This window comes from Atractosteus spatula, chromosome 5 (genome assembly GCF_055471065.1).
Source record: "Atractosteus spatula isolate fAtrSpa1 chromosome 5, fAtrSpa1.hap1, whole genome shotgun sequence".
NCBI classification, from domain to species: Eukaryota; Metazoa; Chordata; class Actinopteri; order Semionotiformes; family Lepisosteidae; genus Atractosteus; species Atractosteus spatula.
The window spans coordinates 57,990,415-58,062,503 of NC_142710.1; the positions used below are offsets into that span (position 1 = coordinate 57,990,415).

Here is a 72,089-nt window from a genome sequence, read left to right on the forward strand (position 1 = left end):
AAAGGGGAGGACAACAACTAGTGATTCATGTTTCCAGGTTTACTAGCAGCTCAAAGTTATAAAGATTGACAAAATAGACTAGATTAATGTACATTGTTTTGATCACATTTTTTGACTGTAGAAATCTACAAATATAATTAAATATTAAATATTCATTTAAAAAAATATATTTAGGCAACTGTGACTGGGATTCTCTTAGCAGGGAATACACAATTGTCCAGGTGCCATGAGGGTAGAATTGGGATTATCTCAGTAACACCAGGGCTAACAGCAAACCAGGAAATTCTGGAGTGTCTGCAGATTAGCAGGTTAAGTAAAAGACTTCTCTTTTTGGAGCTCTCTTCTCCATCATGTGCTGTGGAGCTGGAGCAGCAAATGCGGCCTTTTTAAAATGTTGTCACGTGGGGCAAGCCACACGGAACGAAGACCAAAGAACCAACTGGCGATTCAAAATTGGCGCAGGTGTGCACTGACACAGCATACATTTAAAAACAACAATAATTCGCAAGTTAGTCACAGGTTCTTTGTCACAAGTTGGGCCCAGAAAGACAGAAGAGGAAATGCAGGTTTTAATGAAAGTTCAGAGGGGGGACAAGCCCACTTTTCATGTTAGCATGTCATTATAAACAAGAGCGAAACTTTCTTCGCCTCACTGCTGAAGAATAATCCACCATTCCCCCTTCATCAGATTGTGGCAGCTGCTTGATTCATCTAACCCCAGAGTCCAGACACCTTATTTTAAATAACTGAATAGTGTTTGTAAGAATAAAATAGTGTTATTCTGCTTCTTTTTAGACAGGATCATTTGATTTATCAGTTTTAGTCAGACGTTTATATTTTAAACACACCTCAAAACGATTCACAGTTGATGGACACTGTATAGGTACAAACATTTTTTATGCATGACAAATCTACATTTTGTAGACATTTTAATACACCCGCCAAAATCAGTGAACAACTGAATTGCAATTTTCAGCCAGAAAAGGACTACATGCTAAAATAGTATACAGCACTGTGCTCCACCGAAGGTTTAAGCTTAGAATACATACAGCAGAAATCTGTTTACTAGGAAAGGCTCATTGTGTTAAAATCTCATTAGTAAGATGAATCTGAAAATGTGCTTGAAGGATCAGCGTACCCAGACTAGGTTAATATAACAGATCTGAATATTAACAACCCATGAAAACAATCACCATTCCAATATGCTTTGTATTCTAAAATGCATCATCATGATGACACATCTTTCATTGGAAATGATTACAATGGACTTAAGAATTGCAGTTAACAGATGGTCTGTTGAGGGGTTTTCTATATACCAATAAGTCTACACAGCAAGAAAGAATACAGATTATAGTACAATTCTTACGTGGAATCTTATTGCATTTAAATATTTTTGATTGAAAACATTGTGCAGACTACACTGTATATTAGCAAATACAATAGCTATGAATTGCTATGACTTTAGCATTGCCCAGTTCCTGAATAATGATCTCATTAGAATACCATTTGATGGATGCAGGATTCCTCCGAGTACTACAGAGCTCTACATTCTTCTTTGCTAAAACATTCCTTTAAATTTCACTTTATTCCATGCAACTTATAGAATAAGTTTTCTCTAAGTACTTAATATATAATTGCTATAGATTTTTCTCTGTCCTTTTCTAAGAAGGACATGGGACATTTTAACATCCATCTTAATTAAAAGTCTTGTCAAGATTCAGGAAGATGGAACAATAACTCTCACTTGTCAATAACAATTAAATCCACCTTTTATGCAAACTCAGAAGTGAAAGCTATCTCTAACATGATTCTCCACTTAAACATGTTACACCTGCCATCAACAGACTTTAGACCTGCTGCCAAGTTTCGTAACCTGCACACCTCCCCTTTTATAACTTGGCAATTTCTGGGGTTTTGTATGTACGGCAGAAAGTCAGCACACTGCTCGAGATGTGGTTTTAGAATTTTGTTATTCATGTTTGCCAGCATTTACAAAAAGACATGGCTAATAAGGGGTTTATTAAGAGGCTGTAAAGAAACATATGACTAGTCTGTAGCCACATACTTTCTTTCAAAATATCTTTCATCTGTTAAATAAAAATAGTTTTAAAACTCTAGGGGATTCACCTTAAATGGGTTAAAGGGATTTAGCAGTGGGAAGAATCCTTTGTATTGATGCCTTATACCCTGTATCTTAAGCTACTTTGGAAGATGAGAGGAGAAACTGACAAAAGGGACAAGGCTTCTAAGCTGTTCTGTTCTCAAAGGAAAAATAAAATGGCTCAAAAGGGAAGGGATTTCCCATCAGGCCCTCTTCTCCTTTTGGATGCCTTTTTCTTATTATTAGCAACCAAAAGCATTCCTGCATATTTGTGCTCTGAGCAAAACTCAGTTGTGTCTGATTTCTTGTCTATCTCAATTGTTTTTCTCAGCTCCGGGTTGGGAGGTTGCTTCTACCATAGAAGAAACTTTTCATTTTTAGGGGATTATATCAGCAGAGGAGATTGAAGTATTATTAGACATGCCATTTAAAAATCTCTTTTATTCATTCATTCATGATGAGCAAAAACACAGTCCTAGCACATGGCTGACAGCTGTCTAAAACAGCTAAAAAGCAGATTTTGAAAATTAAAAAAGTGGTGCTATCTTCATAATACTTCCAGAGTTCTGTTTCACTAGGACTTCTGCAAAAAATTAAAAATCTTTAATTTTTAACTTAAATGGGAACTGCTTCGCCACTTTGACATTCAGGGATTATAATGAATCGGCAATGATGAGTGCATTTCAAACCACAGTGACACAATAACAATTACAGCCTCAAATTTACACCACAAAAGAGATGAAGTTTCAATGTACATGTAGCGCCATATTGCCGTCATTGTCTGAGATTCGGAATGAGGCAACAAAACTAAACAAAATGGCTCTATTAAAATGTAAACATGCTTTAAGACCAAGCGAATTTTGCTACTATATTAAGTTAAAATATTTTCATGACACCGACACATACAAGGCGACGTTTTTTAGATACTTTAAGTATTGCAAAAAAAAGAAACCTGCCAAACAAAATACACTTTTAGTTCAGGTGGGTAGCTGCGTCAGCATGCGTAGGCTGCACAGGAAGAAGTAATAGGTTTATTCCATGCTGAAAAGAAGAAAGAGAAAACGTTGTTTTGGCTGTGGAGCCTTCTTCGGCTGTCACCGAAAACAGCCGAAACGTCGTGTTTTCTATCTTCTCTTTTCAGCATGGAATAAACCAATTACTTGTTCAAACACACTTTTATACATTTTCAAGTTTTGTAAAAGTGCTTTATCGTTTACAATAATGGTTATTCTATGATAAATCACACCTGAAATAAAATTCTAGCATGTCTTATATTTTTGGACGTCTTGCACCCTTGCTGTCACCTGAACAGCTGATTTGAATGACTAAAATGAATTCAGCATATTGACTTTGAGACAGTTTTACCGACAAATACTATGTTAACTCAGCATGCAGATCACGTTCGACCATTTCTAGAGTGAAATGTCTGCTGCACAACCCCTACTTGTTTTATCTTACATCACGCTGAATCTCGTTAAGAAACCGTCGATGGGACAAATGTCATTGTCCATGTTTATTACCCATCTATTGGCTAGTTGATGATCCCCTGGAAAAGGAAACAGTTTGACTTTCTGCTGATCCGATCCTCTGGTTTATGTGGGACCACAATGTTCTGAACAGCCAAAGGCTCGACAGCGATGGCATCAGTTTAAATATATACGTGAGTTTAAAAAGACAAAAAAGGCTTGATGTTCTTAGGAGTTTCTCATTTGCTTATAGTGTCTAGTGAGCAGGACATTCGCACAAACTGCTCTTGATTTCTCGTCTGTCACCGACAACATGGTGAGCATACAGTACTTTCACAAAGTTCGCTATTTTGCTATTTATTTTGAATTGTGTACAATTTTGCAATACTGTCAATTTATTTTACTGCAGTCCCACTTTAAATAAATTAGAAACTCGAAAAACCTATGTCCACTCTTGTCTTTAAATTATATTTTGTAACTGAATTTCAACAGTGATAATATTCTGCGGTCACAAGGTCTGACAGGTACATTAAACAAAAATAATACAAAATAAAAATACAAAAAAAAAAACACAACGGTCAGCTAGAAGATAATACATGTATCCAAACAGACTTTTAAATTCATGGAGTGTGTATGACCAAAGACATAGTGGCAGGTTAATTCTCTTCTGGGAAAATTGCATATCTGTGTCTGCCCTGTGATGGACTGGCATCCTGTCCAGGGTGTTCTCTGGCTTGTACCTGTTGCTTGACAGGACAGGCTCTGGCTCTCCGGCAACCCCGAATTGGAAACAGTAGAAAATGGATGGATGGGTATTTAAGCTGATGTAACTCAAGGCAACGTCCATGCTATTACTTCCCGTTTCTGTAGTAGTTGTCATGACTGGTTGCATGTAACATTATGAGGAAGGTTTTTCAAAGGTGCTGAGAACTACACCATACCGATCGTCACTTCAACGTTGCAGCATCATTGAAAGAAGCAACACCAGAGATTTGCGTCCTAAACACCAAAAAAAAAAAACAAAAACAAAACAAGGCTACCAAAATGAAATTGCATTAAGGTACAAAGATCAGATTGTTCTAATGGTTTAAGAGTAACTTGCATATGTTTTGTAGACTCTTGATGTTAAATGATCCCTTTCCATTTTTCCATTTTCAGAAACTTAATTCTGACAAGAATAGTGCAGAAGGCAGGAACTATGCCTTGAGAGGTCAGCTTTTTGTCTTTAAAATTGTTCTCTTGGCACTAGACAATTTTTCAGTAGTTCAGGGAGGATTTTCATTCAGAAAACACACACAGACTGCATTCAGCATGTGCTTGTGTTTGTCCTCAGGTTCTGTGTTGCTGAGGAGGAGAAACCCTCTTAACTTTAATCACTGCTCTGCAGGTTGTAGCAGAGGGGTTGGAGCTTGCACACTTCCCACCAGCCACAATAGCAATCACTGCAATCTACGAAAGTCTAGCATACTTGAAACCATGTAGGTATTCTAATTAGAGCCCTGAAAGCAGCGATGTGTGCGCCATAAATAGAAGCGCCATTCACAAGTGTCAACAAATTATAATAGCTATTTTGGTCACACCTTTAAAACAGTAGGATTAGGACATACCAAACGTTTGCATCACAGTCTGATACCTGGCAAGCTGACACCTTACAAAACTAAAATCAGCAGCTCTTACATGACACAAACTGATAATTTAATTCTTCGACATAGGAGTTTCTGCCTTCCGGCATTGTATTTTTACTCTCAGACAAAATAAGTGACTTGAATAGTGTTAAAGGGGAGGAATTAGGAAAATTAGTTTATTCTTCTTCCAGTTAATTACTGTATTGCAGGACAGCAGATGAACATGTCCTCCAGTACCTTGGCAAGCTGTTAATTAGGAATCTAAACGAGCCTGCACAATGTTCTTCTTCAGCAAGCCAATGGTTAACTGTTGCTACAAGTTAAGGCAATCAGCAGCTTCAAAAGGATTGTTTGCTCCCATTTCCTACAATGTTTGCTATACCACAGTACCATCTCAGTTTTAAGTTTCGGCTGACTATCTGATACACAGATTCTCTTTTTGGTTTGCAGTTATTGCTAGAACTCAGTAAATATTTCGTTTTGAGTGTTTCTCCTTTCAAACTTATTTTAATGCACTGCACACAATGGAAGACAAACGCCAGCATAAAAAATTATGAAGTTGTTTTACACAAATATGTGTGTTGTGCTGAGTTACTTTAGCAGGTACTGGTAAGTACAGATATTCCAGTTTGAACTGCTTCTAGTTTTATGTTTCTTGGTCTTTTGATTGTAGGACACATTTTGACAAAGCCATTTGTTTAGTGTGTACTCATTTGTACTCAAGGCTTTGAGATTTATAACACCATGGAAAGGTTAGAGTGATTACCTGCTAACAATATAATTTATCAAGTGCATATTCAGTGCTAAGTGTCTGAAAAAAAGGCAGGTGTCCACATTTAATCTGACACTGCGATAGCTGTTTAAGGACCCTCTGATTACATTTCTGACTTGGATGACAAACTGTTTTGCATCTTGAAATAAAACTCAAGAAGAGATCATATTTTGTATAGCATATCGTACAACATGATATGAACATGATATATCATGTTCTTTCCCTCAGTTTCGTAAACACATGGATTTACGTCAGTGGATTGCACTGTGCTTGAATTTCAAACAAAAAAAACAGGGTGGTCTTTGATCAGGGGGTGTTTTTTCAACCTCGTGTACAGAATATTGAGGAAAAAGGCTTTTGCCATCTTAAAGATTTTGCCAGGTTTTGTCTTGTGCTGGCTCAGTAGTGGTTAGGGTTCTGTAACTGCAAAGTTAGAAGAATTCAGCAGTTAGTATCTCGACTAGGTCAAACACAAGTGATCACATACTGTATACCTGGCCTGGAGTGCTTGCACTGGTTTCCTGGTCAGTTCTTCTGCTGAGTTCTAAGACTCCAAATGACTTCCCAGTATCTCATGACTATAGGATCTGTAGGATCTGTTTTCTCCCTTCCACATGACCTTCTCAGGGCTCAGCTGATTCTGGTTGACCATTTTCACTGTTCACCTACACTCCATAGGTGACGGCCCGTTCTAACTCCACCCTAGTGTTTTGAAATACCACCCTTTTCTTCTTCAATGAAATTGGGACCACATTTGGTGCTTTTAAGTCAACCCCTATAAAACCTACTTTTTTGGAAAGGGCTTTTTCTTTGATTGCTTTATATTCCTCATGTGCTATATCAGGCATTTCACAACGCGCCATGAAGCACAAAACAATGGTATTTGGTCGTATAGCCTTATACATCAAATAAGCCGAATTTCATGTATGCTGTGTTTGAGATATTAATGGAATGGGCCTATTATGTTATCACTTAAGAAATGACAAAACATCTCTCATTTCTCCATCGGTAGAACTGTGTGGAATTCTAAAAACCTACAATTTTTCTGTCTTAAATACAGGATTTTCATGACAAAAGAAAGCATTTGTACACATCAAGTAACAAAATCAAAAGGAGCCGTCTGCAGAAGTTGTTAAAAGACTTGGGAGAACTTCATGCTATTTTTGCACCATGTTGACATTTCCATTCTCCTGAGAAAATCTGCCTGTGTTTCAAATTGGGGATGCACATGTTCACTTAATGTCTAAAACAAAATGCATCACCCATTTAGTCTCACAAAAACACACTGAAAACCAAAGATACTTCTTTTTCTGCTGTTAGAAAATGTTCCCTCTAGTCAACAAATGCAACTCTCCCGAGACTGAAGAAAGAATGACCTAATTGAAAGGGGAACTTTTTATATTTGGGATTTGAAAAAAAAAAACGGCATCGATGAGTAACATGTAAAACCTTCAATTTACATCACAAAATAGACTAAATTTTTAAATATGTGCAGCTCCATGTTACTTTTATTCAGAACCAGGCAACCAAATGTCCAATGACATGAAGTGGCCATGCCTTATTATACTGTAAAGAAGCAGGCCAACAGATACTACTTGTTCATTCTGCATGCAGATCATGTTGGAACATTTCTACAGTGAAATGTCTGCTGCACAACCTGTACTTATTCACTTGTGCATCTTATTACATTTCTCATTACAGTGAATAGTGAGCAGGAAAGATTAATTCATGTTGCACCAGTGTTTTGCGACAACATGGAGACTAGTACTTTCACAAAGTCCACAATTTTGTGCTTAATTGAGGATTTGTATAATACCATCAATGTTGCTATTGAGATTTCATAAGTCTGAGAAATTGGGACTGTAATTCCTCTATAAGAAATACATGAGGGGTGAAAAATTAGAGGGGTAGCATTTTTGGCCATGTATCACAAGATCATGTCCACAGAATGTAACAGAACTGGAGAATTTTGTGAACATGAAAAATAAGCTTCCGCTTCACATTCACAACAAACGGTTAAAGGAAAAAATGTTCCGATTATGACTCCTTCTAAATCTAACAGCAAAACTCTATTTCCCTAGGGAAATTATTGCATTTATAGTTTCTGTTCTAATATAACATTAGAATAGCCCTGCAAAATATATTCAACTCTGCATTTACATGGATTTCAACTCAAATCAAGCTATGTTGTCTGCTGTGTGGTTTATTTGGGGTGTGATCCTAACGTTGCAATGAATTAATACTCTTAAGATCTCTAATTATAAGTTGAATGTTCTGCTTATGAAAACCGAAAACAGAAGCATGATCACTTATGCAGAATTTATGCAGTTTGTAAAATTCAATAGCAGCACTTGCCACTAATGTTATATTTTTATATTTTCTAGCTCCATTACTGATGCTCTTTACTGCTATTTGATGGGCAAATACTAGCCTTAGATGGAGACTGTTAGCTCTTGTAGCAATCGTCCATAAAGGTATTTAAATGAATTGAAAAATTCTAAAAATAGTCAAGCAGACAAAGGCACCAACCAACTAACCAACCACTAACTTGGATTATGTATTTTCTCTACCATGGTAGTGTCTTACTTATTTTTAGAGAAATCTATTGTCACCTATTTAACACCGACAACTTTAAGGAGCCTTACATTACAGGTACAGGACCACTACACACTAAAGTAAATCTGGCTTTCATTTTGTCTCCAGCATAATGGCAAAGCTTTACTTACCAATCCATGAAAAATGAAGAGCTTCCAAAGACAAAACTGACTTAAGTCATCAAACAGTAGGTTTTCAAATATCAGCAATTTCCTGCTAAATCATTTTATCAATGTACATTTTTTTAAATACATTGAGAAATGAAATTTGATGTTCCCCGAGATGGTCTTAAAACATCTAAAAAATCAGTTATGTAATGCTTTTTAGTAAAAAATAACTCACTTGTACCAAAACAAACAAAACATAAGAAAATGTAAACTCAATGGCAACTGTAGCAAGACTCAAGTTAAACATTCATGCTATTAGGCAGTGCTTTTTGACATTTCTATGCTAATTTAAAAAATCTACAAGGAAAAGCACTCTTTCTTAATCTGGAAAATTAATGTATGTTAAAACATTCTCAAACCATTATTTAAAAATGCAATAATACCATCAGTGTGAGTCATGAAAGAGAACTGTGCTTACCAGCATTACAAACAGAAGCATGTTTTTGCATAACTTCCACGTTTACTCTAGGACTGTTGTAGTTTGCTAATATAAACCATTCAGTGCAAACTTAATATTTGGCGTTGTGGTTTGATTCCATTTCCTTTGTCATCATGCCCTCAAGGTCAACTTTTGCAGGACACAGGAATATTTAAGACAAGGCATCATTTTAGCAAAAAATGAAATCAAATATTAAAAGTATACTCCTCTAATACTCACTGTGGTTTTAGAATTCCTTCAATGAAAGGTTTCAACAATAAGTCCGATTTATGTACTGATGGATGACATTATAAAACAAAAACCATATAACATATCAGGTACAACAAATCTAAGCATTAACACTATCCTGCTAGACTGAAGCATGAATCTGATCAGCCTCTGAATAGAGTTCTGTGGGATGTTCTACCACTCTTCCTGTACAGCTGGAGCTACAGTACTTGGCAAAGACTGGCGAGTCATAGTGGTCTCCTGCTGGCATTGGTAAGCCCACAGATCAGATTCAGATCTGCCAAAGCAAAACCTAATAGCAAAATGTTGTCATTATACCCCTAGCATTGTGAGGTCTGATTTGTTCTTCTTTAAAAGAAATCCATATTGGTCTGTGGGAATTAAATAACCTGCTAGCTTAAGGTAATACATTTGTCCTCCATCAGTTCAACACATTTTTGTTCAAAGGAGATTTTTTCCCCACATCCTCATACTTCCAATTTCCTGCTTGACCTGAACACAACCACATAATGCTCACCATGACATATCCACACACAATAGTCCATCAATTCTTCCCATAGCAAACCAGCATTGAAAACCTCCCATTTTCCTACACCTTTTCCACCCAAAACACTTGTGAATAAAACACTGCACCACTATGAGAATCTTCCCAATCAACTCTAAAAGTTAACCCTGGAGGTCTCCCACTGTGCACATCATTGTCGTGCAGATGACGCGCCACAGTCATTTCTTCTAATGCACTGGTTAATTCTTCCTGGAATTTCTCTTGCTTTATCGACCACAGTATGATAATTATTATGCAAATGGATCAGATGATTGTATCAGTCCTGCATTATTGTGATTATCCTATGCCATCCAGTATGTGCTCTGTTCCTCACAAAGGAAGTTTCCTAGTTTCTCTGGTCCAGTTTGCAGATTGCTGAAGCAGAACTCAAGATACTACTTTGCCATCTGCCACAAACAGGTTACCTTACTGATCAGGCAACCTTAATTCATCCAGTGGAAGATCTTGCCATTGTTCTCATATTAAACCTATCTCTTTGATTGGCTATTAAAACAGATTCTTAAATTGTTTTGACTGTAAACAAGCTAAAATACCAAACACTGACCGCCAGGCTTCTTTAATGACATCACTTGCCTTGGACTCTGTACTCCATTACAAAAAACAATCAACAAACCGGCTCCCTACTTAAATGCAACTCATTACATACATTATATGCTTTCATTAGAAGTGATCCTGGCTTATAACTGCAAAACTTGACTTAGCCAAAGCATTTTTCCTCCTATACCATTGTTCCTCCTCTCTAATCAGTGGTGCACAAAAAAACATAAAAACAATTATTTCTTCACATGATCCTGCAGGTCTTTTGTTTTATTCTGCTAAAGGTGGAAAAAAACTAAACATACAGTAAGAGGTGGAAACACTGGCAAAATAACACTGGTATTAAGCTCAAACACATAAGTCTGACTTTTTTATTCCCTTTTCACTTCTGGTCACTTAAGAGTGATGAATTTTTTCAAGGTTTTCATTGATTTTTCAGAATAAGAAGTGCTCCAGTGTGACACCATCCTCCCCTCCACCCAAACACACACTAAAAGAGGTGGCTGGGAATCAAGAAGAATCCATAACGAAACAGAGCTGCATACATAAAACAATAAAGAAGCTTGTAGTCAGAGTTGGTGAAAACACTTTTTAATACAAGAGTTCAACATACAGTGTCTAGTGGCATAAATAAAACAATGCTATTAAAAACAGTAAAAAGAAAAAAAATGCCGTTTGCATTTTTTAAAGATTCATTTTTGTATTCTTTACCAAAGCAGTCATTTTACCCCCTGTTTTAGTTAAGTTGCCATGGTGATGGACAGTAGTCAGGCTTTCTAGACTCACGCAAACGTTTCTTGTGCTACCTGTTTATCATCAGGCTTAGCTATCGTGTCCGCTGACCACATTGTGGAACCAACATGAAGATGGACCACATCAATGCAGCTAAGCCAAGTCTCTCATTGTAGAACAGTGAACCCATCTTTGTGACTGGCCTAGCTTCAATAACTTCACATGCACTTACAAAAAGGTGTGTATTGGGGGGGGGGATAATCATGAAACTACAAACTTAAAGGAGAAAAAAAAAAGTGTGGTCTAATATAACTTTCTGAAGACATACAAAACATTTACATTTAAAAAATACTTTTCTTTCTTCATACATATATAATATCCTCCTATTCCAGTTATAAGGATTTTTTTGTCATTATTAATAACACCATTACTGTAAAAAGTAAATATCTCATAAGCTTTCTATTGCCAACAAAATGTCTGCCCCTTCGAACACTTCAACACTTCAAAGCACAGCGGGAGCTATGTATGTAAGGCCGATGTGATGATTTCATGAATCCACACATTTATATTGGCAAATAAAAACCCAAAACAACAAAAGAATGTCAGAAGGACAATGATATAGCTGCTGTCTTAAGGTAATGAGCACCATGACGAATTTCCCTCAGATATACACCAGGTGCCAGGTTTCAACTTAACATTTTAGTGGTACAATCTTAGCAGTGCTGCTCGGTGCACAATTATTGCAGATAAGTGGGGATACTGTTCCTGAATCTAACCTGCTACAGATACTCTTGAACTTCAAAACAGCAATTCAGTCTGAACCTTCAACCCACACAAAACTATTTTCACCACCTGGTGTTTTGAATTGTCCTGTGTTCTCTGTGCTGCTTTCTGTATCAAAGTATATGATTGACAAGTCAAGATTGTTTTGTGATAAAGATAAATACACTGTTGTTGAGTTCCTGTTCCCATTTCTTAACTCAAAAATTCAAGTACATGCCATTATCTTGTTAGACGTAATGCACTCTGGTTCTACAGAGGGTGGATAGGACAAATTAGAGTTCTAAGAAACCAGGAGGAATCTGTTGGAATTTGTGGTTATCCTTTAGGATCAAGCACTGAATTTAGTTAGGCACACAGCTGTTGCACACTGTTCAGAGGCATAAAAGGTCACTTCCAAAAAAAAACTTCCATTGCTTCGAAATTAACCCCGTTCCTTAGGTGAATAACTGACACACAAGGAAAACGGTGTGTAGGAGAAACATAAAAAAGAACACTGGATACAGTATAGGAACACTAACAAATAATCCTAGTTTTAATTTTTTCTTGTTTGTATATAAAAAAATTCAGTATTTTGTGAAGAAACACAATTAAAACCCTGGCTTTTGCAGTGAATGTTATTTGACGGGTAAGTCTGAGTAGTCCACCTGTGCAAGGGTAACTGCAAAGTTGATATGCAAAAAATATTTTTGGTGGGGTATTCAATAAAACTTTTTCTTGTTCTGCTGCACATATTTCACATTCCTGTGCACACAAAAACAATTTATATTGCAGATTGATCTTCAGGATCCACTACAAGCACCAGGACTAAAACACTAACATGCAACCCTCTCCATTATCATCCATAAATGTTTCTGAAAGCCAGAACTCACCATGAGTTTTCAAGTAGCTTTTCTACTAAATTCTTTTTTTACAGAAGGTGAGAAAAACAACCAAAAAACAAAGGAACGTGACAGTTCAGAGCTTATTCATCAGTAGACAATCTCAGAGTTGGGACTTCATGCAGTAACCCACTATGAAGTGACTGGTTTTGATCAGCCACTGGAAAATAAAGTCAGCATTGTAGCGAAACTTAAATGTTACATAGGTTTGGGGAATCTGCAAAATATCACAGCCCTGGTGAATATTAACACAAATATCAATGTCAATGGAAGCATTTCACTATAATTTAAAAAATAAAAATAGACACTCTATAATGAGATTTAAACTATTATTGTATAAAATTAGTACACACCTTTTCTATTAGATAAAGAGCTATGATAAGTAATTTTTGGACCTTTAACAGGCATTATGAAGGGTTGCCACATCCAGCCATTCACTTCTTAAATTTATGCACAACAGTGCACATTACCAGACACTTAGCACCACCCAGTATGGCTTTGTACATTGCCAACCTGACTTTCGCCAACTCAAGACTGCACCAAACATTATTGCAAAGGGTAACTTTCAAAAGAAAGAAAAAAATGGGATCTGCTGAAAATATCAGACATTCCAGAAGACATTCAAATTAAAATGTGGGAGAAAGCCACTGTTCAAAAGGTGAGAACATAAACACTATATAACCCAAGGATAACGAATTTTAAAGGCCATTAAGAACTAAAATTCACCTTAGAAAAAAAAAGTGACCAATGAGACGAAAGAAGAGATATACAGTGAATCAATTTTACCTATGAAGCTAAGCTTTTACAAATTGCTGTATGCTATTTTTCCTCTTATAATAAAACAATTTGAGGCTGTATCAAAAATTTAGTAAAAAAATTAGATTGAGAATTTTTAATCATTTTCTTTTTTTGATGATTTCACTTATGAAACACCCATTTCATTCCCCCCCTTCTCGCCTTCAGTGATTCATGTGCCTGGAACCGTGATTTCAAAGCTATGGATCAATCGCATAGGCTTATTATAGTACTACTGCACTGTTTTTTTAATGTGAGAACAAGAGCATCACTCTACATAAAAAAAATAATAACCCACTTTCCAAAATAACCTGCAGGAAGCTTTTTTATTGGACAACTGCTCAGCTTATTTTGCAATAATGATGTAGGTATTTACACAGGCATACAATTGGGTACAAAGACACTTTTTGTGTAACACTTTATATCAGGAATAAAAATGGCACCAATATACAATATGAAACCAATGGCCATGTGCATTCTAACAGATGCTTTCAAAATTAGCTTTTTTTTCCAGGGTTGGCAGGTGGGCAGACACTATGAGCCTGCCACTTTTAAAAAAATATTTAAATGACAAACCCTGTTCATAGTTTTTTTTTTAATAAAAGGTTTCCTGCAGGTTATTTCAATCTGGTACTTACCAACAAAATAAAATCTAGCAGAACATTTTTTTCAGATATACAGTGGATTAAATGAAAAAAAAATTCTTTAAGTCTCATTTTTAGGCTACCTCTTGTTATGCTTCTTTTTGCTAGACACATGTGAATAAGGATAAAAACAGTACAATTAGTGTTAAAGGCAAACCTTATTGAATTGAACGCCAACCCCAGTGCTGCCTGCTGGTCAGTACATGTCCCCCAAGGTTATGTTTTTTTTGTAACAAAACATTTAAGTCTGCAGTCTGTTTGGTTTTTATTGTCTTGTATTATTTAAAAATAAAGAGTTCATACAATAAAAAGAGTGCTGTTAGGCAAGACGGGTTTTGATTTGAAGTCCATAAAACAAACAAAAAGAAACGGGGGAAAAAAAACTCTGGGGTGGGTGTACCTCTTGGTATGCCGTTTCAGTTGTAGCCATCATTGGAAGGGACTAAGTTCTTGACGAAAGCACTTGCAGGCTACCATCTAGAGTTTTTCCTTCCTTAACCCCTTTGCAGCCATACCTAGCCCTCCCTCCCTTGTTATACCTCCCCCACCCTTCCCTCCCAACTTTCCAAACAGACAACACTGGTGTGGAACTGCAAAGTTCCCTTCTCCTCCTCTCCTGGAGGTTCCCCCAGATGTTATGGTGGCACGTAGGGAGGTGGTGATCTGTAGGGTGTCATGTTCTTTGGACGAGAGCCTTTCCCTTCCATAGGGGCAGTGAAGGGCGGGGGAGGCTGATAAGGGGGTGCGTTAGGATCCTCGTCCCGCAGAGCAGTGTACTCTCCCAGAAGGTCCTGGTTAAGAGGGGTGGTTTCTGGGCTGACCATATTGGGGTACTCTGGGGGTGGTAGAGGAGGCTTCTCCTCCTGTAGGATGAGGGGCATACTGGATGAAGGTGGGGGTTTTGAATCATCCAGCTCGTCAGCAAAAATTATTGGCACGCCCTTCTTAATAAAGGTGGCCTGGTCTTCAATTGTGAGTTTTCCCTTCCGCTTCTTCCGATAGCAGATCATGGCAATTATGCCAGCAATTAGAAGAATGGCAGCTACCACCACTGCTGGGATGACTGTGTGCAAGTACACATCATCGGTGCTCTGGCGTCCTGTACCTCCTGCAGGCGTAGCAGGAGGGGGAACAGGCATTTGTATTATTCCAGGTGGTACAAACATGTAATTTCTGCAACTTCCTGTCCCCTTGACAGTGATGTTAATGGGCTTAAAGTCTGGCTCCATGACATTGTTGAAGGAGAGGGTGGGTTTGCCTTGGGTGTCTGAAATCTTCTTGCTCATGGCCTGAATCTGTTCTTTTGGACAAGGGTCCTGCTGCAAACTATTGTTGGTCCACTCGACCACAATGGAACCCTTTGAGATGTTTTTCAGAGTTACAGTGCTGCTGTTACGATCCCCAAATGCGTAGGCAAGTTTCTTAATGAGGAGAATCTTCTTGTGCACATCATTAGTCACCATATGGGGCTCCCCACGGAACCGGGCTGCAAAAAGGACAGGTGGCTTGTCATTGTGAGGCCAACGGTGCACATGAACCTCAAAAGCATCCACCGAAGTCAGGCCACCCTTGTCAGTTGCATGCATGAAATATTCATGTTTTCCCACATGGGGTGTATCTGGCAAGCCATACATAAGCTGACTGGTGCTATTGAACTGTATCCAAGAACTATCCTCAACTGTTTCCTTCTGGTTCTTCCTTAGGGTCAACCGCAACTTATCTGTCGTGCCATCCTGGTGATCATAAAATGTATCTGAAGGAATCTTCACTTCAAAGTAGGTGCCAACCCAGGCATCCACCTTATCAATGTGATTTCGTAGCTGTGGTGGTGTGTTACTAGTATCTGGTAGGCTAACAGATGGGGGACCTTTGGGAGTCTTGGGTGTGGTGGTGCTTCTTTCTCTGGGGACTGGAGTGGATGTCTTTTGCTTTCTGGGTTTCTTTGTGGAAGAAGGTGTTTTTGGCCTCCTGGTAGTAATGGTTGATGATGTTGGAGTGGCAGTGGCCTCCACAAAAACAGGTCTTGTCATAGTGGGTTGTATAGGTATTGTACTTGTGGTTTCCATGACTCTTGTAGGCTGAATAGGCCCTAAGGTAGGAGTATGAGCAATAGGATCTCTTGTTCTGATCGTAGGCTTTACAGGTAGGGGGACAGGACCTCTCACTGGAGGGGCAATAGTGTCAGTGGTAGGAGCAATGGATGGAGAGGTAGGGGTTGGCACTATGTGAATGGGTGGTTGGGGAGGAGGTGTTGTTGGAGGCAGTGCTGAGGGGATAGGTGTGGGGGTGGCATAAAGCTGTCGTCTGATCCTTTTGGGAACATGGGGTTTTTTGTTGGCAATATGCCAACCTACAACTGGGTAACCCAGCTGTGCTGACATAGTTCCTTCTTTTGCTGGCACTTGCACGCTGCTGATGTCAGGAACGCTACTCTGATCAAGGGCACAGCCCAGTTTCCAGGACAGCAATGCCCCATTTTCCACCACCTTTTTTGCATTCCCAGGCCCAGCCATGAATGCAGACATGTCAAAGAGTCTGTTATTGACAACAGGCAGGAGCTTCATATGTTGGAGACTAACCTCTGAGAATTTCTTCATGTTACTCAAGAGCTCCACTCTTTGCAATGATGTCATTTTTGTTAAATCCGCATCCAGTATAACTGTCAGAACAGTCACGGGATCCTCGTTACCGCAGATGAAAGGTTGAACCTCATTGGCAGATTGGATTGCCAGTTGGATAGGATCATCAGCATGTTCTTCTGGATGGACCTCAATGGAGAAAACATCAGGAGTCTGAGTAACATGGCTCCCATTAGCCATCAACTCCATAACAGAGACAGAGATGTAATGGACACCCTTATCTGCCTCCACAGGAAGTCCTTGTAACATATGGCTTTTGGGATCCCAGTGTAGCCAAGAAGGCAAGCTGTCCTTGCCAGCCTCGGTTACCTAGAAAACAAAGAGATATTTGTCAAAAAGAGAGTTAAGCAACTACAAATGCAACAAAAAAAATCAATTATAAAGCATTTAGATTCCGAAACATAAAAAAGTGTTTGGACTTGTGGTTAAAATACTTTACTTAGAATCAACCTAAAAGCACCTGCATGTGATATCTGTGCAGTGAACAATAGGAACACCCTTATAAACACTACAAGCAAAACATTCTGTTTTTTGCTCATACAGTTCCGTCTGTTTATATCCAACGTCCACAAAACTGTAACCAATTAAAGCTTAAGAACCCCTGAGATCCAAGATGCCTTTAAAAAAAGGTAGCACCTAGGAATTGTTTTTTTTTTTTAAGAATCAAATCACCATATTTCCCTAATTTTGTACCCACCCAGTCTGGAATCACCAATAATATAGGATTCAGATCTGTGGCTGTCTCTGAGTGGTACAGGAGTTATAGACATGCTCCTCCCACACGTCCACCTTTAAAGAAATTCACCATTTGACATTTCGTAAATACAGCAGTGTATTAAAAGAGTTAGCACTGATTAAAGGAATAATGTGCCTTTCACTAATGTCACTAGAAGCCTGCAGTCAGCAAGTTCACAGGAGTCACTGTTTGCTAGGAAGCAGAATGGACTGGCTAATCCAAACCCTATTATAGTTACATGCATTTTTATAATTCCTTAAACTAGTACGCTTACCTCTCCCAAAAATTAGGTATGGTAATCTACATCGGAAATGTCAAAACCAATGATTCAAAAAACCTAGAAATATACCTTGACTGTGCTTTTGTCTCAACGTTTACACAATAGTACCAGAACTTGCTTGGTTATTTCTAGAAGTTATTGCCAGGTTGTAATCAGGTTTTAGGCAACCCAAAACCTGCATAAAATGTAAAGAAAAAATGTAAATGTAAAGAAAATACGGTGGCTATGTTTTAGTTTTGGGGTTGTGAAGTCCATTGTAAATCCATGTGTAATAGATTAATAGAACATTAATTGTTTGTTAATCTGGTACTAGAAACTGACCTCTATAGATGATTTACTACACGGTCATTAATAAAATTCAAAAAGTTCTCATACATGCTTTATGAATGGATACTTTAATATTTATAACTTTGGTATGCATTATAAAGTGTCATTTTCATGTGCTACCAAATATTTTTTAAAGGATAGCTATACCGAATGTGAGAAAGCTAATGAAAACTGTCAATGTTACAGCCTTTCTTGAGGGAATTAAGAATGAAATGGGTATCTAGCTAGGTAGAACAAATCCATTCTATGTCAGGGTTTCACAGCCAAATTACAGGAGTATAATACTTCCACTTCTGTGAGGTGAGACCTGTGAAATTAGGCACTTCTGGAATGGCTCACATTGGAGCACAACCCTCAGCCACTTTATCCCTTCAGATTGTGAGCTTTTCAAAATCTCACCACAGGGAAGCTGTCTGAATTAATACAATCTCTCACTGCTAAATCTCACATGAGTGATTGGAAAAGACAAAGACCATTATAGAGCAAAAAGGATAACCCAGTGCTAAATCCACACCACTTAACTCCAAGAAAGGATTTTGCATCACCAATAGTAACTTTCCTTCTTCTACTTTTTTGACCTGTCACTAAGGTGAGAAGAACAGAAAGCCAGATAACAAAACAACTGTCATTGTAATTGTAAGAATGATTCACATCATATCAGTCCTACTTAGAACCTCTTCAGCTGAACATGGCCAATGTGATTTCCCTGCCTTTCACTGAAAGTCAAACTGTGCCTTGTCAGGGTGGCAAAACGGATCTGAGAGCAACATTATTCCTCAGGACGAAAATGGCTCTGGCACGAACAGGAGATATGAAAAGTTCTCCACCTCTGTTTAGAGGACATTGCAAGGCCATAAATATCATTGTCATTTGCTTCCCTAACAGTTGTCCATACTAAACTTAGCAGCTTTAAAGGGGAACTGCAGTCCCGAATTATCAGACCGTTTATTAAATCTCAGTAACAAGATAAATTCCTAGACTGTACAAAACAAAAATCACAAATTCCAAATTAGGCACAAAATCGTGAACTTTGTGGAAGTACTGTAAGTCACCATATTGTCCTTAACCCCTGGTCTTGCCGTGAACGAGAGCAAGAGGACAATAGCGTTATGCAGCCCCTTCCCACTCACCAGTCAGTCTAATAATTAATGTAATGCAATGTACAAGCAAATAAGTACAGGTTGTGCAGCATTCATTTCACTGCAGAAATTTTCCAACATTATCTGCACGCAGAGATAATTAAGTCATATTTGTTGGCAAAGTTTCTTTAAATCTAGAGCAGTATTTCTGTTGGATTAAAAGAGATGTATTCGCTAACCTGCTTCTTTATAATGTAATAAGGCTGCTTTATGTCACCAGAAGTTTTGTTGTTTTTTTTCTGAATTGCAGAATAGGGTGTTGCGCATGCCTTGAAATTTCAGATATTCTTATAAATTATAAGTTTTAAAAAGTTAGTGTACATTTTACTTTTATTGTGGTTTGAAATACACTCATCAATGCTGATTCTTTTTAACCCTGAAACTTTAAATAGTGTTGCAGTTCTCTTGCAATGTTAATCACTCAATACTACATTAGTGAAAAATGTGGTAGAGAAAAAGACATTTAAGAAGTTAATAATTTACCACAGATGGGGAAGTAAGATGGGAAATAAGGCTGCTTTATGTCACCAGAAGTTTTGTTGTTTTTTTTCTGAATTGCAGAATAGGGTGTTGCGCATGCCTTGAAATTTCAGATATTCTTATAAATTATAAGTTTTAAAAAGTTAGTGTACATTTTACTTTTATTGTGGTTTGAAATACACTCATCAATGCTGATTCTTTTTAACCCTGAAACTTTAAATAGTGTTGCAGTTCTCTTGCAATGTTAATCACTCAATACTACATTAGTGAAAAATGTGGTAGAGAAAAAGACATTTAAGAAGTTAATAATTTACCACAGATGGGGAAGTACTGTGTGGAAAATTAAAATGTTAGCCTTTCGTTATCTACTTCCAGGTTACTTAATAGTCTGTCTATAAAAAAAGTTCCTGCTTAGAGTCAACAATGCTTAGATTTCTCATAGCTGACTAAACAGTGTAACAGCGGAAAACACAGCAATGTGAAGTAATAGTTAGAGATCCTGATTACAGACAAGAGGGTCATGGGATCAAATCCCAGGTGAGACACTGTTTGAGAAAGGTACTCTACTCAAATTGTCCCATTAAACACATTTTATGGAACTATAATCCAGATGTCAGGTTTATACTAGTAAGGGATATGCCAGTTGTGGATATCCCGCAATGGAAATAAAAACAATGTAAGGTTTTAAGACGTACATTCAATACACTAGAAAGTCAGCTTGTATATGACATCAGTGCAAATGTACAGCAGTCAACATTAGCTGGTACATTAGGCTAGCTGCTAAAAGTTAAAAGGTAAACTTCACATCTTTGATTTTGAATGCTCGTTAAAAGTGTCTAAGGCCCTTTAGACATTGAGTCTAAGATCACAACATTATATAAAAGCGTGCAGAGAACAATGCATCCCACGCACACAAAAAGGATAAAATTTCAACAGCTAAATTCAGAACAAGTATAGCGATCCTGGTTTCACATTGTACCATAGGTAGAAAGGAAAGATTATCATAATGCTCACCAGAATAGGTGGCTTGGTGACAACGGATGTATAAATAAATTTGGTACAGTAAAAAAACTTCCAGACTCAGATCTTAAAATAAAACAATGCTTGTTTTGAAAAAAAACTGATAATAGGTAATGGCCGGATGGAAAACACGAATAAGGAAATGGACTTTCAAAACCCAAAAAATACTTAGTCTATAATAAATATATACTGCTCAGCCATATTAAAACAAGCACTACAAAAAACAAACACTTTTGCTTCAGTGTTACAGTCTGACAGTTAGTAGCTGTAAAAATTGGCTACAACAACATGGCTATGGGAAAAAAAAATGGTAAAAATGCCTCCTATTCAAGGTTTTAAAAGCACTGCCACGTTTCTTCCACTTATTTGCATTTCACTGTTCATGCCGACGTTCGTTGGGTTGACTATGTCATTTCCTTTTAGGATTTTGAATCCTTGGATGATGATTGTCTATAATAATCGACTACAGACAGAAATGTTTCAGTTATTTTAGCCTGCCAGTGCAGTACATTACTTTAAGTCTGTGAATGCGTCTGGTTGCTCTTCTGCGGATTGATTCCGTAGCAGCTGTATATTTTTTGTAACATGGTGACAAAAATTGTACACTATTAAAAAATGTAGTCTTTCAAGTGAATCACACAATTAACTTTGTACTGCTTACAAAACAGTTAATTGTAACCTTGATTTAAGTTCTATGCTCTTAACTGTATAGAAGCGGAGCATTTTCTATTTTGCGTCTGCAAGCAACACCCTGTATTTGTCTACTTTAAACTTACCACTACCAGTGTAATGCTAAAAATAAGACCAAGCAGCCCACTCAGTGAAGTACACACTCTTAGCCATAGAAACAAAAAATCCTCAGCACCCAACCTATACAAGTTAATTTTACAGTTAATAATTCCTAGTTGATAAATTATTTAAGGCTGCTGCACCCACGATAGATCATTAATGCACTAACCAGTACACAGCCATCACAAGGGGAGCTGTGCTATAGCCTTGATTTTATTCTGCTCCCATTACAGTCTTTTTCAACCTTCCAGTCTTTTCCCCTATTGGTATTTTTCTAATCAGAAAATAAAATTGACAGCTGAGATGCTTCTAAAGACTGTTGTTATCCAGTCAGCTATCACTTTTGAACCTTTCACTCCAGAGGAGGGAAAATGAGGCAAAATAATAAGAGCATATTCTGGCCACAATAGTCAATATAAGACGATGCTGTAGTTGAATCCAATGCTACTGTAGTTCATCTCAGAATGTTAGCAATCCAAGTAATGTGCGGTAACCACTAGTATAGAAAGCTCTACAGACTGCAAAACATTTTCCACCACCATTAGTTCACCATCCTTCTGAACACAGTCCTGGTTTCAAACATCACCTTAACACCAAATTTTACAATACAGAGCAAGGGCCAAAGTTTTAGTGTTGGTCTGGGTTACAACATGGTACCAAAATGACACAGACATAACTGCCCATTTTAAAATTGCTGCAGCTTTCTTTTTAAATATCAAAGCACAAACCTATGCTATTTACTAGTATGTAAACAGCATAGATATGCTGTAAGGGTTGGAGATTTAAGCAGCCAGGGCTTTGAGTGTGGTTCTCTTACTAAAAAACCTCTTTTGTCGATAACCAAACTGCTTTACCGGGGAGCAAAGCATTAAGGACGCCAGTAACACAAGATATCCAGCTGTCAAGATTATAAACAGATTCTTATTATAGCCCAGAATACCCCTATAGCCCTGACCTTCAAACACAAGCTTAGAACAGCCTTTAATGTTTCCCCAAGATTGAAAATCACTTACACATAAAAATAAATTCTTTCACATTTCCATTTAATTAATGCCACTGGCCACTTATCTTTGGCAGTCTCAATATTCAAAACCTTTTTTTTTTTAAAAAAAGAAACGAACTAAACTTCACTAGGTGGGATTTATAAGTGAACTATAGCTTTCAGCAAGTCTACACTGACATAAAAGGATCTTGCTAATACTTCATTTTTGCTTTGGAAACCCTTGCTAAAAAGTGTTTGCTAAAAAAAGATATAAACATGGTATAAAAGATCCAGTTTCATTCAATTCTAAAATACTTTTAACAGACAGCAGTTTTATTTCTACTGTCAGAACTAGGCTTGCATTTTTCATGAATTAAGACGGGCCACAGATCATTCATATTAGGATTTGCACTGAATTGCCACAAAAAGAAAATATATTTACACCACAATAATGTAATTGTTTACTTATTGATATAAATCTTTCCCTGATTATTTATAGCAACAACAACAAAAGCTGAAGCAGAACTGCTGAAACCATGCATTACAGGGCTCCCATTACTCATGTTTAACCTCGCTGATCCATTAAGCACTGCAACACAATACTGCAGTTTACAGCATCATTCTATTAAAAGTATTGGGCTATTTCAAATTAATCCCCATTTCCAATATGAACAGTTCCTGTCTAATTTCAAACACTGTGACCTCATAGCTATTACCCTGAACAGATTTGCTACTTTGGTTAGAACAAAATACAGTTTTGGAATCTGATAAAAAATAAATACTTCATACAGAGTAGAAACTGTATATGTAACAAAGCTGGTTTGCAATCGCCATGCAGAAAACAAACAAAGTAGTATATTAACGGAAACCTAAAATAAGTATATTGCATGAAATGCTATACTAAAATAAGTATATTGCATAAAATGATCCGATTGGGGTGCTACGTCAGAGTGCATAACACAAAAGAACAAAGCAGAGGTTAATCCCACACTGAGAAGTAGAAAAAAAGCTTTGGAGCCTTCCTCAGGTGGCAAATGTGTTTTTTCATTTCTATTTTTCAGCAAGAAATTAACTCATTTTTTCCCTTATTGTATGAACTGTTCAGAATCAAATTGGCCAAAGCTACTTTGTCACTTATCTTAAAGTAATAAGAGTTCCATTTTTCAGGATGTGACATGTCAAAATACAAAGGCTTTCCTTATGGGCAAAGGGTTAAAAGTTCCTATACTTCATAATGTACAGCCATAGTTCCAAAAGCCTGTGGGTGAAAACCAGTGCATGTCGAATAATGTAACAAAAGGAGCAATTCCTTAGGGAAATATAATTTTCTTTCTTAGGCAGATCGGGGGAGAAGAGAAAAGCATGTCTGATAAAAAAGCAGGAGAAAGAGTTGTATTGTTCAACAAAAGAAGGTGGCAAGAGTAAAAAGGAGACTATTGTATCAGTCTGAGGACAGCTGTAATGATAAGATTTCATATTTCGTTAGAGTAGGCACAGGCATGCCTTTGTAATGTTATGCGGGTGAAATGGAGGCTGAGCAGATGAAACGTTGTCTGAGCTCTTGATTTTCCTGTGGAAAATGAGAAGGCGAGGCAGTCCAGGCTTGTCTGTGAATGTTTAAGAGGCTCAGAACTCTTTTATTCCGAAAAGATGACCTGCTATTAGGATAAAAAAAAAACTGTCATTCTGCTAATAAAAATAACTCTTCTACGCTTTTCTACTGGAATTGGCAACACAAAAGGATAAAGTCTTAAATATTTACTGGGAATATCACCTTCTGAAGCAGCTCTATTTAAACCACAGTATCAAAGCATTTATTGAAATACTTCCTTCTTCAAAAGAAAAGCTTTTGGATCACAGAATGTGTTCTGTTGTCACAGTGGAATTACCTCTGTGACAAAACCTCTCTTTCAAGTTATGACAATGTTCAACATTTATTTAAAAAAAAGTAAAATTTAAGGATAATAAAAAATGTCATGAAAATTCCATTTCCACAAGATGAGATAGTTACAAATGGAAAAATGGCACTGACCTTTTAAATCAGTGCCTAGGTACTTCAATAGTTAAATCTAATTTCTCACATTATGCGTTTCCAATCAAGTATTATACAGTTTCAAAGTGTTCCAACTGTGAAACATGAATGGATTTCATGTGTAAGCAAGCAAAATGAGTGCCTTGCTCTGTAAAACAAGTCTGAACTACATTGAAAATTCAACTGCTGTGTGAAAATCAGAAGACCTATTACAGTATTTTGTTTAAAAAAAAAACAGTTGGGAGCTGTAAAACTACATTTATTCAGGTAGGAACAAGGATTCAGAAATTCCTCATCTCACTTCTCTCGCAATGCATATACCAAGAACGGCATGTCTTCTCCAAAGCAAAATTGGTAGTTTGCAGTAAAACCACAAACGAGGCCTTCAGAAGCCAAATGAAGCATACCATCGTTCTCTATGAAAGGCACACATTCAACTCCAAAGTGAGCCAGGGCCGTGCAAGAAGGGAAATTGAATACAAATGGAGCCCGCTGCTTGTAATGGATGAGAACAGACCTCAAGTTATTTCGTTTTTTTGGTACTTTATCAGCTTTTATCAGCTTATCAAACAAGAAGCCAAAGTAAACCTGAAGTAAAAACCTCTCCTGTGAACTACAAGACTACCATATTATATTAATAGAAATCTAACTTATGAAATAACTTCAAATACAAAATTACTCCATTTCCATTTTTGTTGTGTGAGTTTCCCTAATTTTTTGTTGCATTTTCTGGGATTTCAAAATAAAAAAGAATGTTATGTGACATACAAAATCATATGATTAAACATGCATAAGATATGAAGCATGGAGGTTTTCCAATCAAAATATTCCTTAATAACAATATAAAAAATGTCTCATATCAGCTCATAAATGTATGCATAGACCAAACTCTTATTGATAAACACTTAACTTACTGTATAATCTTCACGTTAGTGAGAAAACAGCAATTTTAGTAAGACAAAACATGCAAGGAAAGTAAGCCGTCTTTCCAATGCCTTTAATAATTTAAGGGCAGAGTGTGAAGACTAGAGAATTAAATTACTTAACTGAAAAAAATTGGCTTAACCTGAAGTGCTTTTAGGAACAGGTACAGTAAAAGTTTTCATCTACAGTTTCTCAGGTGCCATTTGCCAGTCCCCCAAACATGTGATCTTGTTTATCACTAGGCAAGCTGTCTGAACTTTTTTTAAATATAAATTAAGAAGCAATCCAGAAGCTAATGATGCAGTACAAGTGGAATTTCTCACCAGTCATCTTGCACAGTTAGCCAAATGAGAGGTGCTGTCATTTCTATATTGAGAAAATGCATGTGGATCACTGAACCAGAGGATGCTAGTCACGCAGTCAGGCTCCGCATGGATCTGTGATGGCAACAGCACCACTCTCCAATCTATCTGCTAGTTTCTTTGCAGGCAGGCCTCAGAGTCCATTATACTGCAGTTTAACAAAGGCCTGTCACACGAAGAGTGACTAAACAGGACATTTCTAAAAAAAGGGTATGTGTTTTAAGGGAGGAGTTTAGGCATAACTTTTTTTTATTATTAAGTTATTCATTAATACACAGTAATGTAGAGTGAAAATCTCAGTCATACCACATGGAAATCTATGTGACCACAATGTGCAAGGTTTGGCTTATAGTCACCAATGGGTCATCTTATTGTACAGAACACAAACCTACTGCCCTCTAGTGGCACGGTCCTTCTATTTGATAAAAAAAAGAAGAAACTAAAATTATCTCCAAGTTATTGATAACTTTTGAAAACAATACCAATAGGTTCTTAACCATGGCTTTTAAAATGTATTTCTAAATGCTGATCTTCACTTCACTTTGATTCTGCTATATTACATACTCGGCATGATGCATGATCTGGAAATCTGCAGCATAGCGATAAAGGCAGAAATGAACGCAAAATATACATTTTTTATAAAACATGGAGACTTCAACAAAAGCCTGTTGCCATGTTAGGAGAATCAAAATAAATAAATGAAATCTAAGACCAGACAGACTTCAGCAGGCTAATCTGGAACAATTTACGTTTGACCAAAATATGAGTCACTGCTGTCTCTACATGTTTTACTGATACAAGTTTTCCGTTGCCACTGGTGCCGGGGCTAATTAGATTTCAGGACCAGTCCTTCTGTAAATACTAGAGAGAAAAAAAAAAGCTTGTCATGGCTGGATCAGTGCAAACTCACAGCAGCAGGATAAAGAAGAGAAATGCACAGACTCCGAATGGCTAAAGAGATTCCCATTTTTGCCCTGCCTTTCATCACGAACATCAATTGACTTCACAAAATCCAAAACGTATCTGACAAGAATTACAAACAAAAAGACAAAGGTATAACAAAACACATAAATGCTGCTTCTGTATCTCGCACTATGCCCAGCAGGGTCCTTGGACGGTGTTTTTTATAGTAGTCATACAATCCTGTGATATAACGTCTTTATAAGAGACCACCACACTAATCACTTCAGGTATTAAGGTATTTAGATCTTCAGGGTAATTTAAAGTTAAAACAGCTGTTTTTATGGCTACCTACCACTCTGCAGCAGGGTGTAGTGCCAAAAAATGAGCAACAGAGTAAAGGTTGCGCTTGTTTTTTCACAGCTGTGAAACGCTTCAGATTTTACCCCTGTTGAGATATACACAGAAGAATGTATCTGTCAACACTGAATAATTTCACTTATTAGAATATTACTATTATAATTAGTCTATTATGATGAAGAAGCATAAAAATTAATTACTAAACAAGCAAATTCTTATTTAAAGGTGTAAAATGCTTTGCTTCTTGTTACTCTTTTTTTTTAAATACTTGGTGCATTTTTGTAAAGATCGTGCATAGAAATGGGTCTTACTGAGCAGTTTTACTCAAGCTTTCCGAGGAGAAGCAGAGAAACTTAGATTCAAACTCTTTTCATACATATCTTCTGACCTTGCAATAAGTATATCATAGAACCTTTTTGAAGTTCCAATGTCTTAAAAAGATGAAAAGCTTCTACCAACGTCAAAGATTCTTTTGGAACACACTGCTTAACGTATAACTATTTTATAACTTTAACACAAAGAAAACTAGGTCAGAGAGTTTTTGCTCCAACATGCAGCTCAACCATCCAGCAGTACACGAGGTGACAATCAGGCCATAAAAGAAATGTGTGAAAAACTAAAACAGGTCAAGAGAATACTTATATAAAAAAAGCTGCATAGCCAAATTCCTTTAGTGTGAGTGGAGTGTGGCAAAAATAATTAGTTTTAAAATATTTTAGAGGAACAGCTGTACCTACTTTTCTCTTGCAGAAAAAGAAAATGTATTTGCAATGTTTGGGCATAGCTGTCAAGAGAGATTTACCAAACATGTCAAAAAGGTTCATGGTTTCGACTAAAAGAAACATTTGACAAGGCAGAAATAAATGTACAGCTATAAATTTACATGGGGAGTGTTTGAGACATCTTGCCATTCGAGAGGAAGACTGCACATCTGTCTGTGGGGGTCGCGGCAGACAAAGAGCAGGAATGTGCTGGAGTCATGCATTTTCATCAGCTGGCACATACTTTCAAACCTCCATCTGCTGAGAAACACCTCAAGCCTGTGGTATGGGAGCCCACACAAGCATTCACACAAAATTATTCGGGGCATTCAGGTCACAGTCTTCCATTCATTCTAGAAAACTATGCACGCCGAAAAGAAAACACAGTGCATCACTAGCTGAACCCAATTCAGCTCTATCCATCGATGCCTAATCTTGTAAACTTCTGGTTGCAAAGAATCAATTGTGAGGCAAGCTCTAAATCAACTTGTCCTTTGAGCAAAACAGCCAGGCATTAATGACTACTCGTTTTGGAAAGCTGGTCCATTGTGACCACCACATTTGTGGAAATACCTTTTTTTCTAGTCAGTATTGAAAATCTGGAAAAAATAATGAAATAGTTATTGTTTCACAGGTTCTGATCCTCTAATACAGCAACCACCTCAAAAAGCAAGCTGATAAGATAAAAAAAAACTGAGTTCCTGTTATTTTTATAGAAATGAACTGTACATGACCACAATAGGAAATACGTAGTCTCTTGAAAAAAAGAAATACATGCTTCAGACAGCCACAAATAACTGCAAATAAGACGAGAGCTACGCAGCTGAATCTGCAATCACACAGTCTAAGCACTGATGGCCTCAGGAGGCATTTGTTACATATGTTCTGGTTTGTCCACAGACAACTTTTGAATTCAGTCTCCTTCACTCTAACCCGTTAACTGAGAAGCCTTAACATTTGTTAATGACAGATAATGTTAGCATATTTTTACAAATCAGAATTATTTGGAGCACATCTCACATGTGCTCCAGGATGACAACTAGCATTTCTAGCAGAGGCCAGGCTAGGTCTCATCTTGGAGCACATGTTAGGGAGACAGATACAAACTGCTGTAATGCAATAGATTTACTGTCTGGTCAAAATGTACTCAACTGCTCCTTTCTCTGCATAGCTCTTTCTAGAATGCTTGATGAGAATATATTGGCAACGCTGATAGAACAAAGAACTGAGAACTGTATGATCTTATTGTACCATTAAGATTTACAGAACAGTCAGAGACACTTAAGTAGCCTTAAGTGAGTTAAATAATTAATCCATCTTAAACATACTACACACAATTTTTCCCCCTTACTGATCGGCATAAGATACCTGGTGAATAGAAACCTTGTACGGTACAGAAATTAATTCGTAATTTAGCTATAAAAGTGATACTTAATTTCATTACTATTGCCCTCTAAAAGTGAAATAACCATCACCTCCCTCCAATAATGACTAAACATCCTTATGTTACTCTATATTACACAGTCTTTGTAATGGTCAGGATCAAAACCCACAGCTCTAAGGGACAGGAGACATGGGCAACATCCTCTGAATTCTCTTTTACTGCAAAACAGCATAGCGGGACAAATTCAAAGCGTTTCCCTCCAGTGAAAATTTCACCTGCTTTCCAAAAATATTTATGCTGTCTCTTGCTAGATTTGTACCTTTGAACACTGACAGGTCCCCATCAGAAAAAGCTTTGAGAACTACCTTGTCAATGCAGCACTGCAGCACACTTTGATATCAAGATACAGTTCAGAGTATAGGAAGTGGCAGTTTGTTATTAAATACTCTGACATGCTGGGCTTTAATCTCAACCAGTATTCACCAGAAATTTGCAAAAGACTTGGAAGAAAATTCTATACTATGAGTAGAGTACCATACTTCCAATGTTTATTTCTTATAATGCAACATCCCTTTGAACTTACTGTTGACTGGTTGGGTTTTCAGTTAAAAAAAACTGCAGTCTAATCTCTAAATGTTAAAAATACTTTTTGTTTAAACATCTTAGCTCCGAAAGCCACATAAGCCACTCAAGCAGTTTACAGGTGACACTGGCCACTAAGCCCAATTAGATTAACTCGCATTATAGTCCAGTGTTTCTGCACAAACTTCAGACCTGTCCAAAACCAGTTGGCATTCACCTAACCTCTTAGCTCACATGTAAAGGAGTCTTTTACTGTGTAACCTAAAAAATATGCATCTAGCTGCACACTGAAGAAATGTATAAGATCAATTAGTTGACAACTATGTGGAATATATAAAGCATTCAATTAATACCATAGCATTTCTAGTTCCCTGATATTTCAATAACAATGCTACTGAAGACAGTATAATAATAAATCACTATCTGCAGTGAGTTGGTATCATGAAACAAATGCTTCCCACAAAGAAAAGGAACACATTTTCGATCTAATCTTCAAATTGGGTACTTTGGAATTTGCCAATCCATCCAATTGTCATCATCGCAACATCACATTCTTTTTCAGTATTTAATTTGTACATTGTAGCTCAAGATCCTCTTCAAATTTATACACGGGCGCATATGTTGTTTGCTTTTGCAAAAATTTCAAAACTAGGCTCTTTATTTTAATAGACTGCAGGTGTAGTGGAGGTTGAGGGGAATCCCCAATCATTAAAGAAAAGAAAATGTCCTCACCTTTACCATATTGGCATCCGTGGTTTCTATGGGAACCTTCATCTGAAATACCCTGCCCACGACTGCAGATGAGTCTGGGATACCAGCAGGTTGCACTACCCCTGCAGTGGCCATCTCTTGTATGTCTGTGAGCACTGATGACTGCATGGAAGCTTCCAACTGGTTCCTCAAGTCCTGTACCACCTCCATTTGTCCATTGGGCCAGCTGCCATGGACAACAACTGCCAACAGTGCCAGTATTAGAAAGGAAGTCCTGCCATTAGCCAAGAGAAAGACCCCAGACTTCGTGCACTCTCTTAGTTTATTGCGCATTTTGTCTCTCTCTCACAACAGAACAGACCAAACTGAGGGACAGCATGCACTGTCACTGCTGGGCTGATCCTTTTCTCTGTTTTCGCTCTCTGTTCCTCTCTTTCACTCTGCTTCCGAGCTTTGCAGCCTCACAGTCCCATTGTAGTTCTCCGTCAATTAAGCTCCTGTAAAAAACAGAAGAAAAAAACAGGTTTTAAAAATACAAATACTGGAAAAAGAGTAGTTGGGAGATTAACCTATAAAAAACATACCAAGCACCAGGTTTTAATTAGAATTCGAAACAATTTTAATTCTCCAATACTGCTGTTCAAATCGCAGATAGATGTGAACTGCAGTGTCTGACACAATCAGGTTAAGTATAAAACAGAAAACAAAGCAATATGCCTCTGGTTTTTGTTGTGCCTGTACTTTTTAAAAACAATGTTAAAATCTAAGATACACACAGGCATGCTAACATTCCTACTTAAGTAAATAAATGCATATGCCACTTGATTTAAAGAAAACAAAAACCAAGGCTAATGTAAAATAATTCAATTCATCTGCATCTTAAGGCTTCCCACACCCCGCGGCTTCACAGCTTTCAGAAGCAATACAGCAAAATGCCATGCATTGTCATTTTATTTGTGCTTCACGCGCAACAGGTGCGGTGGTCTAATCCACTGGGTATTCTCATGCAAGCAATTTAAACAACAAAACTCCTCCTGACTTCTTTCAGTTCTCTGATCCATCACCACAAACCCCTAAACAACTCTCCCCCCGAGACTCAAAAGAACCACTGATGCTCTCCATTAAGACAGGGTCAATAAACTGCTGTTAAAACCCATCAGCAAAGCCTTCAAGATGAGGGTTTCAGGATGAATACAAGTTTTTCATTGTGTTTTGTGTTGGAAAGCTAATCATGGGCATTATTTATTCAAACCTTTCATGGAAACTTTTTTAAATGTGCTTTGTGCAAAGGGAGAGTGGGGAAAGGGGAATTAGGAATGGGGGGGATAAACAAGATATAATTACCCAGAGGCCTTGTGTCTGGCTAGAGTTCAGGATGGGGGTTGAGCAGAATGGGAAAAGGTTGAGTCTCACGCTCTTGCCGATGTCCTACACCACAGGGGTGAAGACTTCTTAACTCTTGTGGCAGAATTTAAGAACTGTAGCAGATTATGATCCCAAAAATCCAAACTGCCTAGTGATCTAGTCTCCCTTCTAAAAGTCTGCTGTTTAACAAAGAGTACAATCAAATAATTATTCTGTTCACTGCACGAGACGAGTCGAGCCTGGTGCTGCGAAGACAGCCAGAGTGGCGTTTTAAAATGAATCCATCCGAGCCCTCCCAATCCAGAAAGATTTGATATGAAAAGCAATGAACTGGGATGCACATCAAGACGTTTTTTAGCAGTGCAAGAGGCAGCTGCCCCAGAAACATGAAATAATGCTGAGTAAAGATGAACGCAATCATGTAACACTAACAGACATTTGTATAAGGCAGTTGTCCAGCTACAAAACTAGAAAACAAAAGAAATACTATGGTTACCAAGACACACAAAGCAAAAGCAGTTAAAACTATGAATATTTATGAACGTAATGAGTATTTGGGCCAGCTCTCTAGGCATCCTTATAGATTTTGCTCAGATGCCTTCATAAGAAAAGGTCACAAATCTGATTGGAGACAAGCCACAGGTCACTTGGCTTGGTCACAGGTTTTAATTAAATGCTCCTGGGAGGGGGATTCTACTATATTGACCTACTCAGACCTGCAACACTGTTCCCAAAGCTGTGATGGTGTACAGAAATTTGGCATAGGTGAACGCAACTAAGTATGGGAACTCTGAGGGGTAAAAAAAAAGGTCTAAAGTATTTTTTCTGTTACAGTCAAGCCCACTGGACATTGCTGAAACTAAAAATCCATTGTTTTTTTTTAAAAACTGCTCATCTACCTGCCATAATATTCAATTGAATATTCTAATCTATCGAACTAGACCAATCTGATAAGTGATCCAGAGAGTTACTATGGATATGATTATTGCAGATAAGAAACAGATCCCTTACTGGTACAGACTCCAAGAAAATGGAGAATAAATCTGAAAATTACAAGTACATGTTACAGGTAGCCTGTCTTTAAATAACTAAGCAATCAGCCTCTACAAGTGCTCCAATTTAATTGATGCACAGACCCGCAAAAAAACAAAAATCTGTGTGCCTTTCACCATACAAAGCAAGAACTATTCACAGAGGAGCAGTAGCCACCAAGCTCTGATCGATCACAGGAAGATCCAGTCCAATCAGTACAAGACCAATTATTGTACTAATTATCATACAGCAAAGGTGAATATTTCAGCAATATTTATGCATTATGCTTAAAAATCTACTCTGTACTGTGGGTCTTTTCAGAGAAACAGAACTTCCGAAGCGAGCTAATGGTGTTTATTGAAGTAGCTCAGGTGGGTAGCTGCGTCAGCATGTGTAGGCTGCAAAGGAACAAGTAAAAGTTTTATTCCGTGCTGAAAAGAGAAGAAAGAAAACACAACGTTTCGGCCGTGGAGCCTTCTTCAGGTGCACACGTGTTTATGTAAACAATAGCACAGGATGTGTTAATGTCAGTACTGAAGAAGTTACTTTTGCACAATGAGATTAAGATGTCACCAGACGTTGGGCAGTGTTGTTACTGATTTAGTTGGGGGAGGGGGTACCTAATTTCCTGCAAGGGATGGAGTAAATGAGTCTTTGGCCTAAAAGTCTGAAATAGAAACTTGTTTGTAACAGTTCACTGGTGAGAAGAATACAGTTTCCCATGGTACCATGGAAACAGCCTTTATACTGCATACACTGGGGATTTGGCCATAGGACTTGACTGTCACAACGCCGGTACAGACCGTCTGTGACTGCACCAGAGCTGCAAACTTCAATATTCAGGTAACTGCTGCACTGAGTTCTTGCAGCCTCCGAAATAATTATGTTAATGCTAACCCATCTTTGTGAAGACAAAATTTTAATCCCTGAATGAAAATGTTTTCAAAATATGTGTATTACTCACATGGCACAATGGTATCTTTCCTGTTCCAGTGCAAAGAAAAATAACTTGATTTTACAGCTTACATTTCTGCCTACATTTCACTTTACATCTGTCTTGCTTAGGGCAATCTTCATATTTCTCAGTGCATCAAAATGCGCAACAAGATTTAAGGCACATTTAAAGCACTGTAGCAGCTTGTCAGGCTTCAAAAAATTACTTTTTTCCTATTTACTACATTTGCATTTCAAAAAGGGAAATAGTATCAATCTTGTCATTTAACATTGGTTACTCAACATTAAAAAGGCGACCTCAGCAAAAACGATAAATTAATCAGATTATATGTAAACCACCATAGATATAAAATGTGCAACACTTCTTTAATACAGAAAAAGTCTATTTTAATTCCCTTCACTTGAAGGAATAATATCCAAGTAATAAATCCATCACCAAAAAAGGCTAATTTATCAATAAAACATGTCAGGAGTAGAGGTTTCCTAGATTTTTTTTAAAAAAGCTTTCAGTTCCAAGAATTTAAGGATATGAATTCACACATTTAAGGTATGTAGCCTCTGCTGTAGAAAGGACTTCAAATATTGGTGACTTTCAAATGCCAAAGAAACCATAAATAAATAAAATTAATTTCAAGCCCCACCATTTATTCTTTTGACAAGGTTTTTGACCCTGAAAAACAAATAGGCCTTTGCTATGCATATGCACTGTGGCCCAATTTGAGTAATGATACTGAAAGAAATGTTCTGTAAACGGATGGTACATATTGCCACTGCCTACTCCCATGTATTTGGAGCAAACAAGGCAAAGCAACAGCTGAGCAAATTCCAAATTTCCTGCTGCATTCCTGAACCCTCCTACACAGTTTCATTTTCTGAAATAAATTCACCCGTAACTCCCACAATCTGAATTATAGTTTTGAAGCATGCTTTTAATAGTCTAAATTCAACATCAATTCATGACTTACAGGTCACACAAAGCACGCAAGAGCTAATGCTTCTCTTTTTGTTTCCTAAATGGGGAAGCTAAATATGCAACTGCAGTACTTGGGGAATTTTATGAGTAATAAAACATTGGATTTTGGCACCGGAACAATTATTCAGACTAAAATACAGCAAACAGTTGGAAGTGTGATCACATTAAACCGCCTTAAGTCCATCTCTGTTTTGTATGTGTTCAACCCTATGCCTAATTTACTGATAAACAAATAATCTTAATTGGAATACTTCAAAACAGATTTATAACTGCAAATGAACTTCATTGGTAATGGCTTTATTATGAAAAGGTATCATATGTACTGTGAGTGGTCTGTGCAATAAACACTAATTCTGTTTCATTTCTACCTAGAAAGAGACTGCATTAAAAACAGAAAAGGAACCAACAGGCAAAAAGGTCATAGTCTTTATTAAGCATAAGTGCCTATCAATGGATCACTTTGGCAGGAAGGTTAAGGCTCAGTGATATGGAGCAGCAGCAGAAACATCATTTACAGCTGCAACAAACTCACAAAGGTATCAGGAAAATGTTTCCTTTAAGAGCAAGTGCACTGACATTTCATTGAAGAGACATGGCATATATTCATTACGCTGAATAACTCTCCGAGTTAACAAGGTTTATCTGCATGGTCACTACTGGAAGCAATACAAACAGTACATGTGCAATACATTATTTGCATCAGATGGCAAGTGTGGTCATGTGGGAATCTGTCCCTTTCCTCCCATACTGCTTGGACAAATATGAGATCAAGCCCTCGATGCTATACATTACCCCAGCTGATCCCACAGATGTTGAACAGGGTTCAAAATGCAGAAACTAGGCAATCCACGGTATAATCACTGTGTTATCTTGCAAGTAAATGTTTCTTACACAAGCATTGCAAGGACGTGTTGCCCTGCTGGAACATTGTCAGGATGAGCCAGCAGGAAAGGCAGCAAAGTGAGGTCCAAGGACTTGATCAATGTAGAACAGTAAGTCAGGTATTCATCAATCACTACAAGGAGTTCTGTAGTGACTAGACACTCCTTCTCAGACCATCACACTTGAACCTCCCCATTGATTGTTCTGCTGTGCAGAATTAGCATATTGTTCCACAACATCTGTGCTACACTCACTGACGTCCATCAGGATAGTCTATACAAAAACCTTGATTCAGAACAAAACAAGATGTGGCTCCACTGCTGTTGAGTACGCCTGAGGTTAGACAATCCTTCAAATCGCCAATAGCTTGAGGGCACTGCTCTCTCAAAAACCAGGGCTTATTGGCTCTAATGTTTTTCTTGACTTTCATCAGGTTAAACTGCATCAACACTTAAGCCTTATCAACACTTATCACATTTTGCACTGATGAGGTGATGGAAATCTGAAATCTGTTTCATTTTTCCCCAAACACATGCATAAAGTGTGTTTATCCTGAGCGTATATCAGTTAATCCTCTGTAATAATCACCAGTCTAATAAACGATTTGCATGTCTATCCTCTGCTTTTTCATAAACAGTTTTTATATTGGTCTACAAAATGAACTCAAATATATATTTTTTACAGCAAGAATTATTTGTTCAGTAACCTTAGAAGAAATATCTCAATTGTTCAATCAAGTAACAGTTTGGATAATTTATCATTTAAGGTACAGGGTGTAATACAGGGAACAAACGTAATTCAATAGAAAGGTTATTCATTGGTAAGTAAAAATGATCACTTAGACAAGAACTAAGGTGTGTGGTTTTTAACTGTTTTAGCTGGTTAAAAAAAAAAAGATTCTGTAGGATGCAGCACAGGCTTTTAACCTGGGAGGTGAAGGATGTTAAACATGTAATTTACAGCAGTTTTGGTATTATTTAACAGAAAGCAGGCTCTATGACCAAGCTCCAGACATTGACAGCTATGCAAGAATCCCTGGGTTGACCAAGGCGTTGGGAGATGGAAGACTCATTGGTCATTGGGAACAGGGATACTGTGTAGCACCTTTCCCAACAGCTGTTTACTATAAATGGAAACTAGATTACCCTTCTGTGAATGCAGAACAACTCACAGAGACAGGTCAAATGAGTACCTCACACGTGGAGATTACACAAATAACCTCCAGTGAACAGCTCTAGTGAGTGGTGACAAATTTTGTCAGCCCTTCCCACAAAGTATTACAAACCTTAGTTATAATTGTGCCTCCCAAAAACATTTTTGTTGTTGTTGTTTAGCAGCACAGATTGCCATTTCGGCTTTCCTTGCCAATTCTATTTTTCGTCTTGTGTTTATAATGAAATTTTAATGACTTGACGATTTGAGGACATCAATAGTAGCTCAGTACAGTATGTGGCTAAAATTGGCAGAACTGTTATCTTTCACTAGAAATCCAGTGCCTGCAGTAAGTCAATGTGATTTTATGTGCTTTGAGTGAGTGGGTCAATCTTGAGAGGAGGAGAGTTTTAAACAGTGCAGTATAAATTTAGTGCCAGTTTTGCTCTTTAGAGGATCCATAAATAACTCCAGCCCAGTGATATACTAGCAAGAGGCAGTGGAAAATGCTAGTCAGCCTGTCGACTCGCAACCTTGAAATCTGAAACTAAACTTCCTGATGAGTATAGAAGCTGCCCGTTTCTACACGCCCTGGAAAAGTTTATTGGAACTCAGTGAAAAATACTACTTTGGTACTGGGGCGTGGTGTCTATTTTAATACCACATACAAAGAATGCCACAAGACTGTACTGTAGAACCTTTTACTGCTCAGGCGGCTTTATCAAAAGAAACCTACATCCTTAATTACAGAGATTACCTGATGTAATCTTTTAAGACTGTATAAGGAAAGTTTAATAAGTTGTGGAAATTAAACTGCAGGAAACAAAAGTGAAATTGCATGACTGCTTTCTTTAATAACATGAAAAGTGTGGCAATTTGGATTGCATTCACTGAGCAGCCACTTATTTCCGAAATTTACAGCTGCAAAAAGTTGTTGCAGCACGTAGACCTGCCTTCGTAATTATGTTGTGACAGGGCCGATATAAAATTGTAAAGGAAAAACATAATCTCGGTTACCTACAATTTTCCACATTTTAAAATAGTTGTTTCTAAAATTAGAAACATACCAGTCATGCTTTGCTTCACTGTCTACTGGACACTTAAAAGGAAGATGTGTATAGTGATAAGGTTCACAGAAATTAAGACCTGGCTTTAGACAAAGTGCAAAGTGATTTGACAGCAAGCTAAAAATTCCTACTGTCAATATGTCAATACATAGTTATTGATAGGGCTGGGCGATATGGCCAAAAACATTATCACGAAAAAAATTTTCATATCAGTCGATATCGATAATTATCACGATAAATGTCAAATCATTATTTCTTTCAAGTTTAAAGGCAGATTTTTTCTCTTGAGTAAAAGTTGAAGAAACCAGACAGTTAATTGGTAAATTAAACAACTTTTTATTTTAAGAACACAACAAACACTTGCCAAACAGCAGAAACATTAAACAAATCTGTTAGCTGCCTGGTCTGCAACATGCACGCGCACTCGCTCAGTATTTTGTGCGCATGCGCATGTCATGCGCAAAGCATAAACATATATATCGAACATTTATCGAACTTTTGTTAAAATTATATCGAGGAAAATTATATCGCGATAATTATCGTTATCGAATTATCGCCCAGCTCTAGTTATTAGGCTTCAAAATCATTTTTAGCAAAACCCCACCCCTTTCTAAAACGAAAGAAATTCTATATTAAACACATTCCTGCTTTGCAAAGCGATTATTCAAATGAAAAAGTAAAAAAAAAATACTGTAGTTCATTGTTTTTTTCTTTATAAACTGTGGAAGGCAAGTGACCTGAAATGTTCACAGCTTTGTGATGTGTTCTCTTTAATTATATCCACTGAGTTCTCACACGATAGCAGCAGACATGTAAAACTCTGAAGGATACAGGAGGCAGATGAAAAAACATAACCAATACTGAAATGATCAAAACAGTGAGGGTGTTTTGTTCTATCAACGATGCGTTGTTCACTTCCATTACTAAAGCTAATAAAAACTACAATACAAAATGGTTTGAAACATTAAAGAGTATGAAGACCAAGACCAAAGCATGTAAAAAATAAAATACAAGCAAGGACATTATTGCTTGTGTTTCATTGTCTTTTGATTTTTAGGGGACGTAGTATTTCAATGTCATCAGACAGTAAATGGGCAGGTTGTTACAGGGTAACCAAAGGTAGGGCCACTGATAAACTTAACGTTTTTATGGTAGTTTCTGAACACCTTGTAAAATAAACTTGATCACAGCGCAAACCGACCTATAGCACACAAGCAAGCTTTACAGGGACAGGCAAGATTCAAAATATACTGCGTTGCCATTTAAGTCATGCGTCCTGGATATTTTATGACAGGTACCTTATTTTAAGTAAATTGTGCATAGAGAGGAGGTAAAATATGAATGTTTTTGCTTTTCTGTTTCATCATAATCCAGTGGCTGGAACTTGTAAAACCTAATAAATAAGCAAGGCAAGTTAATTGTTTTTTCTTCTTCCGCTTATTAGAAGTATTAATGTCCCCTATCTTAAAGACCATTGTTGCTGCAGACCCCAACCCCAAAAAAATATACTATGCTACTGGGAGGCTGACAAGACAGCTGACTGCAGTTGGCAGGCGTGATGCTGACAGCTGCCAGGCCAGGACTGTCTCAGCAGGAACACTGTCCCTTCAGCACCACCCCCTCACCCGCACACCAACCCCAGCAATCAACAATGACACCTCCATTGTGCTAACTAATCCACTCCTTTACCCTATACATCTCTGCTAACTCCATCCTATAGCAGTTAATGCACACAAACTGAAAGGCCCAGTTAGCACAAAAGTGGAGAAGTGTTTGTGGGTTAAAAATGTGATTTGGAATCAAACAGTCCTCCCTAACATTAAATTAAAATTACTTTTTTAAAAAGTAATCCAAATGTTAGATCTGTGTAATTGCAGTGCTATATAGCAACAATTGCAGTAAACGTGTACACAACGTAGGTTTTCCCCAATCAAACTCACTTACGCCAGCAGCATAATCCAAGACAGACACTGATTTAGAAGTCATACAAGATCTTAAAAGGGCAGTTTTGTACTCCTGTTCTTGTCAACACCTTTTTCATAACCACCAAGCAAAGATACTTTCCTGATTAAAACACATTGTACACACAGTACACCGCACACAGATGAATGTACAATGATGTACTGTATAACCCTTGGCCTCCAAGCTTTAGCCTCCAACTCTCACTGTGTTTTTATCAGAAGCCAGGTTATAAATATACCCTTCTCTCCTCTTCCCAGGCCCTTTATCCAAACAGAACACGTGGACCAAAATAGTACGACTAAGAACAAACAAAATAGGCAAGGTACTGAAGACGTCTGTCTCAGACTTATCGTAATCGCAATAAAGCAAAATAACCACAGTGCAGTGATCTCTACAGCACTGGTAAAACTATAAAGATGTCCAAAACATTTCACACAAAGCAAAGCATTTTCTAATATCCCGCTCTTACATAACATCACATCTCAAAGAGATAAAAAGCCAATACATTTAACTGGAAATGTAGAAGAAAAAATACCCTTTGTCATCAGTTAAAACAGATATTCCCTGGTATTTTGCAGAATTATTGATCTAAATTATCTTTATATTTCTACGGTGCTTTTTAAACTATGAACAAAAAATGCAAAATAAATATATGAAATACTCTTAAGCTTTAAAACGTCTTCTACCTCTGAAACTTCTGAAAGCATACACTTTTTGAAGCTTGGGACATGGAAAATATTGATCCATTTTTGAAGTTTTAAAGGGCAGTCAATATGATCAATTGCTCTAACAAAAAACACTGCAGCAGTAATGATGAGAACAAAATTATAGATCATTAAAAGCATCTCCAGAACTATTGATGAGATGCAAAACATTAAAAAAAGTGCTTTGCAAACTGATCCATAAAAAGATTAGATGACCCACACGGCTATGCTTTTGGGTTTATATTAACCAAAATTTGCACTCATGGTGATGTACATTATCCTCCCTTAATCTGGTTTACGATTTAAAGTAAGTGGTAAATGGCTATAATGACCGAGATGCTGAAGAATAAATTGAAGCAGTTGAAACTACTGACTAGAAAAGGGTCTGTGTGTCTTGAGTTGAAGACATCAAGCTGAAGAGCAGGAGGGCAGGGGGCAGACTTTGTCTTCAGCCAAAAGTGATGGGAGGAGAGTGCTAATCTCCAGGCAAGAGAGAAAGTACCAGGTGGCCTTTGGTTACAAGATGCAACAGGTTGAACAAGGGAGTCATCTTACATGTTTTACTGGCTCTCAACAAGTAACGTCTCCATAAAATAAACCAGTTGTTGGGATCTAAAAGAGAAATGCAAATGTTTGTCTAAGTGTGTAAAACAAACACAAAAAGTAGAGCTATGGTGAAGTGTTAGATAAAAAACAATTTACTTCAAAGGGCAAGGAAGTTTGTTTGAAACTAAAAAAAAGTATACAGTCTCTTTAAAACTGAAAGACCAACTAGTCTTTAGTTGTTGAAAAAGCACCTAATTTCACGGACGACGAATGAAACTCAATAAGTGTACACTTGCTTAAAAAATACCTGCTGGATTCATCTAATATTGTTGAGAACAAAGAGTTAAGAATTTTTCTCTGCATACAGGAGCAGCACATTTGAGTTTATAGCATTTCATGCATAACCACTTACTTTTCCTTGTGATTTATGACAATACATAACTAAGGCTATGATTTTGACACAGGAGTTCATGATGAGATAGCCATGAATTCCTGAAAATTTCAATTAATGATATGAGTTGAGAAAAGGATCTTATTTCCTTCCAAATATATTGTACAATTGTCAGAAAACATTTTTGCTTAGCCAATAAGATTCTTTGCAACTTAACAATTAAGTGTGTAAAGACTGCTTCAATGTGTGAGACAGTGCCAAGAACAGCGAGGAGCAAAGTGATGAATACTACTGCCAAGGAAAGAAGTAAGAGATACCCAAATTAATTTCCATTTCATGAAAGTGGCGGATTGATGGTCTCTACCGCATATAATGTTCCCATAGATTACAAGAGAAAAGTAAGCTGCTACAAACGGAGTGCTTTGCGCAAACACAAGGTCTTGTATTGGCTGAGGACAAGAACACCAAAGCACAAATGATCGCAAGCAAGCAGATTACTGGAGAGGCCGAACGACAGATGCATCACAAGACAACCGTTTACTGGCTCACCGAAACTAACATTCCACTACTTGCCCAAGGGTCTCAGCTTATGAAAGCTATCTGGAAAGCACACTGAAAAAATTGATCATTCCTACAATAGGCTATTTCCAAAAATCTCCTATTCCAAGTCATTTGATCATATACAATTAATATCCTCAGAAGTCAAAATTATATTATTTAATGAGGTATTTTAAAGCTTCTATATCAAAACCGATCAAAGCACCTAGTTCTTGACATTTCTGGTTCTTTTGGTTGTGTACATAAAACATTACCCCCTGACAAAAATTCTAAAGACTTTCATGATTGACATCACCCTAGAACTCAAAGGACTATATTAGTAATTTGGTTCTACCCAGTTGCATGATATCCTATTCTTGTAACACTACTTTGCTTTAAAGGACTAAAGAGTTTTCATAAAGACAATACAAGCAGAAGATTCTTCATGAAAGACTTGAATCTTATTTCAGTATGGTCAACCACCCACACTTTTGCATTGGAACTTTTCTCGACCCATCAAAAGCTGCATGCTAATTTGTATTATAACAAAGGAGATTAAATTACTTCCTTCCATACTTTCAAAGAGACGGCAGGTAATCGAAATTTGTGTGTCAGACATTTAAATTATATGCTTTCCCATGTCAGGGAAAAACCAAAGTCTTGAAACTATTCAGGCAGTGTATGTACTTCCAGTAGAAAGTTCAGATAACTCAAACACAGGTTATGGCATCAAAATCAATGTAGGGGAGCTCTCATAATAAAAGAATTTCTAAAGTGGCGCAACCACAAACTTGCTCTATGGCTCTGACATTGCAAGTTACAGTCTGGTACGCGTCAGCCAATGACTAGACAGTTGTTACCAGGATTGCCCAAGCAACATGGGAAAGACATGAATACGAGGTGCAAGTACTTTAAATGTTTTAATGGCTGCAGTTCAGAACCACACAAAGACACCTTAAACAGTATACTCTAATTCCTAGTATTGAAGTTAGGACTAGGACTTGCACATTATCATCTTGATTAAATGCTGAGGAAGGGGCTTATTCAGCTATGCTAAAAATCAGAAATAGGCAGAAACCAAGCTGGACATTTAAATAAAAGGACTACTGTACAAATAAAAAAAAATAACACACCAACTGACTGCAAAAGGCAAACCTCGTTCTCACTGGCTTATTTTAACTAAAACATTTTAAGTATAATTTTCCCTTTTATCCAAAAGAATCCTGTAATAAAATAACATGTTTGTAACTTTTAACTGACAGGTGGGTAAAAGTCAGCGATATGTCCCTGCTCTAAGGTCACATCTGGAGGCAACGAAAAACCTTGATGTGGAAGTTTATACCGACAACATGATATTCAGGAAATTTTACTAAATGGTACTTCAAACAGCTTTCCAAAACTTGTTTACAAAGTAGATTGTTCATCTGGCTAAAATACATACGTGCTCAGATATTATGCACCCTAATTATTAACTGAAATATGCACCCCCGCACCTCCTAAAGCAAGTCAGAGTGATGAAAGCCTCTTACAGAGACAAGGCATGCACAGTCCAGCAGGAACAATCGGTTTGCAAGAAAAGAGCAAATGCTATTGTTCTGTGCAGGACTGGAAAGGGGGATGGCCTTTTGAACAAGGCTGTCAGTGCCATTTCAAAGACAACCGCTCAAAATGCAGCCAGCTCTGGGGAAAGCCCGCCTACCCATCTGCCTCAATGAAAATTAAAACCTTGTCCTTCTCGCACATCCAAGTCAACAAGACGCTGCATTTCCTGGCCCTGTTATAAAAATAAGTGTGCTCTTACTTCAGTATCAGACTAGTGTTTTATAAAGAAAGTGGAGTTCCCATTTTTCAAAATTCTAGAACAATTTCAATGGGCCTTGTATTTTTTTTTAATAAAAGGAGCCTTTTTGTGGTTCAGCATCTTCTAAATGTATTTGATAACCTGACTAGCTTAGGTGACTGTGAAGGTGCTGCAGTTACAAATGAAAGGCATAGCTTATATTTTTCACACGACCTAAAGCTGTTGCTTAGGCAAAGTGCAGAAGGTGTTGTGTAAATGTCAGACGAGGTATTTGTTCATATGTAAGTGTTGAGGAGTTTACAAGCACTACTGCTCACATTCCAACGTAAAGGCATGGTATGGTGTGATAAACAGGCAGTGCTGTTTAACTGATGAAAATAACATTACACCATTAAAACATCAGCCAATGCTTCTTGTTCTCACCCACCTTGCCCTTCTTTGTTTAGCAGGGCTTGCTGCCTTGAGTGCTTTGGGTTGGATAAAGGAATTCAGTTAGCTCATTCAAAAAGAAAGCCATTTTGTTTATGAACCCCTGCTTACTTCTTGTTAATACTAGCCAACGATTACTACATCATGACCAGCTACTTGGACCACTTGTAAAAGCTTTTGTTAGTCAGGCTACAATTGGGGAAAATATTCTCATGGTACTTAACATGATTTTAACAAAGCTGTACTTTACGAACATCTGACAGCGCCCAAAAACACAAGGCATGAGATCACGGTAGTTAGGTAAATAAATGAGCTGTAATTAAGGAGAATTTCATATCTCATCAAACCTCTTCTGATAATTCAAGTAAGCAATTGTTTTGCAACAGAAGATAATCCTAAGAAGAACAAATCCATTTAGGAAACATCCTAGAGGGGAACAAAAATCTCAAAAGGTCTGAAATTTACGCAGGATGTTGATGTGCATAAACAAGCCCCACTTCAAGAGGCAAAGCTGTGTCAAGGGCAAATTAAAATGCAGTACAGAATATGATAAAAAAACAAACATTAATTATAAGGAAATATCTAGTGTTAATATTTAAAATTTCATGATATAGTGCTCAGTAAGCCTTTTACTGATAATTAAACGTAAGCACAAGTATAATTACCAGAGTGGAAGCTAAACTTGTCACCTGACTCAGCTTAAGTGTTCCATTTCCAGATAACAGGAGTGCATAAGAGGCTGGTATAACTTTTCAAAAAGGGATGTTTATTTTGTGCACATTTACAGTCACATCATCTGCAAATGCCATTGCTGCGATGTCTGCCTACCTTACTATTAAAGGAAGTCACTTCACACAGCACTGCCAGCCAAGGTCACAGATGCAAAACCACAACCTTAACACTCAGTTTAACAGGCTGAATAACTAGCTTCATTAAGCAATGGCCTGGAAGCCTGCACATTTAGCCAGTCATTTAAAACTTTGGTTAAACCTGTGGTAATAAGTAACAAAATATTGTAGGTCAATCTACCAGCTATTTAAGCACAACTCCACAGACAAAACACAGGATAGACTGTTCCTTTACAGCTATGCAGCTCGTGGTTGTAATAAGTGATTCAGCTTTTGATATCTAGCCATTGAAAGGTAATCCACCTAGCAGTACTTAATTATTCTTTGGTAAATAATTGAACAAGAAAAATTAAAACCCTTGCTCAGCAAATAATTGCTTCCATGATAGGAAGCACATCTCACACTGCAGATGTCAGATTGGCTACAACACTATGATATTCTAGGAAACTGGGATATTGCAGATTCTCCAACGGTGAAACCCGAACTGAACATGATCTGAATATTGAACCAATTCTCTGGTAAGATGTTCTATATCTAGAAGGCTCTCTTTAAATGATACAGAAGAGCAAAATAGCAAAGAGCTGTACATTTAGTTAATAAACCTGGTTTATAGGCAATATAAGCACCCTTTACCGTCTCACTTGGATGGCTATGAAACTTCACATCCTCAGACTGAATATCAATGTGATTAAAACAGCTCAATATTACATATAAGAGGTTATGAGAAATTAGGTACAAACACTTCAGAGACTAATAAAGACATTTTTTACATTAAAATATAAAGATAGTAATAACTTTTCATTCATGTGCTAGTGGTCATAAAATTCAATAATTCACTTTTTTGTGATCTGAGATAGTCATGACCCTGTTTAATAGTCTCAACTATCAAAGGAATCTTCTCATTTCCATCATGTACACAAAAAAGTAAAGAACTAAACAACTTCCCCAAAACAATTTTGCCTGTCTACCTCACCATACACAAAGGTACATGCTGGTTTTTCACACAGGCATAACTAGTTTTGCAAACACTGCGTTAAAGGCAGCTTACCAGTTGTTGGAAATGCATTGCAGAGATGACAGCCTTGACAATCATGGACTGAATCGAAGGCCATTTTACTGTATTTCCCTGTATAAGTACCGAAAAGAGCTTAGCCTTTGTTATGAGACAAATTAGAATGTAGTCGCCACTAAATGAAGCTGTCAATATTTCTCAGCATCCCAAGAGATCTTTTTTTGCCCTGTCCATAACCAAAGTTGTTTTTAATTCTTTCTTCTGTCTAGAGATGGAAAAACAGCTTAAGTCTTTCAGTGTGTTGACAAGGTCACTGCTTTAACCTTTGCTCATGACCTCATTGAAATCTTATCTGAAACAACATATATACTCTTCAACCTACATTAAACCACTTAGTGCCACTGGCACTTTAAATGTACACAAAGAACTACTTTTAGATTGGACTTTTAGAGATCTACTCCATATCTCTCTCACCCCACGTCAAACTTGCCCATTTATCATTCCAAGACTAGCCATAGTGGTTAAGGAGCAAGATAGCGCACTAATACAGAGAGGGATTCAAGAACTTGGTATTGTCAGTACCATGCTCAAATCAACTAAGCTACCCAACAACAAATAATACAAAAAATCAAATTAAGTCTCCATTAAATTCAGTTTGTTTTAACTTAGTGATTTCCCATTACAGTTTGCAATTCCCCATTTTCCACTTACTGAGTGGCCTGTAGGCTCTTTAAAAGAAAGCCTAGTAGCATGATGTTGTAGTATTCTTGTCAATAGGGACACTTTGATCTGAAAACTTCAATACAAGCTCCCAGTCTAAAAGAATTAGAGCTATGTTTTGTCAAGCGTGACTACAGTTATGTGCCCATAATTAATCTGTTATCATGGCTTATTATTGAAAGATACACTGCTGTTTTACAAAAATAATGACAAAACATTATAAACCCCTAAACTTCGTAAAGAAAAAACACCTAACATCTATATTTGTAAACAAATATTTATCCAGAATATTCCAGATTTGATTGCACATAGAAATACCTTTACAGCAGCATGAACTGAGATTAATATTTTTAATAAACTCAAATCATAACCCTATCATAAAATAGATTTTCTCCTATATATTGTATGTAGAAATCCAAAATGAACAGCACAACAATATTCTCATTTCATTGCAGGCAATTCTTTTAGATGACATTCATAATGGTGCGCTGAGCATCATTTCATTAATTACAACAGGGCCAAGAGTGTTTATTGTGGGATGTTACACTCTTTAAATCACACTTTTTATTACTTTAATCAACACAAAAGAACCTGAAAAATTAAAAAGACTAAATGGAACTTATAAAATTAGTTACAAGCCAATCTGTAGACTATATAAATTTCAGATAAGGAGATTCTTTGAACTGGTGTCAAGACCTCACAATGCTGTATAACCTACATCCTGTAAAACCCTCCTTATTTCCCAGTGTTTTTAAAAAATGATTTACTTCAGCAATTTTACAGTGTTGAAATCTCTTCAAATTAGAATAAAACATGTATTTTTAAGCTATAGTGCTTCCCTGCTAAATGCAAAACTTAACTGCTACCAGAACAATTAAAAAGTAGAGCCGTTTCATGAATAAGATAACGATTTGTCCGTGATACCTGATTTTGAATTTGGTCAAGTAAAAATGTTTGAGTATTGAGATGAAAGATAAAATGAAACCATTTTCTCAGATATAAAAAAAACCTGAGGGGGAACTGATTTTTTATTTGTACTACACTATTTACATTAGTAGAAAAGAGTATGTTAAAACTGATTAAATTAGTCACACTATGTTTTTAAACTGAAGCTGTATTGGAAGTGTAAAGTTATAAATGCTTATCATCAGTTATGTGAGAAATAACTATGTGGTGTGTGAGAGGGTCTTTTAAATCCAGGAGCAAGCCCAGGTTACTTATAATTAACCAGCGAAAAACTATGTTAACCTGCCTCTGTAGTTAGATGATTAATTGCAGTCAGTAATTTACTACAGCAAAGCGAGCTTCGAAATGTGGGAAAAAAAAATCGAAAGACATGTAAACAGTGCGATATAAGGTGCTACTGTATTCATGCTGATTCGTCACCATGAACCCACACCTGCTCTGCAGTCTTTTTTGTTTCACTTGAAAAGCTACAGTTCAGTTCTAACATGGAGGAATGCTCAGAAACGGGAAGGAGACTAAGGGGGGGGGGGTTACAGACACATTCAGTAGCTCTAGTATGTGGGCCTTTTGGGAATATCATGGGCTTCACACTTGCTGGCAAACGCCTAATCAGAAAAAATCACTACCCACATATTGTGCAGAGATTTAGTTTGTTACAATAACACTTCAAAGCAAACAGCACACACAAGTGGAATATGTAAAACCTAAAAACTAAATTGCTTTAAACTGGGCTGTGTTTACCGTTTTATTTCTACATGTATAGCATACACTGCAGAGAAAATGTTCCCCCATTTTTATCTACTGTTGAAAAATTTTCATACAATTTACAATGTGGTCATTCATAAAGCTGCTTTCTACTTGCTTATAATATTTGTATATGGGCTTTACAAAATAACGTAAAACAATGGGCAATTTTGCTTTGTTTAGGTCGACAAAAAAACGTGTAACAACCTGTTTAATAGTCCACAAACCCATTAACATGTACCCTGTATTTTAATACCTGCAGCTCAATGTAAACTGAAGGTCTATTGAGCCGAGGTAAAAGGTTTACCTGCCAACTACACAGAAAAGTTGAAAATTACCTATTTTAACTATTTACTTGTGACCTGCATACCAATGGGAATTTGGCACAATTATGTGGTTGAGCCTTCTTCACAAATGAGACTTACCATTTTAAAACTTTATTAAAGAGCTCATTGTACTTGAGGGAAATAAAAACTCAACAGACATTAACATGAGCAAAACATACCCTCACAAAAGCTCTAAGACAGCCATTTAGAACCACAAACAGGCTACTAGCAAGAACAGAAAAAAACTAATTACTGTTACAAGGTATCGGTTAAGGTTGAAAAATCTCCACATATGGATGGGAGAAGAAAATAAGAAAAATGCTTAAAAAGGGAGCTAATTGTCTGCCTACAAAAGAAGCCAGTAAACAAGATTTCTGTTTGAATCAGACATCAAAGAAAAACCCAACCCTTTTTCCTAAGAGGAAAGCTGCTTCTTTGAACTGCTTTCCACCCACCCCCTCCGCCACCCCATCCTCTGTGTGGTATGAAACGACAAGAACTGCTCTTTTAAAATATCAGTCTAAAGGGCACAGGTTTTCAATTCAGCTTGCCCAGACTTCCACACCGGGTTAACTGTAGGTCTCTGTATTATAAGACCTACAATAAGAGACGGCTACAGAGAAAACAAATCAAACAGAAAGTGCGGCTTCACAAAGCTTAGCACTCTGTTGCTCTGAATAAGGGCTTTACCTTCGAGATACGATAAAGGATGCAGAAATCCAAAGGTCTATCATATAATCTTCTACTAACTACCGATGCGGAATGCACATATTAATTATGACAAGAAAGTACCTTTTCCACCTTCCTTCACAAAAGCAAGAAACTCGAGTGTCTGGGCGAAAAGTGAACCACAAGTACATAAACCAGCTGAATTAAACTTTAGAGAACAACGAACCTCAACGAGTCATTCAATTATTTGACATTTAACTACTACCGTGGGAGAAAATTGAAATGGGGGGGAAAAAAGGGAAGTTCACTTGACTTCCTCCCATTCCTAAATCAGTCAACTGCAATTAACGGACGGGGAATCTAATTCTCACATTTATGCCTTTTCGCTCTGTATTCGTCTGGCTGACCACCAGCTATGGGAAAACCTCAGCCAGCCGGTCTACGAAATGCTTTCTGCACCCGGGATGAAGAAAAATGGCCTGGAATCCGTCGAGAGAACAGTCTCCGGGTGCTGCTCTGCTCTGTTGGCTGAGCAGCCACTGTTGGCACTGACTGCCGCCTCTGAAGCGTGGTGCAGAGAAGTTTAAGAACGATTATTGGTAAATTAATAGGCAGACCCTCTTCTGAAGGTTTTTCCAAGAGAAAGTATTTTATAATACAGCCCCGCTGCCAGGGGAGAACTGGGGAAATCATGTCCAAACACGTCCCCCCACTAAAGCTGAACAAGCCATTCGATGCACCTCAACATAAATCGCTCGGAATGACGTTCAGCATTAAGCTTAAATATGCCGGAGCCCGAACATGGTATACTTGTGCAAGACGAAAATACAACATGACATACATTTAAACAGGGGCTGGATATAAAGTGAAGGGTATAACAGTACTCTTTAAACTGCAGTGCTCGACAGTTAATTTCTTCTCCATTGATCGCCTCTCTCCGCGGCTTGTCCCTTTCTCTGACCCATTTTGATATTCCCAGGGCTCTGAAATTGTTTTTATTAACCGGGAATTACAAGGATCTCCATCCTTCCCTTGAAAAAATGCATGCTCGACTCGCATTTAACGAAAGTATCACCAGTGAATTAAGCGGCGTGTCCGATATGGGTCTATAAAAATGAGCAGATCAACGCGATCGCTGGCTATCGAGACAGACTCGCTGGCCAGCCATATACGGCGGCATCGATAGACGCATTAAATACAATCGGCCAAATGGCTCTCCGAGGGTGCTCGTACAAGAAGCTAAACCGATTCATAAAACTTCAAGAACGAAAACAATGCATCTAGATTTTAAGAGCTTTTTATTCATCTTGTTTTCATTTTGGGTTTCTTCGGCACCTGCATACATGCACGCACAATGTTCCTACAGAATCTATTTCTGTACCACCTACATGTACGGTTGCAAGACCCGGTAACACAAAATATATACTTTTGATACTTCTCAACCCCGTACATTACAATCAAACGATCCAAAGGGCGCCCAGATTCACAAATATAAACCTTCTCACTACGGCGCCTTTTGTTTTAGCCACTGTAGTTACAGCAGGTAGCAAGTTTCAAAGTAATCAAAGTACCTCAATTGCAAAACAAGAGGTCACCCTGAAAAAGACAACTTCAGATTTTAAAAAAGCTTGTTGGAAGAAACGGTGCTGTTCCTAATCGTGCTTATATCCTGTTCTTTAAGGGTAACTACATTGTAGACGCACAGCTACGTTGAAAGGCCAAGTACTTGGTGGGATTATTTTAAAACAGGGACACAGCATCAATATTTAGAAACGCTGGCGTTAATAACTATGACCATACGTGGTAGCAGGATACTTATACAGGAGTCAAGTAGCGTCCTTACCCCCATCAAGGCCTCGCCTAAACCGGTGTGAGCGCACGAACTGAGGAGTTTCAGTTTATTTCACCTTGTCGTCCCAAACCCAGCCCCTGAGTTGAATATAACTGCATATTACAGCCGTCGGGTCGGGGCCCTTCAATAACAAAGGCCGTCTTTAAATCACTTTGTTCCGTTAGAAGGCAGAAGTGCGAATAAACTCTCCAAACGTACTTAGGAAGGAAACCGAGGACTGCTCGTTTTTTGCAACGCTAAATAAAACGACAAAAGAAAAAAAAATATCAAACGTAAATGAATTCGTTCACACCATCGCCCAAATGCACCTGTTTCAGAGAAAGGAGGAAAAAAAATCATTTCCTTACCTAGCTCCGCGCACCACCCAGATATAATGCATATGTCTTATTTTGTTCGTTTGTTTCGTTATTTTCCCCCCTTTTATTTTTTTTTATATCCAACGAGGCTGGGAGGCGGAAAAAAAATCTCCTTCAATTCTCTCCCTATCTACAAATAGACTTCAACACAGTCGGAGGAGGCAGCAGGCTCGATCAGTCGATTCAGGATTCAGCCCTGCCACATAGACAAGGGGGGTAAAATATATATATATAAAAGACAGAGGTTTAAAAACGAACCACTAACCGTTGCAAGGCTTGTTTTTTGTTTGTTTGTTTGTTTGTTTTATTTCCTCCAGTGTAGCTGTGGCGTCATTGCTGTTAAAAAATGGGGGCCCGGGCGATGGGGGGGTTCCCCTGCTGTCTTCCTGACCCTCGCCAGCAGCCCCGCGGAGCAGGTCCCCAGCCGGTGAGACAGACAGCCTCTGCCCAGATCAGCTCTGCTTGCCGAGGAGAAAATCCGCCGATTGAAGCACAGGGGGCCGGGAGAAGAAACGGCGGTTGATTACTAAACCTGCTTTTGGGTGCTTAAAAAAAGAAAGGGGAAAAAAAAAGGCGAAGGAAAGAAAAGCCAAGGGCAATCACATGACGGCGTTAGCCAAACAGCAAAGAGTGAAGCCTTCTTGAGCTGTCTCTAATTAGCTTAAATAGCGATACCACTGCAGACACAAGATGAAGGTTTTTTTTTCCCCCCTCCTCTACTTCTGCACGGGTTGTAACAGGGAGCCCGTTTTGTCCGTCCACGGCTCCTCCTTCGAAATAACTACTGCTTTTGCTTTCCAAGCCCCCTTTGCTCGAATCTGTTTTCCACTCCACCCCCTTTTTTTTTCCTTTTTCCTCCACCTCCCGCTGACTTTTTAGTTACAGGTTATCCGACACCAAGGTATGGATGGAACAAGAAAAAAAAAATATATATAACCCGATTTGCATTCAAGGAGTGAAACAGAGAAGTACCCGAAGAGCCACCCCCTCCTCTCAGCTACCTCCACGGGGGAGAAAGAGAAAAGTGGAGGCTTTTCTTCTCTCTCTCCTTTCTCTCCTCAATAGTTTTTCGCTAACAAAAGTGTCGCACTTTGCCCCCTCCCCTACATGGATGAGAGTCAATTCCGTAACCATATTGGTTGCTATAGCGACCAAACAAAAAACGGTTTTTTTCCGTACTGGTGGAATTTCGAGGAACACAAGGAGCTTTGCTTCACAGACCCTGACAACTGGGCAATGGGGGAGGATATGTTAAGTCTTGTCTATCTTCAAATGTGTTCACTACAATAATTAGTATGGTGCATAGTAATATACAAGAAAATGGTACATAAACGATTGAAGTGGCACCTGCTTCTATTTCAGTTTAAATAATAAAAACGGAACTGCTTTTGGCTACTTCTCTGTGACTACAAAAAGAAGTCAAATAACTGTTCTATGGTTATTGATTAAATGTTTCAATAAACTTATTTCGTGGACTTTGCTATGGAAAAAGTTTAAGAGAATTTAAGTGTGTAAAGTTTTCCGTGAACTAAGAACAATTCTCCCTTGTCTGCATTGTTAAACAAATCAATCGGTGTGTACGTGATTGGAGAAACGTAACTCCCTTTATGCATCTCTACGTTTCTGATTCCCTATTTCTTGGTAACATACTCCTACATGGTTTATTCAATTGGATATGTACTTTTAAGAGTAGCAGTAACCCCCAGTGTTTATCGAAAATCTCATGTCGTGCTTATTTCGTTTTATATACTTCGTGGATCAAAACCAGTGATGGCAGCACAAGAACAAGGATTTTAACCCTGAACAGTTTGCCGTTCAAAAACAACACCGATTGTTTTGAGCAGATGGCAGATGTTCTTTTCGAGGCATTCTGTGTAGTTGTCAACAGGAGGAATTCACGTTCACTGTGTACACAACAAATGCAGACCTGGCCCAAAGGTTTGATAATTGAACTGGCACTGAGTACCCAGTTCAGACAGTGATTTATTGACAGTCTCTTGGGAAAACCGATCGTGACACCAACCGGGACCGCATTTTCATGATGTCACAGACCTTATTAATGAAGAAGATCATACAGATTTGTGTCAGAACTGAAAATGAAATATTGCAGATTTTCTTTGAGATAGGTGGCTGCAGGCAATGGCAATAGAACATCTGTGCAGTGGGAGAAAGGAAGTGAGTTTCACAAAATAGTGTGAGCGCTAATGATGTGTGCGAGGGGGAGCTATTATTTGTTTTTATGCTTTCTCAGGGGTCCCTCTTGGGTCTTTTTTCGATTTAGTAGGGGAGTTCTCCTGTGAAAGAAAATTATGGGGAAGCAAACCCATTTCAAAGCAGACAGCTGCTGCATGGTTTGTTGAATGTTTCAACTGGATGAAACAGCACTACAAGGCCTGCACACCACCAACAGTATTAGAACATTTGAACTGTTATGGTGATCAATCTCAAACCAATACAAACAAATAAAAAAATAGTTTATTATGAATACTAATCACTTTCGTTTTAACAGTGCAATTTCTTCAAACTTACAATGCAGTTCCACAATTGCACTGTAAATATTATAAGACATTTTCATTTTTTTCTAGAGTAGTGAGTGACAGACAATAAATCGCAGCTCACTGATTCTTATTTTTTGTCGTGTTTCTGTAGAAAAAAGGATTATAGTGCTAAGACAATGAAGAAAGGTCTCCCCCCTCAACGGGGATGATGGTATCTAACCAACTCTATTCAAGGAAAGAAGAAATGTTATACAGAAGCCATTCTGAATAACCAGCAATCATTCCAAGCACAGGTAATACTCAGACTGGAAAACTGTTAATGTGGTGCCTTATCCATAAGGCAAGAAAGGTGCAGAGCAAACCCAAACAATTAAAGGTCAGTAAGTATTTCTTCTATTACACGTAAGACTATGGGAACATTTAGAACCTAACTAAAAGATCATCTAGGTGAAAAAATATCCTATGGAACAGCCAACAGGGATTTAGAATAGCAGGCTTATCTGACCAACCTGCTGCAATTCTTTGAACAACAATCAACAGTAATAGGTGACTGAGTATTTGACGTGATGTATTGAGACTTTCAGAAGAAACTTTTCAGAAAGTTCCTCGTAAGAGATAAAGTCTCATTTTCAAGCAGTTGGCACTCCAGAAAATGTGTGTGTTGGATTGAGAGTTGAAAAACTCTACAAAAAACAGAGTATGGAACAAATTACCCAGCCATGTTGTTGAAGTCAACAAGGGCTTCCTTCAAGGAAGATGTTGGATTATTAAAATAACTACCAAATAAGTTAGCTGGGCCAACTGGGTTACTCTCGTATGTAACTATTCTTATATTCTTACAACGTAAACGTTAAAGAGACAAAACTTCACAAATCTGAGGCCATATCTGGGGAAACCATTCCTATGTTTTGCCCTTAAAATTCAGGGAGAAGCTGAAGGATTAAATCTAACTGCAGCCTATTTTCCATCACCAGTTATCATAGCTGCAAGTGGATTATCCTTATCTTGGCATTTTCTGTTTCTTGGACATACCCTTAGGCTATGGTTTGGATGACACCAAATTCATTTGCTGTGAATATTCGAGAGCAGACTGTATCTGTCACTTCATTGTGGCATGAAAGTGCCTTCACATTCTTCCATCAATCTTCTAGCAATCAATCTTTATCCAATACAGAGTTGCAGGAGAGCCAGAGCCTATCCCAACAGCAATGGGTGCAAGGCAAGATACATCTTGGATGGGATGTCAGTCATCGCAGTGTAGTGAGATGTGTTTATAATAAACAAGTGTAGTGTTTTTGGCACAGATGAAATCCTGGAATTGTATCAGTGCGTCTACAGACATATTCAGTTCTATCATAGTAGTGTATTGTTTAACAATTTTGAAGGTTTAGAAATAAAAAAAATCTAACAGTTCACCACTGAAAACATATGCCACACATTCACCATTTTCTGCCAATGTCTAGCCAATAAGGTCCAAATTCATTCGCACTTTATTTTTAGGTTACCAGAAATAGCATAAACGTCAGTACTAGAGACAAGGAGAAATGCCACACATTTTCAAAACAACACACTAAATGCTTTATGTCATATTTTAAATGCATTACTCACACTAACTGCTCAATTGGGTTTCAAACAGTAACTCTTCATTTTAAGTGAAGAAATGCAGAAACAGATCAGTGCCCTTTCAGGTGACACATTTCTACTGGTGCAGAAGCGGAAACTTTCAAAAATAAGGCTCATGTACAGTTGCAGTCCTTAAATTTATCCGTCCTGTATTGTCATAGAGATGTCATAGAGAATGGGCCTCAACTACAACATACAGTATATAACTATCATAGCAGGAGCAGTCTCACATTTCTCATAAAGGTAATATACAGTGTTATTGGCATATTTGTTTTCTTGTTTTTCTTGCAAGTGTTGATACTGCTGGTTAAAAATGTACTTATTAGAGGGCATTCTGACAGTGACAGTAAGAGACTACCTCTTTGACAGAGTAAAACTATAGCCAGAACAGTGGCAGTGAGGTGAGTCTCCCCTGTGATTGTCTACCTTAAACTAATCAATATCTTACAATTTCTGGTTATAAACTAGGACATTTCTAAGAGAGCCTATGGTGACAATCCCAGATCAATAAAGACTGCCTTTAATCAGGTCACTGTTCCCAGCTGTACTTGACCTGATATTTTATAGGAAATAATCCCAAATCTGAGGGACAGCCATATTTTTTTTCAAGTCAAGTACTTCATCCTAGCATTATCGCTGAGGGTACAAAAAAATAGAGCAGCCTATCAGCCTCTGTACAGGAAACATTAATGGTCAGTAATGGAGTCTGAAAATTGTCAAGATTATCTCTTTTTACTGTATTTCCCAAAGGACACTAAAACCACTCTGGCTACATTTATCCAGGACTTTGCAGAGGAGTATAATTTATGCCCATGGTTTTGCAAACAAAATATAAAGTCTACACTTGAAATGGATTGCAAGCAATTCATTGTTTGCAATTCCTTAAAGTGTTTCTACCTTTTGTTAATAGGAGAATTTAATATATTATGCATCAAAAGGATATATTATCATTGAGAAAAAGCTAAAATCAGCAGGTGCAATGGCATTTCATTGAACAGACATTGGTAAATTGTGCATTAATAATTCAAATTAATTTAAAAAATCATCAATGTACTTAATGAACAGTTGCTGTACTACAGACTAGTAGTTTGTTGTACTGTTAGAAGCAACAAAAAGTACTTCAAGACTTTGAGAAAAAACAGTCAGCATGAAATAAGCATTATGGTTTTAACAAACACATTAGTATAGAGTTCTCCAAACCCAGTTATGGATTACTCAGATGAAGTAATTATTGGCTCCATTAGCATTTCATCCACTGCTTGTATGTACATGCAAACATGAAAAAGTTTCACACATTGACATATTACAATACAGATAAAACTGAAAAGGCCAGGATCATTAAATATGAGTAGATTTCTGAGTTATTCTACATTAAAATCATTCTAAATACAAGCACCAAAAACCTTTTGTTTCTAATGTTCCTTAAAATAAGAAAAAAAAATGTTTTTGGACTTCAGTTGCCTAAATTGTAAATAATTATCCTTAACTAGTGACTTTTTTCATGCTTGTGGTAGTAAAGCCATTGTAGTGTTTGCAAAACAATGAAACATTGCAGGATCCCCATGAGTATTCTGTGGTATTTCATGGTATTAAAAACACTGTTGTTTATTCAGTATTCAGTCAACTGCTTTTTTTCTAGGGTATTTAATGGAAAAGTCACCCACTTCAACTTATAAAAGTTTTTTTTAATTGAGTTTGTCTTAGGCGAGGTCTTTTCCAATAGGCCCTCTATTTATTTGTTTGTTTTGTTATTTCTCAGCCCAGAATTATGTAAAGATGGGTGAACTGGATTGGGATATGAAATTGGCTACATATTAAAAGAGAGTTTTTACCAAAAATAGAAGACTTTGTCACAATGAAGCCCGTAGTCTTTCTCAGTGGATAAACTAATGAAGAGATAAGACAGCCTCAACACAGAGTTTCTTTTTCAAATAAGACAAATTAATTTGCAAATATGTTACAAGTGCTAATACATGCTGTATAGAATGTGTAACTTCAAAGGCTGCTTGTTAAATGCTCTGCTCACAGCTAGTGTGACTTTTTCAAGGCATTGTGGAATAATTTAATAATGGCATGTAATGAGCATCTAAATTTGAAAACCCGAATCAAAGATCAAGCTGTCTTGATAAAATATACTTTATTTGCGTCATTATGTTATGAAAAGGGGCCACTGAATACACAAATTGAACAAAAAAGTGTTAAATCCCCAGAGCACTCAGTTGGAATATGCCGAGCCCTTTTAGAACAAATTATTCAGGAATGATGGAGACTGAGATAGTACGCTCTTTTGTATCAAATTGTTTTTGTTTTATAATTATGTTGCACTGCAAAAGCCTCGAGAGATAAAAATGTTCATTCTGCACAGTTTCAGTACCTTTATACATTTAGGATGCACAAAACATGCAAGATGTAGACTTTTAACCTATTTAAAATCTATCCGGTATAAGGCAGATTACATTAAGGAAAAAAAAATCTTCTTCTTGTGATTTGAATGTTTCCTGTAACTACAGTGATACTGCAGTCTAGATTGTCTGGATCAAAATGAGAGACCTTTCATAGACTGGAATACCTCAATTCTAGATTGCCTGATTTCCACTATACAAAACAAAACTTAAACCATCATCAAACAATCACTTTTGCCTAAAGTCAAACAATTGCTAAAGCTTCATGAAGTTTCATTACTTGCTGTCTAAAAAGGAATTATTCACTGCAGGCATGATATATAACTCCATATTTCATTGTTTTGGCTGGGCAGTGCTGTAATGAAATATCAAATCTAAAAATCCAAAACACTCATTCTGGAGGCTATCCATAGTCTTTATTTCTCAAATTGAAGAAATGTTACTATAACCAATAAGATAAAACATCCCTGTCAAATTATTTATTCAGTAAACAGAAGTAGAAAGATGTGCCCTGAAGGCTTTTAAATTAAGTTGATTCCCCAAGACATTTTTATGCGTAATTACTCTTGGCAAGCAGATCCTTATTGGGATAAGGTGTTTTAGCCCCACAGTTACAGCATTCCTGTAGACATCCTGTAACATCCCTGGTCAGGTATATAGGGATATAGGGATAATAACAAAATGACTGAAAGTATTCTAGTGTAGTCAGGAAAAGAAAACACTTTAACAAATGGAAGTGTCCACCAACAGTCTGATTTTATAAACAAAATGATCTAAGAACACTCCAAACAATGCAGTGATTGCATAATTTCAAGAGGAGAGAAATGGGCTTTTAACGCATCCTTAAGCAGACTAGAATGTGAACATAAGTTGTCAGGAGGGAATTTGCAATTCATGCTGAGTGAAATGCTAAAAAAAGAGCAAGGTGATCTTGAATTTCAATTATATGACAATATAGCAATTCTTTGTATTACGTGGATGTCTATCAAAATTAACTCAAGTGGTGGTCAATCCTTCAGACATGGATCTACATCCTGATTAATTATGGATTCTTCAGATACATGCCTTGTCAATATATTTGAAAGTAAAATGCATAACCATAATAAACGAACATTCCTTAAATCAACAACGCTGTTTATTTCTACATTATACAGCTGTATCGGTTTTGAATGTGTGCATGTGTATGCTGCAGGAAACAGCACAAGCAAAGAATCCCATTCACTCCCTCCAGAGATGATTAGCCTGTCATTTAAATTGCCCCCCTCAGGACCTCACTGTAAATGTTATCCCAGTGATTAATATTTTATTTTCACCTTAAATCACAAACCTGAGCAAAGAATCACTGGAGGGGGGCACTTCAAGATAAGTGGTGAGCTGCTACAAAAACAGAAGTAATTTAAAATCCGTGGACACACACAGACACATGCATGCCCACGGTATGAATAAGCAGCTTGGTCACAGTTGCCACAGATTGCAGAAAATGTCAATGAAAGCTGACAGATTGTGGTAGAAGATAATGGGGACGTTTGCAAGGCTACCAGAAAAAAAATCCTTCAAGCAAACAACAAACTCCAGCTTCCAGATTCAGAAGAACACCATTTTATATTGTATACTATAGGTAATCTGTAACCTGAAGGTGCCAAAATTAAATGCTAAAAATGACTCCCAGGCATTCAAGAAAGTCCTGCACATATTGTGATAAAAATAGTGACATCTGCACCAGAGCACTTAGCACCTCTTATCAGATGCCATCATTGACTACTTTGAGGATATTCAGCTTTCTTCCTTTACTGCCGAGCTTCTGAGGCAAGATTACTGTCTAAAAAATAGTTTTTGTCCTGATGCCTCCCTTGTATTCTTTCATTTGCTCAGTACATGAATACAGTTTCAAGATGTTCAGAACTAATATCTGTTTGCTTTAAACACTATCAAGATGAAATGTGAATGTTTTGAATTCTCATGGGTATTTCTTCATCAGAAAGAAAAAAAAGACAATTAACAGCAGTTCCATAGCCAGAAGCAAGATTTAAATTGTTTGTGTTCTTTATAGTAATTTAGACAAGATGCATTATGCTACAGTAAAGCAATTTTGTAGACAAAAAAGACAAACAAAATCTGATGTTATCCTAGAATCCTTACAGACAGCAAATTAAATGTGAATAAAATGAAAAAAGAGAAACGACTGGACAGATTTCTCAGTTAATGCATTTTGTTGTTTTTTTTAAGTAGAAAATCAGATGAATCAAGTTTAGAAAAAAATATTTTAAAGCATGAAGGAAAAAAAATGTGGGTGTGTAGCATAATTTTTATACATACTTGAACCATCAGAGAGAAGCAACATTATTGTTGTGATACCACTGCTAAAATCTATGAAGACAAAATGTCAAATTCTTTAATACCTGGTTTTCAAACTCAAACATAACCTTAGCATTTAGGATCCCATTTATGGTCATACAGCAATACACAGAACATATGAGAGAGGCAGACTTAAGTTTATTATTGAAGCCTGAAGTCCACAAAGCAATAATCTGAAACCTCCATTCAATTCACAAAAACACTGTCATTATTCTCAAGTGGTACAGAAAGCTGTTGCTCTAGAACTCGGAATTTTCAGGTCAGAAATATTCTTTTCTTTCCTAAACATCTGTATAATTTATTTTAATGTTTTCCTTGTTCAATAACATGATGTTAAAATAAAAAAGGTTTTAAGAGTAGTAGTCAGTAGCAGCTGCATTATATAATGTTTTAAATACTGTGTTTAAGAGATGAAAATATTTGTTAGCATATAATCTTTGAGAAACTACTCCAGGATTCTCTATCAGTTGATAATGTGACAGACATTTTCTGGAGTTTTAGGCATCATTTTAATTACATCAAACAGGAGAACATGTTAATGATTGCAAACAACAGGCAACCATTCAGTTCATCTATCTCTTTTAGTTTATCAATATGCGGTTGAAGGAAACTGATTGTAAGAGGTATTCCATTTAATCATAATTATATGCTGCATAGATACAATGCAACTGATAACGTTTTTAAATTATTGTCCCCCAACTTCTTCTAAATTTCAAATGGCAATCCCTTACACAATTAACTTGGAACTGTAACTGATTAGTTTTTAAAAGTAACTTTTCCAAACACTGACGACAATGAAAATAAAATTACCAATAATTATCTACAATTGCTATTGAGATCTATGGTTTCCATGGAGATTGAGGTGACTATTGTAAATCAGAACACTGCAAAAAGTCTTTAAGTTACTCTGCAGTGTATATAGGGACTTTAAGCCTTAACTTTATGACATTGAGCATAATGGCATCAGCAGAGAAAAAGCTTCCTTAGGAGAGCCAGATGTGACAATAAGTTTGATAAATAGGCTAGAGCACAAAGTTTAAAAGCTCTGAAAATCAAGTAAAGCACAGCTTTTTTTTTTTATTAATGTGAGATTCAACAGAGAACCAATAAAGATGGATGCCCAAACGCTCTAGAGTAGACAATAGAAAAGTATATTCAAGGTCACTGGTCACTTGTTGAGCACTTTCCCAAACCACAACGCCTTGCCTTTTATTCTTGTTCCACCACATGTTTATATATCATGCTGACAATGAGATTATTTTAGGACGATAACAGTTCAAGCAATGCAGAAGAAGTGTCTCAGGTCTTGTGAAAAACTAATTGCATACTCTGTATGAATTTGCTGTGTTTCCTTGGGTGATACAATCTACCTCTGAAAAGTGGAATGTTTCCTTTATGGGCAGATTAATAAAGCGTGAGTAACATAAGGAAAAAGGGAAAAAAAGTTTCAGTTCCCTTCTCCCATTGTACTGTACGTAAAACATACTGTCCACTTAAGAAACAACCCTTTATGATTATATTTCAAGGCAGGGTTTACTACTTATTACTAATCTCGTTACTGATTAGTCTTGAGAAAATCCTATTTGGGACCTTTTGTTTTCTCTAGGTTGTCCATATTTGAAATGAAATCTCATAAAGAAAAACTCTTCTGGTGAATAATTACTGATGAACAGCAATTATAATAACTGTATGCTACTGAAAAAAACATTCAAATGACTAATGAGTAAGATCTGATAGATTGTTTTAGAATGAAAAAAAAGCATTGCAGAAATACGGGTTAAGCATTTTAGGCCTTTTAAGAGTTTGTAAAATCCTAATTAAAAGTAAATTTCTGATAAGTTTAGACTTTGTCAAGGACTGTATGTGTAGCAAAGTGTATCTGGAGCTATGAGGATGGCCTAAACAATAGGTTTAAAAAATAAGACATTCTGAATAATCCAGGAAATGCAAAAAGAAAATACCAAATTGTAAAACTTATTCTATGACATACATTCAAAAACGTATAGTATAAAACTTTTATAAAAATACAGTACAATCCAATGTAGGAAATGGATCAATTTTGGCCTGGTATGAAACTGGTATTATATTAAACTGGTACTGTCTTAGATGTTAATGAACGTATAACTTGGAAAGCAACTTGGAAAGACTGCAGATAAGATTCTTGAATAGCAGTTATTAAAATATGATAATAAAATGTTACAATTAGGAAAGGGATAATAGTGGTTTTCTAATAAAAACCCTTATCAACTTCTTTGTGTAAGGGTCTTGAAGGACATATTTCCTATTGGTTACCCTCTGCTCTTTTTTGCAGTAACATTCCTCTTTTTAGTCCTGAATCCAATTGCAGGGTCATGATTCCTGCATAGGAGTTTGAATACCTCTGTCACAACTCCCCTGTGTTATCCTTTGTTCTCAAAGCAGACTGTGGTGGGGGAAAAAGACTACAGAACATTTTATAGATGTGACAGTGGGTAAAAATGGCAAAACTGTAGATCCCTTAGATGAAATGCTATGAGGGACTACCTTGTTAGCAAACTCTGCAATGCACGATAGGCTTGTGCTTAAGAGACCTATCTATTATTAAACACCAATAACCAGTGCTGTGGGCAATCATCTGCTCGATAATTGACCAAATTTGAGTGTCCCAGGACGGAGATGAGGTAACTCTTGCTCCAAAGGTTATTAATTTTGTTTATTGCTATAATAAACAGAGAAATAGTTGTGTGAGTTTGAGTGCTTTTAACACTCATTTTTATGGATTCCCACTTTCCTCTGCATTGCTTTCAGCTACTAAAAATTAAAGAGCCATTGCAGCAGGCCTGTCAGGAACCAGAATCCTTGGAAGCAGAGGCTTCTGGAAATAGAAGAAATGGAAATGGAAACAGGTTTAAACATCTACTGTACTATTCAGATGCTTAAATGGATATACTGTATTTCCACATAGTGACAAGCTCATAGCAAACATTACAATGCTCACAGCCTCATTGGATCCAAAAGGGTTATATGTAGGTGCTACTGTGGCATGGCAGTTAGTGTCTTTCTCATAGCTCTTTATTTGATTCCAGCCTGAGGTACCTTTTGTGTGGAGCTCGCATGTGTTTTTATTTTTTTATGATTTCCGACTGCCTCTCAAAGACATGGGGATTAAATTAAATGCTGTGTAAGGATTGTCTCACTGTGCTTGTGTGTGCCCTGCAATAGACTGGTATTTTAGATAAGGGCCCTCCTTGTGCCCTGTGTGTCCAGCATCGGCTCTGGGCTGTCTCAGCCCTTACCATGATTAGTAAAAGCTTTCTGAAAATGGATAGAGTACAGTTTTTAGGGGAAGAGTTACCGACAAGCCACATACACACAATGTGAAGAGAAAACAAATGGACTTAAAGCATGCCATAAGTGCAATAAATCATCAATGCAAATGTTGTGTTGTTTTCAATGTAATGATAACGTAGACTTTAATGAGCAGAACAATGAGTTTTCTCATTGTGTGTTTTTTTGGAGCAAGTATTTTCTGGTGTTTTTTTAACTTCACACAAAAGATCTTCATGTGAATGTGCAGAAGAACTGATGCAGAATCCCTTTGTACTTCTGTCTGACCTAATGATGCCATTATTTCTACTATTTTCAAGTGTAAGTTTCCTCGCTTTACCCTTTAAAAAGTTATTCAAGGACATACTGTATTTGTTTTAACAGCTTGATTGACTGACTGCATTTTTCTTTTCTGATAATCATGTAGGCCATCAGTCAAATGCCTACCAGCAACTCTATTCATCAAATCATTCTAGCACGTTAAAAGTAACTGAATTCTAAGTTGCAGAATTAGGTTTTGTGCCACTGTATTTGAATGGGAGTGCAATGAACACCCACAACATAAACACTCTACCAACCCTGAAAATAGAGAATGGAGTCCTTGCTCTTCACAGTAAAAGACTATGAAATTGGAAGACTATTAGTACAATAGTTTTCCTGTCAAAGAGATTAAATTGGTATGTCAACATTGCAGTTTTCTGTACAGTAACTTGACTTTAATTTATACAATGATAATACATTTTCAAAATGGACCCCCTTGGAAAACTTGGAAAACTGTTCTCTAATATTCACTAATATTAATGATCTCTTAAGTCATCAAATGACTGTAAAATGGCAAAATGTAGAGAGCTTTTTCATCGCTTTTGTTCTGATTTCAAATGCTAATAAATTTGTTTTCCAGAACACATTTAAGATTTGACAGTACCTTTTTAAACAAATGGAAACAGTTTGACCTGTCCGACAAACACACAGCATTTAATTAAAATAGCTGGTTAATGAATATAGAACGTAAGAAAGCTTACAAATGAGAGAAGACCATTTGGTCCATCTAACTCATTTGGTTGCCAGGAGCTAAATGATTTCTGGATCTCATCAAGCCTTTTCTTGAAATAAACCAGGGTGTCAGCTTTAATAACTGGGATATTGGCTGGGAACATTATTCTAGACTCCCACAACCCTTTGTCTTACGAAATACCTTCTATTTTCAGTTGTAAATGTACTTTTCCCCTAGCTTACACTTATGTCCTGTGGTTCATCGGGTTGACTTTGAAGATTTAAATATCTTGAAACAGGAACCCACATAGTCTTCTCTGTTCATGAAAGAAAATTCAGATATTTTAGCCTGTCAATGTAAGACACACCTTTGAGCCTAAAAATGTAGATTGTACTCTGCATTCCTTTGAGCCTGGGAATGTATCTGGCCACTCTTCTCTGGTTCCAGAACCTCAATATCTTTTTAGAATGTGCCACAGTAAATTCTACACTTACACACTTTCACCATTCTGGTTCCTTTTTCTATCACTTCTAAGTAACTTCATAGTTTCATAGTTTATGTTTTTGTGACCTGCATGTATCACTTTGTACCTGTGTATACTGAATGTTGTATGGAAGTTGTGGTCAGTACAAAATGGTCTAAATCATTTTAAATTTCTTTTTTCAGCTTCTGTAGTTTCTGTTTGGTTTTGATAGCTGTGTGCTTGACTAATTTAGTCTCCGCAGTGAAAATCGTTGCTACTATTTCTCATTGAAAATAAATTTTATGTAGAAATCTCAGACTTCCTCTAGGAGCAATTTAAGCTTTTTGGAACAGCAATGGTCCTAATACTAATCCCTGTAGCACTCCACTAGTTACATTCACCCACATTTGAGCGATCACCCCTTATCTGTGCTGTTTTCTATCCTACAGCAAGATCTCAATCCTAATACATAAATTTCCTTGACTACCTACTGCCTGCAATTTAATAATTAATCTTTTATGAGGATCTTGTAATGTGGACTGTTCAATGTATCTATTATTGTCGTTGCTATTAAAAGAACTAGCTAAGCAAGATATAACTTTTCAAAATCCATGTTGACTATTGCTTAGCATCATATTGCTATATAGATTACCCTCAAGTTGAATTCTGTTTATCATTTACTGTACATAACTTTGCAAGCAATTATAAGATTATAAGATTTATAATTAATTGGTTCACTTTATCACCCATTTTATGGATGGGCGCTGCAATAGACATTTCACAGCAAATTAACTCTTTTTTTCTTTCTCTAATAATTTTCAGATTAATATGTGTCCGACTGTTTCAGGGTGCAGGTTACTGAAACATTTCATTGTTCCAGTTCTGTACAGGCATGTATTTGTTTTATCTGTATTTTGCATTTGCAAAGCTTTTCTTTGTTGGCAGTAGCCTGTGTTTTGCTATAAATATCTGTGTTGTCCTATGTGTATTCATTCTTCATAATTCAGTTTCTGTAATTTCCTACACCTTGCAATGTCATCTTTTATGTGGCAGGATTAATATGTGTAAGGATTTACCCCTGTCATCATTTTAGCTGCAGCAACCAAGGATTAGGCCAAGCCCATGAAAAGCAGAAGAAACTCAAAGTTTGCTGTCATTTTGTAGCGGGCAGTCTCACACATAGCACCTCAGAAAACCTCACATGAGACAAACATGTACAAGGTTTTATATTATTTCACTTGACAGCTTAGTCAAGCATGCATCATGTTTAATATATTCATTGCACTATGATGTTCCTTATTTTCAATTGCCTTGAAATATGCTTGCTTTTGACCCTCTTTTTCAATGTCATGTTTCCACAATCTTGTATTTGATTCTGTGTCATTCTTAAATTAAAACAAAAAAAAAACTATCTACAACATTTTCACCGTGAATAGCATCTTGATGTCATATGCCTGTCAAAGAAAAAACTGTCATTATGATGAAGAAATTTAATATGGGCCAAGTGCTAAAAGAAGATGAAAGCAGCACTATATAATACATGAATCAGTGAGGGACTAGCCAGCGCATTTGCATATCACACGTGTAACTAGATTATTTTTTTTATGAGTTTAACTGGTTTACTAAAATGTATTCTATTGCTAAAACTGCTATCAGATGCACTATTGTGTTAAGTACTTTAAGACAGCACTGCTTTTCTGTAAGCATAAGAGTGCACATTTTGAGACTTAGAACAATTGAAAACATTTGAATTAAACTGGCCAACACACAGGGGACTTAAACAGCATTGCAATTTTGGACCACTAATGAAATTTGACAAAGACACCATGATTAATGCACCTGCTGCACTTCTATGCACTTACTAAACTCGCTCTGCTTACCTTCAGAAATCTGATCACATTAGCATCCCAATGGTATGGCTTCATGCCAATCTATGCGTTACTACAAGAGCCATACACATAGTAAGTAGCCATATTTGTATCCCCTGAAAGGATACACAACAAATGAGGCCTAAATATGTTTCACTGTGTTGGATTAAAGCTTTTCTCTGTGTCATATAAAGTTGAAAAATATAAATGAGAGCTCTTCTTAAAAGGTTTAGAACTCTAAAGAACTCTGCTGCACAGTACTGTATATCATCAAGGGACATCACAAACTGTCAAAATTTGATTTTAATAGATTTTTGTATTTTTATTTTTACTATGTGCTGCTGTGGAATTCTATTTTTAAACTGATCATAGTATATGGGCTAAGGACAAAAATAGAATTCAGTGCTACTGAATCAACATAGAGAGACCCAAAAAGTTTTCCTGTGAATTTTGTTTTCAACCTGTAATTTGAAGAAAACTTCCAATGTTTAAAGGAGTAACACCTGGTCCTAGCATACCAAAAATTCCTTAGGTCTACTCCTAGGTGTAGAGGGGAACACTGAATGCTTTAAAATGTGAAATTCCATCAAAGGCTCTGTTTCTCATTTTAGGAATGAAAGCCTCAACAGTAAGTAATAAAAGACAGCAATATGGTGTCACCATTGTGATAATATAAATTGTTTTATTTTAATAATCCAAAACAATCAAAATGAAAATTATTGAAAGAAAATATAACAGGTACCGCAGCTGCCTTAAGCTAGATGGGCCAAATAGCTTCCACTTGTTTGTAACATTTCTAATGCCACAAAGTAATCTTACTTGTATTGTCCTGCTGTATCAGACAATATCATTTTCAACATGTCAAAGAAATCTTTTCCATTTTTCAAAACTCTAGTTTACATTGAGCTTCTCTCTTATATTTATAATAAATCCATATATTGCTGCCTCATTTTTGCAAGCAGTCAAAGCAGGAAAGAAAAATCATGTGAAAATTGTTACAAAATGTTCTCCTCTTGAATGATAGGCTTGAAGTATATGTACCTGTCATAACGCACACTGGATTTCATACAGTATGCTTATTTTCGCAACACCATTGTGTTGAATGCAAACTTTTCTGTCACGCAGGCTCCTAAGGTTTTCATTATGTCTTCGTTCTCTTTCTCAGTTTTAAACAGTAGTATCTCCAGAGAGCAGTGTACTAGTTCAAAGCAATGATTCGTCTAGAGAACGAGCTGTGTTGCTAGAGTGACTGCTGGATGCACAAAGGATCGAAGAAGATCCTGAGTGTCACAGCTCTGGGGGCCCTGGGCTTCTTCAGCACTAGCAGAAGGCCTCCGAGAGGGCAAGAGTAATTAGATAAAGTTAGTGAAACATTGATTATTTCCCTCTAGTTTCAGCTTTCCCCCAGCCGTGTTCATTTATTTTCATGATGCGGTGTGCTAATTATGAGGTCTAAGATAACTCTTATTGATTCATGTTTGACAAAATGAAAACAATGTTGGTGGGAGGAGGAGCTGCAAGAGAGGACATCAAGAGAGGGAGGGAACAGAGGGGGTGCAGAATGAAACATGATAGGCCCACAGTGCCTAACATGGATTTAATGCAGCAAAAACACCTACCTGGTCCAGTTTCTATTATTTTAGATTCAATTCAGATAACAATAATAATAATAATAATAATAATAATTGCTTACACTTATATAGCGCTTTTCTGGACAGTCCACTCAAAGTGCTTTACAGGTAATGGGGACTCCCCTCCACCACCACCAATGTGCAGCATCCACCTATAATCATATATGATTAGATATGAATCCCTATTCCAAGTAAGACCAAAGGTATTTTCTAACAAATGTTACAATATTGGTGTATGTAATTATAATTGGGGGTGTTATAGTTAAAAAAGGACAAAATGACAAGTTTTTTGCTTGCTTTTTGGAGATTCTGACTGTACCAATGTCCATGTTATTTTCCACATCCATTTAAATCTTTATCTGAGATTTTAAATGATTTAAATAATTTGAATCAGTTATAAATTGAACATTCTTTATATTCTGCTATTGTAACTAGAAAAATAGAAACATAGAAGGGAATTTGGCCTGTAGTGGAAAGGAATAAAGTGTTTCTCAGGACTGATGGTTTCACACAGGAATGTCATGGCTGAGGGTCTACAACAGTAAATTCAATATATCAATCAGAGTAAACTGCAGTCCATACTTGACTGAATGAGATTCAGAATGAGATTTCCAGTAGAATTGTAAACCATGTTATCCCTTTAAGATATTATGGAATGTTGCACTGTGTGTCTAACTGAAAGTGACATTAGAGCATGATTGATAGATTGCTGATCATCTAGCAATCAGGCAACATGACAAGAATGTGCTCCAGAATGTTCCACAGTGGCTGAAAGACTAAACAAATAAATGGACTTGTCTTAGTAACTGTTGAAGCCATTTAAGTTGAAAGTGTTTTAAGCTCTGCAGTGCTCCTAGTTGTTCTAAAGTGATTTAATTAATGGGAGTGGCTTTTCTGTTCTATACAATCTGTATCATTAGTATCATTAGGATTTTTACTGATGTCTTTGCTAACAGCTCTTTGCAACCCTCCAGCATGACCTCAGCTGTTTCTGTCAACTGGTCTCCATTCACTGTTTAATGTCACAAAGACATTATACTGTATACACAGTGAGTGACAAAATAGCCAGTTCAACAGGAAACAGCTGAACAAACAAAAGACCAGACAATACATTTACTGCAGTGTTGTCACATAATGCAACACCTATAAGACACTCACCTATCCTCACAGAAGGCTGTGGCTTTTTCCTTTACTCAGCCACTGTGGAGAACACTAAGCAATCACAATGTTAATTGCTTCTTTGATAAAAACATAATCAATGACCAGGGTCAGTTGACTGCCTGATTTGATGATAAAGTAAATTTGACTAAAGCATTTTTAATAGATCTACATTTTTTCCATAACACAGTAATACTGAATTGGGACCTGAAATGGAAAGTTATTTTCTTAGTAGTTTTCTTTTCCTACCAAACATTTTATTCTAAAAAATAATGAAAATAGTTACATACTGTAGATACACGTTTTCAACTTTCAATTTGGTCATTTTATTTTTGATAATGTTCTGTATACATGTATACATATATATTCCCTTGTATTAATAGCATTTTTAAAAGCACTACGTATTATTATTTTAGGGATCAGTTCACTATCTTATAAATTATTTAAAATGTAGATTTTATTTTTAGTTTGTTACTTCATGTTCTACCCTCTCCACCAATATTTAGAATCGTGTCTGTGAATACGATGACTTAAAAGGTTAAGAGGAACATACATTATATTTGTATTGAATACAGACAAAAATAACAAATATATTTTAAAAAACTACTCTGAATAAACTAAACAGTTACATCCATGAAGCATGTTTACCCCCTGCAAAGACACACCATATGTATTCAAAATTGAACACATAATTTGACTATGTTTAAATCCAATTTTCAATCTACATAAAATGGTCTCTTTAATGCTATTGGTATGGTATGGTATTGGTGTGGCATTCAAAAGAATATTAACACAAGAAAGAAGGGCTAAAGGTGTTTTCAATGAATGAATTAGCAATTAAAACAATTAAACTAATTAGAAAAATCCTTTGAGTGTATCCTTAAAAAATACAAATTAACTAGGAAGTCTCTGTAATTCTTTATCTCTGTGAGCTGTAATTCTAGTGAGTTTTGTTATACCCCAGGATCAAATGCCATTCTACCAATGGAACATAGGTCATTCTATCAGTCACTTAAGACAGGGGTAATACTCATTGACTGGAAAATTGCTAATGTAACAGCAATCCATAAAAAGGATGACAAAACCAAACCAAGTAATTATAAACCAATAAGTCTGGCTTCTATTATATGAAAGGTTATAAAACAATAATTAGAACTAAATTTGTGGCTTTTCTGTATGGCAATACTATTCTAGGGAAGAGTCAGCATGGGTTTAGGAAAGATACGTCTATCTTACCTCAAAGTATATAAGCAAAGAAAAAGACTTCTTTAAGTAAGATACAACAGTAATGGATACAAAGCAAGCATATGATATTGTATGTATAGATTTTCAGAAGGCTTTCATTAAAGTCCTTCATAAATGTTCAATTCTCAGATTGTAGGTATTAGGCATTCTGGAAAATGCATATCACTGAGTTTGTAGCCTATATATTCCCTCTTGTAAGGACACACAGTTAGGATAAGCAATAGAAACAAATAGGAATCTTAACGCTCCAGCTGGCACCTAGCAAACATTCTTTCTGTTTGCAGGCAAGGACAAGTTGAGTGAAATCTCCACCTCAATGGCTATCTAAAGTCCAGGCATCTAAAACACAACCCCTGTCTTGTCTTTTGAAATGCTAAATGTGTTACAGCACTTGCCACCCATTTAGTCAACTTTTTAGATCTTTCTAAAAACAAGGTTCCCACCTTTCACAAACATTGTCTTTGTCTTCCTTAAGGGCAGAAAAAGTGCTCTGATCACCATCTGTCCATCTCTCTCTATCCTG

At 37.0% G+C, this 72,089-nt stretch overlaps 1 protein-coding gene across 2 annotated transcripts; it reads right to left on the bottom strand.

The window, feature by feature from the left end:
• Nucleotides 1-11,070: 11,070 nt before the first annotated feature.
• On the bottom strand, nt 11,071-52,751 carry dag1 (dystroglycan 1). Of its 2 annotated transcripts, none has more exons than XM_088915647.1 (3): nt 52,289-52,751; nt 30,757-31,232; nt 11,071-17,275 (listed from the first exon to the last, which is right to left on the bottom strand). In XM_088915647.1, the coding sequence occupies exons 2-3, from the start codon at nt 31,066-31,068 to the stop codon at nt 14,963-14,965; spliced, it is 2,625 nt and encodes an 874-aa protein (XP_088771773.1). In that variant the 5' UTR covers nt 31,069-31,232; nt 52,289-52,751; the 3' UTR covers nt 11,071-14,962. The 2 variants fall into 2 exon arrangements, with proteins under 2 accessions (XP_088771773.1, XP_088771772.1); XM_088915646.1 differs by having other exon boundaries at nt 52,015-52,548.
• Nucleotides 52,752-72,089: the final 19,338 nt, after the last annotated feature.

Bases quoted from the DNA above. Each gene is read 5' to 3' on its own strand.
- dag1 (XM_088915647.1), bottom strand. From the start codon at position 31,068: ATGCGCAATAAACTAAGAGAGTGCACGAAGTCTGGGGTCTTTCTCTTG. The intron at 17,276-30,756 runs GTGAGGACATTT...TTTGTTTTCTAG, and splicing joins CGGATGCCAATATGGTAAAG to GTAACCGAGGCTGGCAAGGA.